This window comes from Helobdella robusta, assembly GCF_000326865.2.
Source record: "Helobdella robusta unplaced genomic scaffold HELROscaffold_32, whole genome shotgun sequence".
Lineage (NCBI taxonomy): Eukaryota > Metazoa > Annelida > Clitellata > Rhynchobdellida > Glossiphoniidae > Helobdella > Helobdella robusta.
In genome coordinates this window covers 1-67,500 of record NW_008704589.1, presented here as the reverse complement: position 1 = coordinate 67,500, position 67,500 = coordinate 1, and the positions used below count along the sequence as shown (strand labels likewise).

Below are 67,500 nucleotides of genomic sequence, written 5' to 3'. Positions count from 1 at the left end.
GGCATGAATAATGGAGATGGGAGCAAGTATAAAGATGGAGGAGATGGAAATAATGAGGACAACAATAAAAGGTACTGCGTGAAACATATGGGGCAGTATCATTGCCTGCCTCAGCTTTGTTGGCTCTCTCCATAATAAAAACGCTACCTTACTTAATGTACGCAATCCACATCTCTACAACGATGTGCTGGTATATGTGTTTGTACGTGTGTTGGTGTGTATGTAGGTGTGTGTTCGTGTGTGTCTGTGTGTGTGTGTCTGTGTGTGTGTTGGTGTGCTTGAAATTTTAGCATCTGCGTGTAATTGTTAATGAGTAGATATGTAGATATATCAATAAATATTTTAATATAAATAAATTTGAAAAAAATACTCGCATGCAAATATGAATATTTATACATGCATGTACGCATACGGTGTGTGCACAAATGTTGGCAAACAGATTGGTATTCCCTCATGCAAACATGTTTGAAGGTTGACAAACATGGATGAACATCGAAGATCGCTTCTCAAACAAATTTGAGGTCACGAACGCTGCTGATCACATGGAGGCTGGAAATGAACGGATGTGGAATGTACAAGCGTCATTGGAATGTGGAATGTTCAAAAGTCGTTGAAAAGTAAAATGTACAAACATTATTTTTATGTGCAGAACAAAAACATAATTTACAACAGATCATACATACACAATCACTCGTTGTATCAAATAAACATATTCAGAGAGCGATACAAAATGGCGTACACAGACACACGGAGATACAAAACAGCACAAGATACAAAATAGTTGCATAAACATTTGTTCGTGTGCGATCCTGGGTGCCAACTTCCCTTCAACGCTACTTGTTTCGATACTAAATAATTTATACGGTATAACTTAAATGTGAACACTAATTAATAATTCATGATTAATCTTTAAAAACTGCGTGAAAATACTTCATTGTGTGTGCATATGTGTGTACTTGCAAATGTTTTATGTGCATGCGTGCGTGTGTGCGTGGGTGGACATTGTTGCATCCGCAGAGTGACGCGTGTATGTAGGGAAGGGACAATAAATAAAATGATGCGGGATGATGTATTAATTATGCATGGGTCTGATATTTATGAAATGCTAAAAGTAGACATGCGTTTGTGTGCGTGTGTGTTTGCGTGCCTCTGTGCTGGCATCAATATACATGAAAATAACTATTAAAAAATATATAATTATCTGCATTATGTTGGGTGGTGTTATCAGCATATTACTGATTTGATAACTTTTCGATAAAACTGTTCAAATTTTAAGTGAACAAAAACTATTAAACTGCAAATGGTACTATTGCATCCGCACGTGCAAAATTATCATCAGACCATTGTCCGCCCAACAGTCGAAGGAAGAACAAAATAAGTTGTTTGCACATCAAACGTTACTTCAACCATTCAGTTCCATCGATTTACTTTCTGAGAGAATAGAATGCTTCGTTCTGACTTTATTATTTTCAGTTTGCGACATATTCATTTAGGTCTCATTTATTTTAAACAGTAATCTTACTAGTGTTTATTCTACTTAGCTGCTTTTATATTTTTATTAAATTATTATAATGAATTCAAAATTTTTGCCTTCTTTGTAGTGACACAAATAAAAAAACTAGCTAATTACAGAAGATGATGAATAGTGCTGCAAATTTTTTTAACAGTTTAATTAATAACATTTAATTTTATTAAGATTTTATGAACATTTTTATTCACACATTTCATATGGGGTGGATATGCATGTCATGGTTTAAGCGAGTATGTAAAAAAGTGTACACGTATAATTTAGTATATGGGTTTAAACGTGTGTATGTATCTGCAAGTCTGTATGTTGTTCGTCTGTCTATGTTCATGTGTATGTTTGTGTCCATCTGTCTGTCTGTGTTCATCTGTTTGTCTGTGTTCATCTATCTGTCTGTGTTCATCTGTTTGTCTGTGTTCATCTGTCTGTCTGTGTTCATTTGTCTGTCTGTTCATCTGTCTTTCTGTGTTTATTTGTCTGTCTGTTTATCTGTTTGTCTCCGTATGTCTGTCTGTCTATGTTCATCTGTATACGTACGGTACACTTTCTGTTGGCGTACAACTGTCAGTAGTTGTTTGAGCGGCATAATATTTTAAAGGTGATACGTGTGCTGAATTAGCCTGGTACAGTTTTACATTTTTGTCCACTTCATTTGCACTTTTTCACTGGAATATTAAATGAGGAGCCAACAGACGCAGCGCACATGCAGTTGTTGTTCTTCTTTATAATTACACCACCCTTTATATTCGCATGCATGTTTTAATCCCATTTGTTACTGAAATGATGAACAAACATGTTCTCATGTAATACAATTACAAACTATTATCTTTTAACTGAAACTATTCCATCATATGACTGAATATAAACACGCATCTTTTTTTAATTTTCAAAACTGTAAAACTCTTCTGAGTTTTCTGCATGCATATGATAAATTATATGAACGTATACAACAAATGTATGCATGTGCAGACATATATTGATTATGTAGATAGATTATACATTGACGCGTGCCAGCATATATGATAAGATAGGGGCATTAATTTTAAATTTGGTCGCAAGTAATTTTCGACTTAGTTAATTAATATATTGCTGCATCTTCCGGCTTATTTCAAAGTGGAATGCAAATTTGCACACCCCAAGCAAGCCTGTGCCGCAGTGCAATTGCATACACGCACATACAGAAAAACGCCTGGTCGTAAACTCCACACACATTTAGATACTATGCACAAATACACATTCACAATTTTCACAATTTTCCTCACACACATACATTCACACGTCCACACATAACCTAACACACACACACACAGGTAAGCACTCACGCAAATTTTCGATTAAATTTAATAATTATGATTGATAAAAATAGTTAATAAAAAATAAAATATTCAGTTTGTTATCACTTAGACATTAATGTTCATTCATGCATAGTCCCTTTGACTGCAAATTACGAGAGTACATAGGTGCACACATAATACATCATAAAAAATTGAAAGATAATAAAACAAGTAGCAAACGAAAAAAAGCCACACACACACAAACACACAAACACGCACACAAACAAACACACATACAAACACACACACAGACGGGATGGTAACTGACATTTTATATTAGGTAAAGAGCTTGGGTCGCATTAATATAGGAGCATGAAGTGGAGGTAGTCAGGCAGGCAGGCATGTTCGTTCACGTACCTGTACGCGAAACTGATACTGAATATTTAACATAACGCTGAGAATAATGGATGGAAATAATGATGATGAAAGTTATACAATAATAATGATATCAAGACTAAAATGCGAAATTGTTTAAAATGAAAATTAATTTAAATTTATTCTAGATTGTTGAATATATTATTATTTATCAGAAAGTATACCAAAAAATTGGAAAATTTACAGAAGCGAAAAATGTTCACGGAATATTTACAAAAACATTAGAACAAAAGTATTACAAAGTTTCTAAGAAAAAATTTTCTAATGAGTGAAGATTATAAGTGAGACGAGAATAATCAGGTAGAGCAGAAAAGAAGAAATGGTTTTCCATCCGAATATAATGAAGTAGGTGTCGCCACGTGTTGGAGATGAGCTGGTAAGTTTTGTTCAAAAATGCCACTAAGTTAGCAGATTATCTAGTGAAACATGTTAATGATCAAATTAGTTTCAATAATTATATAAATAATAATTAAACAATACTTTCACACACCACACACACAAACACAAAAAACTCACATACACACTTGTTTGTATTTTACCCATTCATCTAAATTCGCCGTAATTTTTCACAAGTTTTAATTGATACAAGTAAACTTTTCAGTAACTTTTTAGTAATTGTTTTTCAAAGTTAATTTTTCCATCCGGCTGACATTGGGAGGTCTGAAATGCTCTATTTGCGTTCAAACCTTCGTCACAGTCCGCAGATTCCTGATTGATTTTCTGGAGAAGAGGAATGAAACAAAAACAATAGAAGGAAATCTAACTTTAAGTGATTTTTTCTTGTTTCTGTTTTGATGATTTTTTAAAATGTTCAATTCACTTTTTCACGTGTTTTTTTTTCAAGTTTCAGTTGTTTTAAATTTTGCGTTATTCAAAAAAATTTTTTTCATACATTTTTTTAAATTTTCAACAAACTTCAGATGTCCATCATATAATAAATCTTTGAAAGTATTCTAATCTAACTCATCAAAATAGAAAACATAAAACAGTGAGATTATTGACATATTTTAAAGTTACACACAGAATAATTATTCTAAATCCAACTTCATATGCTCTTTGTCATCAAACGAGTCATTTGTTTTGAATTATTTCATTTTCATGCACGGTTCAACTTTTAGAAATTATTTTTTTTAATAATTTTTCACCATTTTTCTTTCGTTTTCAAAACATTGCATTACTACGTTATAATTAAATATTGAGATGACGCCTGTTTCCATATTTTTTTGAAACATTCTAATGAAATTTACGCAACATTCTTTTGACAAAATTTATTTTTTTAATTTCATTTGTTAGAGAATGTTTATTTGTGAAAAGTATATGAACATTATTTATACTGTTCATTATGTCAATATTTCATTAATTTTATATTAGCTTAGTTGCATACGTTGAGATCTTACTTCAATTTTCACCATCACTATCGTCTTCATCGTCAACGTCATCGTCTTCATCGTCAGTGTCATCATCATCTTCACCATCATTGTCAATAATATAATTTACTTCATCATCATCGTTTTTGTCGTTGTTTTCATTATACTTACCTTCATTCCATCTTTAGTTATCTATCTGCTTAACAACATTAACTAATTCACGTCAAAAACAAAAAAAAAACAACAACAAACACAGACAAAAGCGACAACAACACATAAACAACAACAAAACTAAACAAAAACAACAACAAATTCATAATCTAAAACAACAACAAACACAACATCTCAGTCGGCCCATTGTTATTTACATTCAGTAATTGAAGAGAATTCTTGCACGAATCATCAGCGTTCTGCATATCACGTGACTTAGAAGAAGGCCGTTCATTGGCTGGCTATTATTCATTAATTAAAAGCTTTCCAATCCATCGATCTATGCTGATGATGATGCTCGTAACATCAACATCATTAGTACCATTTTAACCTTATTATGATATTAGTGATGCTTCCAACTTCATTGTCAGCATACTGTTATTAAAGTAACGATCATTGTCGTCATCATTTTTAGTTGTTGCGATCATGTGTATTTAATGTAATTTTGACTTCATTTTTGTGTGGACAATGTATAATTTATACCTGATATCTTTTCATTCAACACACTGATTTATCGATTCGATGTTATATTTTTACTAGCTATAATTGTATTATTACTGTTAGTCGGAATGTTTTTGGATGTTATTAAACATTTGTAGATATTATTGTCGGTTTCTTTTATTGCTATTGTTATTTGTCCGCTGAAACAAACATCCCCATCAACAACATCACTGCATATCACCATCATCATTAATCTTCACACACACACACAAAAACACACCATCAAATCGATCGCATTTATCACCATCAGCATCGTTAAAATCATCACCATCTTCATAATCATCACCACCGTAATCATTCTCATCATCGTCGTTATCATCTTCATCATCATTTTCCTCCTCGTTGTCGTCATCATTTCATCGATTTCACCATCATGAGTGTTGATGTCTGTCGAAAGATCATCATCCATTCATCATCACTTCATTACCATAAATAGATAAAATAAAAATTATCACAAATCACAAATCATATCGTTGGTTCTAAATATGCAGCACTATCACAAATAGTAATTTCAAAAATAATATCATACCCATTGCTCATCATCCTAATCGTCATCATTGTAACTTTCAGTTTCATCTTCATCACCATCATCATCCTCTTCATCATCATCATCATCATCATCTTCTTCTTCATCATCATCCTCTTCATCATCAACAAAAACCCAACAATAGTCGTCATCATCATCAACATCACCTGCGCCATTAGATCTATAAAATGAAGCTTATGAATAATTGATGTGGAATCGACACACATACATACAAGCACACACATATACATGCACACACACGCACACACATACATATATACATACATACATACATACACATACATACAAACATACATACATACACACACACATACATACATACATACATACATACATACATACATACATACATACATACATACATACATACATACATACATACGTAGCTCAATGCGGTGACCTTAGAACCGCATGTTAATTCTATTCCAATTTCACCATGATTATTATTATAAAATTTCACCGGCCTACATATTATTTTTATTATTATTATTATTCAAATAAATTATTAAACATTAATTTTTACATTTATTTTATTTGTTAGGTTAATAAAATTTCCATAAAAATTAGTTGGTCTAATTTAAAAATTTTGAAAAATTTTACAAAATTTAGGTGCTATGTTCATGAAATCTTTAAAAATCGTTATTGTGTAATTTACTTGAAAAATTTTTAAATCATGATTTTTATTCCAAATCAACTGTCATTTCAATGGATTGTTCATTGCATTAAAATGCATTGTTGTGTACATAGAATCGAAGTTATATTCAATATTCATTGATAAGAATTCCTTTGAAAGTTATGCAAGGGATCCCATTGGTATGCAGAGCTCTGCGTTTAAATACTAAAGACATATAGAGATAAGATAAGGGATGTTCTTCTATGCTGCTTGTATCTTCTTATTCTTTGATTTGAGTTTTGTTTCAAAATCAAACTCTTGAATGAAGTAATAAAATGAATAATTATTAGCAATGGTTACGATGGTGTTGGATTTGAAATAGTGAGAATGATAACGAGCTGATGACAACACCAAGTCGATAAACACACGCCAAGAAGATGACAAGAATGTTGTTCCTAATGATAAAAACAATGCTGATGTTAAATAATGATGGTAAATTAAAACCTCGTTTATATTAATCTTTTTAAAAATAATAATTTGAAACATTTAGGTATTATACAATAATTTAAATTAAATAACGTTCTAAACATAAAACATTTAATACAATTTGTTTAAAAAACGATGCTGAGAGATGATGCAAATTGATATGAAAGTATAGTTGTGAATAGGGCATCTGAGATTCATTCAGTCAGATGGAAGACCAACTTAAACATAGAGGATTTTTTCACATGTGTGTGTACAGTATGGTGCATCCAATTAACTCATAACAACATTTGCAGGAGCAACTCTCATCAAAGTTAGAATCAAACATTCAACAGAAAAATATTTAATGTTTTTTTTACAAAAATTTAAAAATGTGTAATGCGGGTAAAAGCTTAGAATTGAACTGAAATTTTTTCCAAAGTTTTTATAAAAATCAAAAATAGGACTAAGCAAAAAATTTGTTTTGGCAACTTTTTATATGAATTAGTGCCAAATGCTCGCGATAAGAACCGAACCTACGCTAGTAGACTCCTACACAAAAACAACATCACATAATTACACCACCAACATTTCTACGTGCAAACTTAATCACAACAAAAATGAAACCACATCAACAACAATAAAACTATATCAACAACAAAAGAACAACGCCAAAAACATTTCTACATCCCCAGCAATACGACTACATTAACTTAGTGACATCAACACTCTTTTCATGAATCATCACACGGCTTTGTTACTATTGCTTTTAAGAACATTTTCAAATTGTATAACAAACGAAAAAATATTTGTAACGCTAAGTAAACGTTGTTATTGTTGTAGAAAGTATGATTGTTTGGTTCAACATTCACTTGCAACATCTTTCTATTTATATTTTATTTTAAAATTTTATTTAACAATGTTTGATCGGTCTAAAACAACATAAAAATAAAAATCAGGCTAGAATTACATAGACATCTTCAAACAAGCACCTAGCATTGCATTTGTTACTTTCCAGCTTTGAAACTCTAACCTCTTCATATCGCGTGATTTAATTTCAAAGTGACAATATAATCGTAAAATAATTTACGAAACAGTTTAAACAAAAAGAATATAAATTTCCTAAAAAAATACAATCAAAACAAAAATAAAAAAAATGAAAAGCAAACTCAAGATGAAACAAACGTTGGAGCATGGAATAAAATATAGATGCATTGACAAGTTGCACACAGGCAAGTATATTTATTAAATCTCTCTTCTCTGCCATCCACGAGCGGTCTATGCGGGGGTATGGGGACGAAATAAATCGGCCCTGCGAGTAATAAGCAGCTTCTGTCTGTCACATATTATTCATAATATAAACATACGCTTGGGTTTGTGCATTTGCATGTTTGTTCCTTTGTTTGTTTGTTGGATTATTTGTTCTTTCGTTTGTTTGTTCCTTCGTTTGTTCGTTTGTTTGTTTGTTCCTTCGTTTGTTTTATTTGTTTGCGTGTTTATCTGTTTTTTTTTATTTTATGATTGGATTTGCAGATAAGTTTTGCGTTCAACTGTATATAACATCAATATTATAAGACTTCAAATTTCATTGTATACGTTTGCTTCGTTATTAGTTGCACACCAGTGCTTTTGTTATATTTCATTGCGTGTCTTATAACTGTATTTGAACAGACTTTTATCTAATTTTACATACATAAGAACACATAAATGTTATATGCATACATGTGTATGTGTATTTGCTTATGTGATGTGTGTGTTTTCGTGTGTGGTGTGTGTGTGTGTGTTTTTACTTATTATATTTTATATAATGAATATTATATAAGTTGGTTTCGATAAACGACGTCAAATTGTTTCTGGAATGTTTCTGGTATGTTTTTGGAATGTGCTGGCGGAATGTGTTGCATCTCATATTTTCTCAACTCAGTGATAATGCATTCAGCCTGCTAATACCTAACTGCTTCTCCTTATGACATTTTCAATAATCTTCAACAACTTTTTGCGATTATCGCATTGTTTTGCCTTTTTTACTTTTGCACAAATTTTTAGATGAGTTTTTGTATGAAAAAATTGTTCGTTCTTTGTTATAAAATAGTTTTCTTTTGTTATTACAATTTGAAAAAATGTAGATATTTGTTGTATTCAAATTACAAAAAAAAGTTCTTGAATGTGCAATGCAATGACGAAAATGTTTAACTTCATTCTGACCGAATGAAACATGCTGGACCATGTCTGCAATCATTTAACACTGCTGACCTTCGCCATTCACATCATCAATAAATTTTTTTTAAATTTTGTTTTATTCAAATAAAAGGATTTACACATCTTTTCTCAAATAATTTCTATTGTGGAAACCATTTTAAAACATTGCTGATATGTCAACTATTAAATTTTATATTCGTGAACGTTGTTGAAAAAAATCTTAATGCATCTGATTTATTGAGAATATCTAAAAGATTGATTAATTGATAGATTGATTAATTAATTGATTAATTGATTAAGTTATTGATTGATATATTGATCGATCGGTTTACTTTAATAAATTTATTGGTTGATTGAACGATCAATTTACCTTTATATAGTACGCAAAAAATTGTACAATATTATTAACAATTTAAAATTTAGTTTTGGTCAAAAGTTGAAAAAAATCTCTGAGGCACTTTGAAATGACAACTAACGAAAATTCAATTTAATTTTCAACGCAACGTTTCATACGAAGAAGAGATATGCAAATTTAAATTGTTTGATCAGATAAGGAGCATTGTGTGATTGTGTGATTGTATCTTGCCGTGCAATACAGTAAACATCCCAGCACCATAAACAACTGAGCAAACAACCAAAAAATAACTTAACAGGCAAATAACTGAGCGCGATCAATGTAAACAACACACGCTATCGTCATTGACAACAATAGAATAACATTGGATAAGATGGAATAAACAACAAACACAGCCAGTCCATATGTTTGGACTGAACCAAAATGAACATATGATGCAGAACAAATACGTATTGATTTGTTCATACATGACTCAGTGTGTCTGTGTGTGTGTGTTGTGTGTGAGTGTGCTGTGAGTGTGTATGTGTGTGTGTGTTTGGTGTGTAATGTGTGTGTAAAGTATACGTGTGTGTGTTTGTGTTTATAGAGCATTTCATATTTGTAATAAGAGAAAAAACATAAAAAAACATATTCCTAATTACACGTACACTTGAAGTATATTTACATAAATTATAATTTTTTTCTTCCGTCTTTCAAAAAAAGTTTCATCCAAGTTGGTTTGATGTTCTCCATTTTGAGATGAATCAACTTTCCCAAAGAATGAAAATGCTATTCTGCAAAGCGATTTGTCTGTTTAATTTTTAACAAGTTCCATAGATTTAAAACCACGTTCATAATTTACACAATATGCCGCAAATGTTCCGCCAATATGTTGCAACTCCAATAGCTCCTCAAGCTGTTCATTTACCAGTGTCGATGACACCGTTTATTTAAAATAGTCTATAAATTTATTTTTCAATTTCTCTTACAATGAATTAGAAATCGTTGTATAATCTAATGATGAGGGATTTATCCTAGCAGAAAACTTGATTGAACTCTTGCAACAACCCAATTGTAATCACTTGGAACTAATGACATGAGTGGAGTAGACAAGCAGGACTATAAAATGGATTCGAAGGAAAGAAATTGCATTCTTTATTGAAATCAAACAAGCTAATGTAGTACAGTTCTATGGAAAATCAGAAAAAAATATTTTTTTTCGTGCGCAAACAATTTATGCATATGTGGCAAAAATTTTCAACGCGTGCGCGCGCACAGGCGTGCTATTTAGAGTGTGTACTGTGTGTAGTAACCCATTTTGCAATAAAAAAATTTCATTCTGATTAGAAAGCCGATAAAAAATTTTATTTCCGTCATTCAAGAAATGTTGTGCGAAAAACATCAAGAATAATGTAGAAGAGAAAAATTGATGATTTTTATTTGCGATTAAAATGAAAATTGATGAATTATACATGTTCACTAATTATTAACAGTTAACACAACGTGAACGTATTAATCTGAAAGTCATTTAATTACGACAAACAATTAATCATTCAACTTGCATGCGTTCATTAATTAATAATTAAGATAAATAATGGTTTTCACTTTTCAAAATTTTATAGTGAAGTATACATATGTACAAGAAAATGTTTATTTAAAAAAATTGTGTTGAAATGTTCGACATTTTAAATTTTCTCAAGAATCAATCGACCATATCTGTCAACGTCAAAAGTGTCACAAATTCACTTTCTGTGACATCATCATTGTCATCATCATCATCTTCTTCTTCACCATTACAATCATCATCAACAACTTAGTCTTCTGCATCTTCATCATCATATTAATATAATATCAACAACAACTGGAACAGATACAACACAAACAATATCAACATCATTATCACCATTTTCATCATCATTAACATCCTCATAATCAGCCTCATCATTATCATTATCAGACTCATCATCATCATTACTTTCATCGTCATCATAATTTTTTCATTATCCCAATTTTTGCCGTTTTAATCGTTTAATCCATGCAGCTATAATCATAAACAAAAGACCTATTCCCAAAATCATCATCATCATCGTCATCATCATCATCATCATCATCATTGGCATCGTAATCCTTTTACTTTATCACGATCATCATCATCATTCTCCTTCAAATTGTCGCCATAATCAGTTACCCATTATCATCATCATCAACATAATCATCATCATTATAATCATCATCATCCCTACAATCATCATCATAAACTACATCATTATCATCATCACAATCACCATCATCGTCATTTTCATCATCCTAAGATTATCATTTCATCCGTGTAACCACGGTCAGCGGTTGTTAGCATCTTCCTTGTAAACATTCTTGCTGCAATCTTCAACGTAGGTATTCTGAAATCACTTTTCACCTTTTATCTCATCCATATTTTCTCAGTGAAATTTTTTCCATTTTAAAAATGAAAAAAACCTTTCATTGTAATTACTTATTTTAAAGCAGCAACGATGTATAGAGATTGGATCGGAAGTTTTCAGGAAAAGGAGAAACGAAGTTTTGAAAAATAATTTTTAAAAATCAAAAATTTTAAAAATATATCCATAAAATTTAAACATCGGGTCATCGTTGGACAGAAACATAGAAACCGACAGAAACATCAATCATCAACAGAAAGTTTAGCTCTAAAAAATCTGTAAAAAATATAATTAAACGTAAAAAATTGAAATATATAATTCAGAAATAAAACTAATAAAATTAGAAAAACTACAACAAGAAATTTCTGCGGAGATATTTTATAACAATGGCCGACAACAAATAGTTAACAAAAAAGTAGCAAATAAAGAACGTATGTTCATGGTAAAGAGAGACAAAATGATGTATCATCGACTAGAGGCACCCCCCTAACGAACCAAACTCAGGCTGTCCCGTTGTGAAATGCTTCTATGAAAATTTAACACTCTTAAGCAGTGCGCTAACTTATTTCATAAAAGATTAAAATCCTTTAAATGTAGAGATATTTTTTACAATTTTTAGTTAAGAAATGTTTGTAAATTAATAAAAAAATGAATAAATTTGAGCAAATAAAACGATTTTACTCACCTTTCATCAGAATTAGCATCCAGATTATTAAAATCCGATTCATTTTTTGCAAAAGTTATTTGAATTAATCTAGTCTAAACTCCTAATTTGAAATAAATTTTTTTTCGAATTCATACAATATAAATGTTTTCAATAAATAATTCTTTCATAAATTCAGAATGCACGTACCAACTGACCAGAAACTTGTCAAATACATAAATTGATCAATTTTAATTTTCAATAATATTTTAATCCTCAATCAACAAACACGAAACTGGCCCGAGAGATACGAAAACATTTCAAAATGGAGTCATCTTGAAGGGCAGATTGAAAAGTTTACAAATCACAAAAAGATCTGACGCAAGGTTCGTTACCCAACGAAGCAAACAGATTAATGCCAGCCAGTCCAACCATTTCAATCTTCAACACATGCACGTAGAAGTAAGTGCTTTTACGTACATACATACATGCATACATAGATACATACATACATACATACATACATACATACACACATACATACATACATACATACATACATACATACATACATACATACATACATACATACATACATACATACATACATACATACATACATACATACATACATACATGCATACATACATACATACATACATACATACATACATACATACATACATACATACATACATACACATATACAGACCCGGACCACAATGATGTGTTCGCAATAATGTTTAGAGAAAATGTTTTGTTGTTTTTTCTGAAGAAAATAATTGAAATGTCAATCAATTAAGCATGTGCTGATTGTACGAGTTGAATGATTTTAAAAATAAATGATACACAATGCATAGGCTATATACATACAAGAACAACGCAGCATGTGTAAATAAAAGTCACAACGGTGAAAACAAAAACAAATAAAAGCATCATTATGAAACCAAAATGAAATCTCAAATAGAAGAACAAGTTATTATAATTAACATTTATAAGAACAGTAACAACCCGCACGTGCCCTACCAAATGTGCATATAAACAACAAAATCAAACAAACAAATAATAAAATTAGCTAAAGTTATAGACATTACAAACACCAACATTAAATTCGAACTGTAATAATAAATATGAAAGCAGTTGGAGAAAGTATGAAGATGGATGGCGTGTATGACAAACAGACGCACGTGATGCCAGCACTCTGATGAACATGCACCGCAATGAAAATGCATTAATGAACATGAACCCTTAAGAACACAAATCCAATGAACATAAAAACCAATGAACATGCATCATAATGAACACGGATCTGTCCAAATGAATAAACTTTAAAATGAACTTTTGCCACAATGAATTTTTTATTCTTTATCAATCATGCAGTTCTGCCAAGTACAGTATCCACGCTATCCACGCCATCCAACGCACATACTCCTTTATACGAATGTGATGGTTTTTGAGTTTAGAACGGTCAGTATTCTAACCCTACCAAAGCGTAATAGCAGTGCGAGGCATGACACTTCTGCCGACTGAGCTAACTCGGTAACCGTCCAAATGCACATCTGCCCAATAAATAAATCAGGGCTTCGAACCGTAATTTTTTTCGTTCCGGTTTTCGGTTTCGGTTCGACTAACAAAATATATTTCGGTTCAGTTCCGGTTTTCGTTCCAGATAAAATTTCGGTTCGGTTCGGTTCCGGTTATCGGTTCAGTTCCGGGAAACGTTTTGCCCATCAAAGTTATTAAATTTTGTAAATGGTCATCACAATCCTACTGGCGCAAATTTGTAAAGCAAAATAAAGAACAGTTATAAAATGATGTAAAATTATTGATAAGAAGCCAAATTAATTTTCAATTTTAATAAAACATTTTAAATTAAAAATTCCGTAACAAATAATTCTGAATGCAATAATCACGAAACTTAGCGAAAAAAAATTAATTATCTTCCAGACATGAAATGAAAAATGAATTTCTTTGACATTACATGGTGGAGCGCGCTAATAAATTTGCGGGCAAATATATTTAATTAATTGTATTTAATTGCGTTTTTGTAAATGTTGCCTGTATCGCGTGTATCGGATATTCTGGTTATTGACATATCATTGTTAATTAAATAAATAGAAGATTACAAATGATCAAAGATATTATACAAACATTGAAAAATAACAAAGACTTTTGAAAAATTATTTATAGAAGTGCTCGTTATAAAAAATATATTAACGGCTTCGAACCGGAACGTTATTTTTTTCGTTCCGGTTTTCGGTTTCGGTTCGGCAAGCAAAAAATATTTCGGTTCAGTTCCGAGTTTCGTTCGGCTAAAACATCGGTTTTTTCCGGTTTTCGGTTTCGGTCCTGTTCCGGTTCGAAGCCCTGAAATAAATATTCAAATAAGCATGCACTCTTGAACCTCAATGAACATGAACTCAATGAACATTAATGAAGATGGAATCCAACATGAACACGGACCTCAATGAAAATGAATTCATTGGACACATTTGTTTCCATAAAAAACAAGTGAATCAAACAGAATTGAACAACCATTGAAATAAACAACGGTATGTTGGTTAATAATCAAACAAATTCTCAGGCATTTGAATTCGCTGATTGGCTTGTTCATAAAGAAACAGTCTATTATAAGTATTCAAGTTTCCTAAAATCTTTTAAATGTTCACAAAAAATAATCTGCAACTACTTACCAGCTGATTTGTGTGTGTGTGTGAATGTGTGCGTGTATGTATGTATGTATTTATGTATATGTGTGAGTGTGCGTGTATGTATGTATTTATGTATGTATGTTTATGTATGTATGCGTGTGTATGTGTGTGGGTGTTCAGTAAGCGCAAACGAACATGTGCATAAAATAAACACCAGTTCACGCTGTACGGCACTGTTGAATAAAAATTGTTCACAGGTTTTCTGTGATAAGACCTGAATAACTCATTAGCCACAGACTGCCATGTTTCTTTTTGTAAAATTTTATCCAAAATGTTACAGAGGAAAAATAGTTTGTCTTCCATTTTACTGTGATTGTGGATGCTAATGATATCCAGTATTTTATTTTTATTCATGTTGTTATCTGATGACGGTAAAATTCTGAGTTCTAGTGTAATGTAACGTTACGATGTAACATTAATAACATGACGTTGATGTCACTAATTACGTTAATAATGTCATTGATATTTTTTATTTATTGTTGGTAGAAGTTGTAGTAGAAACGGTAGTATTAGTGTTGTAATTATTGTTATTGTTATGATACTTTTATTGATATTATTATTATTATTAATTATTATTATTAATTATATTATTATTATGAATCTAACTTAAATCATCTACTTTCATTGCCAATGTTCATTGATTTCAAAAATAAAGAATTTTGTTCAATCTTCTCGCATATCATGTTGGTAAAAGACATTAGAAAATCTCAGCGAGGTCCACTACAAATTTGCCAGAAAGTATCTTGTCCAGCAGTTGCCAACAAGTGCGAATTTGTTCAAATAGGGCAAAACACGAAACCCTCTATGCCAATTGTGTGGTCTTCACCAGACAAATAAACATGTGCTCTCCAACTGCGGTTCCAAGTCTGCTCTAGGAAGATGCACCGAAAGACACAACAACATCACCTAGTTAAAAATCTGTGCTCCAGCCAACTGTATCATATTTGCCGACCTAGATTTAGATGATATTCGCCCAATAACACAACTGTTCAACACCCTTCGTCCCGACATTGCCCTTCTCTGTAACAACAAAATAGAAATTTTAGAATTAACAGTCTGTCACGAAACCAACATCGAATCCTCCAGACAGTATAAAAGAGATAAATATTCAACTAAATTGCAATCATGTTTAAATGACAACTACAAACATTGCTCGATAACTATAAATTCGTTTGAAATAACACCTACTGGTTTTTATAATAATTTTAATCTTTCTCTATTTAAAGTTTTATGGTCGATTTCTTTCAATGACAAATTAATAAGTGAAGTAATAAGATCCTCGTTCAATATTTATTGCAATAGAGACATGCCATGATACTAACTTTTAAATATATTTTAACGCACTACACTTGCCAACGCAATGAGCTGTGGGGTCTACATACACTTTTTTTAATTTTATAATTTCATTAACGCCATATTATTTTATTTCATCTATTATTATTATTATTCCTGTTTTTGTTTCTTCTGCTATCATTGTTGTTTGCTGTGAGATCAAATGCTATATCGAGTCTTACAACATTTAAAACTACTTATAACTGTTGATAACAGCTCCTGAGAATCCAATAGACAAACAAAACTTTGAAACATCATACGTGAAGAACTTAAAAAAGTGAATGAACGAAAATAAAAATATCTTTCATGTATATTACAACATTACACAGATATAATGAAATATCAAAAATAAATAAAAGATCATGAACAGACACACAACAGCACCACACACACACACACACACACACACACACACACACACACACACACAAACATAAACAACGCAATTCCATGTGAGATGAGCACAAATGCATTATGAAAAAAGGCAAAAATGAACGCCGTGCAAACTACATTCGCGAAATGTTTTACTAGATTTTAGTTCTTATATACACACACACCATACACACACACACACACACACACACACACACCGTAAACACACACAAGTACACATACACACATGAACATACACGCATTAACATACACATACATGAACACAAGTTTCAATGCTTTTAAAGTTTTTATTAAGCCAAGTTTTTAAATTGTTGCAAATTTTAAAAAATATCGTAAAAAACATTAAAAAGTTAAATCTTTTAATTTTCCCAATTAGCGAAAACACAAACAAAAATTGAAAATTTATCTATCCATCCATCTATTCATCCAATTTTTCATTCCTTCATCCATTCATTTTCCGATTTATCCATTTATCAATTCAACAATTTATCCATCTATCCATCCATCCACCCATAAATCCAGCTTTATTGCGCCATCCTCTTTTGTTTGGCAATAATTTATTCATCACGTAACTACTTAATTAACTTGTTTTAAAAACCTTGCCAGTCACAATGAAGATTTCAAAACGCCATTAACCTTGCAATAAAGCTGATGAAAAATAAAAAGAAGTTCAACTTCAATTTTTATCTTTTTTACTTGTCGTAATATATTTCACAGGCTTAAATGTTTATCTTGTGCTAGCTTAAACTCAGAATTTTTACGCCAAAGAGCAAAACAGTGGACACTCAAAAACGCGCACATACGCACGCATACACGGTAAATCTGCACTCGCACAAACAAACACAAATAACAATTGCAGAAATATTCACATAAATACCAAGTTCTCGCACACGCATGAAATATATAAATGCTTACATGCCCACAACGACGCAAAAATCGCAACACATAAATACAAGATTATATACTCACACAAACACACATGTACACAATATGCATACAAATACATAGTCAGCTCAAGCATATACTTTTTTTACAATCATACGCAACATTATACATCCATATACAAACATTTGTATAACTAAGCATTTATACAAACAAGCAAACATGTACACGTACATACGAAACTGCATGCGTACAATCAAAAAACTAATACCCACAAGTCATAGATCACCGTGCAGCCGAAACGAAGATTGCACAAAATTCCAAAACAGTTCATGAAATCCCGCAAACTTTACATTGCTAACATTATTTGGTGGCATTCGACAAGACAAACAACAACCATTTCTAATTTCAATGCTATCAAAACAAAACAAAGTTGGAAGATGCTAACAAAGAACATTAAATATAACAGCAATAACCTAACCTAACTCAGCATAAACTTCGTTAAAATAACTTTCCATTTTGAAAAAAGTTTTGATCACGCAACTGCATTTCTTTTAAATGTTGTTCTATCTCAGTAACAAAAAAAAACAAAAAACTTTCTTGCTAAGAAGACCGAAGCACCCACTGCACACTTGCACAACAAAGCATGCATACACAATTGAAGTTACATTCGTATCGCACACGCCACAGATATGATGCAATGATAGCCTTTGAGACTCGAGCAAACAGCTTTTGAAGCTGGTAAGCGCAAACTAACGAGATATGGTACTTTTATCGCCAGAGCTAACTTGTCCATTTTGCGATGTTCAATAATGAATGATAACAACCTTTATATAAAAAAACGAAATCGTAAACATTGAAAACACTCTCACATAAAAATTTGCCGCCAAACGGGTGAAGCTAATTCAATGGAACATACCTCAACTGAAACACACATACACACAATATCGACAATTTGATACACGCACACTCTCTCACGCTCACGCTCACGCACACACACCACACACATACACACGCGAATGCACATGAACACACACACACAAACACATGAACACACACACATTTTGTCATACACCGACATGTACCTACGTACAAGTTAACGTGCAGGTAATATGTTACGTCATACACTTTCTCCCTCTTCAATTATGTATCACTGACAAATGCACACTAACACACATGAGAGGTTCCACAGATACATACGTACGTGGTCACAATTAGGACATTCACGCTGCCAAAGCTGCTTATCCACTCAACACGATCCTCTGTGTGTATGTGTGCGTGTCTGTGTGTTTGTGTGTGTGTCTGTGTGTGTGTGTGTATGTTGGTGTGTACAATGTGAAATAGTGTAACATACACTTGAAGTTGAAGAGTTGATGTAGCAAATATTTTTTTCTATTTTACATCATCTGCCGGCATTTGAACCCGCAAAAGCGCTATAGTTTTCAGTTTTTTCTAATCAACCAGTATATATACATTATACAATTACAAAAATTTTCTTTAATTGAATTTTTAACCAAGCAAACAGTTTTTTGCTGACTGATCGCCAAGACTGACTAGTATCATACCCCATTAAACATAACATTTTTTAACAAAATACGCCTGAGCTTATTCTAAATGTTTGCAGATAACATGTAATAACAAGAAAATGTCATTAATACTGTTATCAAATGGTATAATTAATTTTAATATTGATGCATCATTATTATGATTCAGATGCATATCGTGTGTCGGATGCGAAATATGCGGAACATTTTATTCGCTATCTTCTAATCTCAATATCTTGCTTATAAGTAACATATTTATTTAATTATTTAAGAATATTTAAGTATGTGAGTAACAGAAACAAGTTCTGTCTTTAAATGGAATATATAGAAAATGTGGCTTTTGTTCATGCATCTGCAGTAACTAGTTTCTCAACTCTTGAGGATTTATTTTTATTTTCATATTTTCATATTTTTATTTTCATATTTTCATATTTTTATTTTCATATTTTCATATTTTTATTTTCATATTTTCATATTTTTATTTTCATATTTTCATATTTTTATTTTCATATTTTCATATTTTTATTTTCATATTTTCATATTTTTATTTTCATATTTTCATATTTTTATTTTCATATTTTCATATTTTTATTTTCATATTTTCATATTTTTATTTTCATATTTTCATATTTTTATTTTCATATTTTCATATTTTTATTTTCATATTTTCATATTTTTATTTTCATATTTTCATATTTTTATTTTCATATTTTCATATTTTTATTTTCATATTTTCATATTTTTATTTTCATATTTTCATATTTTTATTTTCATATTTTCAAACAAGCTAATGTTTTTGAAAAAGGACCTCAGGAGATTAATTTTGTAACTATGTTTCTTTGATGTTTCGACATGTATAGTAACCTACTGAACGTGAGTTAGGGTGAAAAAATGATTTGCTGGTAAAATAAATACTTAAATAAATAATGAAAAAAAAACTGTTAAAGACGACTAAAAGCCACAAAAACACAATTCAACGAAAAGAACAATGTGAAATGGGAAAGGAAACATTTAAAACCAAATGCGAAGAAGGAATATGGTAGAGGAAAATGAAACATAGAAAGTGACAAAAAAGTGAAAGAAAGTGGCGAAAAAATGAAAGGGAAGAATGAAAATGAAAAAGTAAGAGAGAGAGAGAGAGAAAGAGAGAGAGAGAGAGAGAGAGGGAGGGAAAGATTTGAGAGTGGGTGGATAAGCAGTTTGTTTGTGTGCATGTTGGTATGTATGTCGACAGGTCCTAATATTTCGTTGATTATTTATTAGACTGAAGATGATGATGATGAGGATGATAAAGATGATGCAATCGGTAATGATGATGGCTATTAAATCGCTGGTAATAATTGAAAAGAAACAGTGATGATGGCAATTGTAAAAATGATGATGATGACTATCAAAAGATGATTGAGGTATTGTTGATATGTTGATATGTTTTTATTTATGATCAGAAATAAAATTGCTAAAGAAGTCTGTGTCAATTATTTCATTTGTTTCAATTTTTTAAAGTCTTAGGTTTCAAAAACTAAATTAAATTGTCATCCTGTATCCCATATATTTTTTCAATTTAATGCTATGTCAAAGTATATATTAATGAATGAAACAAACTCAACAAAATGTAAATGTTTTTTTTAAGAAAATAAAAAGAATTAAATAAATCAAAAACACAATTGTACCTGCATTTGAAGAATCTTGGTAGGATTGGATTCGTCACCTGCAGTGATGTTATTTATTCGTATATCTCCCTTTTTCCTTGCTTACCCATACAATTTTTTTTCAAATAAATAAAGCCGGTTAATGATTCATTTTCTACGCTTGATTTACGTGGTACACGCACACACACATGCACACACACGCATACACACACACATATATATAATTTTTTAAATATTTAATTCTTTTTAGATGTATTTACAGAGATAAATGAATAAAAACAGACACATTGTTATTATAATGTAAATAATTGTAATAGTAAGAAAAAAATTTTAAACAATGAAAGAATAAGAGTTGAGACGAGTTGTTCTTAATTTGGGATGTGGTGGAAACGCTGCCATTGAATCAATCATCATTCCATGTCATGCGCGATGCTGCAAAGGATGAAGACGAAATAATAATAATAATGATGATAATAATTATAATAATAAAATAATAATAATAATAATAATGAAGATAATAATGGCAATGTATAATGATGATGATGATGATGGTGGTGGTGGTGGTGATGATGATGATGATGATGGTGATGATGTTGATGATGATGATGGTGGTGAAAGTGATGGCGATGGTGATGATGGTGATGATAATGATGATGAGGATGAAAATAAGGATGATGATGATGATGATGATAACAATATTTAATGCATCATCATAGTGATTGTAATGGGTGAATTGCGTTGTTGGTAACCATGGCTGATGATGACAATTATAATGAAGCACTAAGCAACAAATTAATTTAAGAAGTTAAACTCAATTCATTCAATTAGAAATTATAGCATAATGTAATTAATTGAATAGATATAAATCCAATTTAATTGAATGAGCTAATCTTAATGCGTCTACATTCGAAACAACACACAGGCAACACGTATGCCAAATATTTTACAAACAACAACGGCAAAAAAAGGTATTATTTATTATTCTTAATTAATTAATTCTTTTATGAAAATTCTAAATCTATCAGTGTCATTCAACTCGATATAATGAGAAAAAATATTCTCAAATGGACAGTGAGTTGGCGTTGAAATTCATTCACTGACATCAACAACCGTAAGACGTTACATTTAAACTGACAAACCTAACACATACAATTATAAAATCAAAAAAACATATGAACAAATATACAAACATACAAACTGGTAACATACAAACACGTAATCATATACAATAACTGTAATAAATCCCGCGAGTAGGAAAAAGAACCGAAGATAACCCTAACAAATGGATGAAGAGCATCTCACAATCGCCATCATATCTCCTCCATAAGTCTGATTTAGATGCATCAAACAAGCCTCCCACTCTCCAAATATGCACTGCCAGGAAATAATGTCCCAACATTAAAAATTATACATTCACACTGCTACATACTTGTAAATATAATTTGGCGAACTAATCAGGACCAAGTGCAATTTAATGTGTCTGAAAACTGCTAACTGTTGCATATCTCAATAGAAGTGTGTTAAAAAATACTTCATGAACGGATTTGAATCATGTGGAAAATATCTACTTGTTGGTCGAAGTCGTCAGCTGTGTACCAAGCTTCGGTGCAGCGCGGTCTGCAAGAGAGGTATAATTATAAGATTTAATTATCATTATATATTACAGTATGTCTGCCACGTGCACATTCTACATATGTGTTATCTCGAGTGTGTGATTGCGTGTGTGTGTGTGTGCGCGCGTTTATGTGTGTGTGTGTTTCTGTGTGTGCGTGTGTTTCTGTGTGGTCGTATGTGTGTGCGTGTTTGTGGAAATGTATACTATACATATACTAGAGGAGATTTTTCCACTATTTTTTAAAATTATGTTTTCATTTGCACAGTCTTATTCATAGTTAGTTGTTGTTAATTCGTTTTCAAATTATTAAATGAATTTGTGTGTATGTGTTAGTGATCCTGTGTGGGAATGTGTACACGTGTGTGTGCGTGTGTTTTTTGTCAAACAAAACCCAAAAGCAAATGAAGAATTTTACTAAATATTTTAAGTTAATTCACGAACAAAGTATTACTTTTAGATAACCTGCACGCGTTTAAAATTTAACAACAAACATTACTTATCTTAAATAGCAAGAATACGAAATAATGTTCTATAGGATGATGTCAAAAATTGTGTTTAATTAGTTGCACACGAACGCATCAGAGCGGGAGCCTAAACATTAACCAATTAATAAATAAATATTTAAACAATATTGGATTTAATTTTTTCGAGGTACATCAAAAAACTTGCAACGATGAATGATAATGAATCAGACTGCATGGAACAATGAAATTCGAGGAGCATAAAAATCGCGCAATAGCGAAAACAAAAGATTTTTTCGCCGTTACTGTCAATTAGATGGAGGAGGGAAATAATTGTCCGACTGCTCTGCCATCCCACCTCCCCTCATTTCTCAACATTATCGATAATTTACAACAAAAATAGCATGCATTATACATAGTACGTGTGTGTGTACTGTGCGTGAGTGTCCACACTCAAACAGTCTCTCTCTTTCTCTCTCTTTCTCTCTCTCTCTCTCTCTCTCTCTCTCTCTCTCTCTCTCTCTATTTCTCTCTCTCTCTCTCTCGAATTACTCCCCCTCAGTTACACAAATTTGCATATTTAATATAATAGCATGTTTAATACAATAGTAATAACGTAATAAGTATACATGTTATATATATGTACAACATACAGCAAAAATATAAACTCATATTGCGCGTTAGCTCAAACGACATAGGCGTCATGTTAAATGCGTCACAGTTATTGTGCGATGACCTGATTCAAATGCTATCAGTTCAATAATCAAAGATTATCGCACGTACTGTACATTAAAGCCCCAAGCGGATAACCACAATGCGGTTTCAAACCGCGGTTACCTTTACATATAACAAAATACATTGTAAGATTTGAATAAATAAAGTTTGCTGGCTTACTTACGAAATGGCACGGGTTTTAACAAACAACTAATACAAAGGATTTACTTGACTGGAAAATATTTTTAAAGCAATATAATTAAATTGAATTATTTAATTTAAAATTATCGTTGTCAATTTAAATAAAAATATAGCTTTTTGTTTAGAAAACAGAGTTGCTTACTGAAGCCATGGTGGGCTTATTTACAAAATTTCATCGGTTTCAACAAACAACTAATATTAAATATAAATTAAACTCAATATGTTTAAAACATTGTACATAGGTCGAATTATGTAATTTGAAATTATTTTTGTCAATTTAAATGAAAATATTGCTCTTTGTTTCGAAAACACGGTGGCTAACCGACCGCTTAATCGAGGTATAAGTTAACTTAGTTACGAATTAGCAGTATTTTCATTAAAATATTGACATGTTAATTGATAGTTTAGTATCAAACAGTATCTTATTGAACAAAGTAGTATCATATAATAAATAAAGATACTTTTTACTTTATACTAGTTGCTTTTATCAACAATTTAAAAATATTTCAATTTGATTCCATCGCGATTACCGATGATGATGATTGTGACCTGATTGATTAAAAAGCATCAAAGAAAATTTTTTAAAGAGGATGGAGAATTTGTTACGAAATCGTTAAAAGAAATGACGTCATGCTAGCGGTATTCTATACTTAGTGAAATGTATCCCTTCAACTTCCACACCAAGAGAACAAGCTACATCAAAATCTGCGAGGTAGTTCAATTGAAGGGAGTGCGTGTTTAAATGATTGAATGGAATTACTCGGCAAATAAAACTAGTGAATATGTTCTATTTTAATTAAATTTTAAAATGAAATATTTTTTAAACTCGCCCGAGTTATTTCTTTGATATTGATATTGGGCATATTCGTATATAAAGCGAGCAAAATTTTAATATAAAAGCACCTATAAATCTACGCATTTTGGCTCAGCTTGGCTTGGCTCAGCATAGAATTGGATGTTAAGCAAGGTGTGATCTCAAACTATTTTGAATTCTCCCCGAAAAATTTGAACTGCGTGCTTACATATGTAGCACTGATTAATGTTTCTTTTATAATGAATTTATCATTATCTTCATTATCGATTCTAGTTTAGTATTGTAATTATTTTTAAAAACAAGGGATGAGGTGTTGTTGTTTGTGTAGTAAATCCTGCGTTTCAATTTATCATTTTCATTGATAGTTGTTACGTTATCGTTTACAATCCATTTTATTATTTTCTCATCGTCGGTCTTATAAGCGGTTGACATCGTATTTTTGTATTAAAGTATTAAGTCATTTGATGTTATATCATTGTTACTTTTCTTTGTTACATCACGATCTTTATTGCTAATAATTTTCCAATAAATTTTCGTTTGCAACCATTGTTAATTCTTCTAAATTTAAACATGAGATTAAGACAGCCGATTTCGGTTGTCTTTTCGCGGGTTCGGTGCGGATGTGGATAATGAGCAGAGCGGATCTGCTCGGGGCTCTACTGTACATCTAACGCATAAAAGACATTGCACGAATATACATACCACACTGTGATGTACATGCATGTACATGTTAAGAACGTGTGTAAACAATTCACTGTTTGCTGATTGATGAGTTTTGACAAATGAAAAATACGAGATACAGTGTTGTGTGTGTGTGTGTGTGTGTGTGTGGTTGTGTGTGGGTGGCTGTAGCAATGCGATACAATGTTTGATGTACTTTGGAGTCCCTTTTCCACCACGCATGGAAATTGTTTGTTCTGTAAATTATATCTTGATACCAATCAAATTTTTTAGAAATTTGTCAGGCTAAAACGTTGTCTGCTAGAGTCAGTGCAAGAAAAAATGATTGTACACATTTCATTGTTTTTATAAATTGTAATTGACTTGTTGGTATTATATAATTGTATTGTTAACTGTTATTACTGATAATTTGACTAAATATTGTTGTTTATTTACTTCTAACAAGTTATTATCAATGATGTTTTGTCGCCTCCGTTTGTTGATAGCAAGGCTAATGAAAATAGTTGCGTAAATATTTCAACTACGACAAATATAACCTATCATAACTTGGTATATCACACACATACACATTTTGTGTCTATCTAACGAGGTTTATTTAATTCGAAACTGATAACTGCAACTTAAAACAAGACGCATTTTATCAGTATGTTCGTCTTTCCTAGTTGATGGCGAATTTGTTGATAATGTTGTTGAACTTGTTAGAGTTTACGACGTTGCTATTAATTTTTTGTTATTTTTGTTGTTGTTAGTGTTGTTGTTGCTGTTGTTGCGGCTGCTGCTTTGCTAATGTTGTTGCTGCAGTTGTTGTATTTGTTGTTGTTGTTGTTATATATCAATAATATTGCCACTAAAATTTTGTCGCTGTCGCTGTTGTTGTTGTCGCAGTTGTTTTTGTTGCTGCTGCTGTTGTTGATGGTTTTGTTGTTGCTGTTATTGTTGTTGTTATTGCTGTTACTGTTGTTACTGTTGTTGTTGTTGTAGTTATTGTTGTTATATATCAATAATATCGCCACTAAAATTTGTTAATAAACGAATCCATTGCAGTTATTATATCGTTAAACTGTTGCATTTGTCACCTTTTCAAGTAGTTTCACCGTGGCCAGCGTCCAATAATATTTCATAACAATTCTCACATAGCGTTGACCGATTTCATCACGTCAACAGTCTATTCATTTTCACGTAACTATTGTTTATTGAGTTTATTTTAAAATAACCGTAACGTAGTCATCATTCATTGTTTTGTCATTGTTGTAGATAAAAACATGTAAAAACACAACCAATGTATGTATGTAAATAAATACATTTTTTTGAATGACTCTATTTGTTTGTTATTCAATTTGTGCTATGCAATCATCACTTCATTTTAACCTTGTAATCGTCAAATCTCATCAAGACATCGTAGTCACATTAATAATCAATTAAAAATGGCCTTATAAACTTCTTCACAAATAACTTTTCCATTTTACGACTTCAACATCAACCCATCAAAGTCGCATCATAATTTGTTCATAACCAGTCATGGTATTTTTATTGGTATTGCGTTATCAGTTTATTATCATTGAGTTATCATCTCATCATTATTTTTGTTATCAATTTACCGATTCAACATCATCATTTCATCATCAATTTTTATGTTTCTTTTTTATTTTTTATCATAATATCATCAAATCAACGTCGTATGAAAATTTTGTGACCAAAATATCATTCCATCATCATTTTTCAATACCATTTCTTCATCATCATAAACCACCACCGCCAATTCAGCATCCCTTCATTATCATGTGACAGTCATATTATTTCATCATCATTATTATTATTATTATCTTTTAATTACTCTCATGTTTTACCCATTCATTAAAATGTCATCAATTAATATTAATTTCTCATCACTATGGGTTTTTCCATGGATGTAATTAATTATATTATAAAAATCATATTATTGTTATTATTTTAAACTTTTTTATTATTTATTTTCCTCAAACAATTTTTTCCAAATTCTTGCAGTGATTAGGAAGAAAGTAAAACTTTCGGTAGCTGCATTTTCGGCAGTTACTTTCATTCATTGCATTTGATGTCTTTTTCGTTGTTAGTTAACGTTAAATTTTTTGAAGTAGGATATTGGTCATTTAGGAATGCAACTAAGTTTTGGGGATGCATTTGTTGTTAAGCTACATTTGTTGTTGAGTTGCATGTGTTGTTGAGTTGCATGTGTTGTTGTTATTGCATGTGTTGTTGAGTTGCATGTGTTGTTGAGTTGCATGTGTTGTTGAGTTGCATGTGTTGTTGAGTTGCATGTGTTGTTGTATTGCATGTTGCTGTGTTGCATATGCTATTGCAACAGAAGTTGAGGGCACGATCTCTCTGTTTTAATCAGTCAAATTTAAGGCATTCATCAGCATGAAACTTGCATAAAAACGTGCAATAAGTTGTAGAATAGAAGGCAATTGAAGAATGGAATGCATGGAAGATTCTTCCGCAATATGCATCTGTCCTCATTTCCATCTGACTCAAATGAGTCGTAGTTGTGGTTGTTGCGGTCGGTTACTGCTGTCGTTCCTTCGTTTCGTTATTGTTGTTGATGTTATAAATATGGCGTTTTTGTTGTTATGTTGTTCTGTATCTGTTTAGATGTTGTTTTTATTAGGTTTTTTTATATATAAATATCTTTGTTATATAACAATGTTTCGGCAAAATATGTTAAATCACATGAGGTCGCCAAGAAGGTATCTGCTTCCACGCAATATCACTTTTTCGATTTTTTTATAACCAGTGTTCATCTACCTAAAATCTTGGCTGTCACTCTAGTTGTTCATCTGTTCGTTATTGCTTCACGTGTTTATTTGTAATTTTTTTACATTTTTGCTCAGTTTGAAAAAAGCGACGTGATACGATGTCTACCATTCTCTAAATGTAATAATAGTGACACAGTCTGCCGCAATGGTTTTAGAAAAACTGCAAATCCCAATCAAAAACAAAGGTACCAGAAACTACGACTACACACAATAACGACAACAATAACAACACAACAATAACATTAACAACACCACATTAACAACACAGCAACATCAACAACAAAACAACATCAAAATTCAAAGAACCAATAACAGAAACCACATTAAAAAGATGAAGAACAACATTTTTTGTGTTATTTATCGTGCACCGGCTAACGTGTCAGCATATAGATGTGATGAACGTCGATAAGAACTCTACCTCGGGAGACTATTAAATAATTTAACGATAAATAACACCACGTGTAAATTGGATTTTTTTTATCACGGACGGTAGATATTAAATGCCAACAATGTCATTCATCGCTTCGCTGAATATTATAATCATGGAAGCGTTTACGCGAATTCAATAACTTACAAATTGTGGCAAAAAGGTTCAAGGTGATTAGGCTTTACAAATTGTGACAAAAAAAAATTCAAGGTGATTAGGTTATTGAAATTTGCATTGGAAGCATTTTTCAGCATAAGGTTGATTTACGGTAAGGAATGATTTTAAACTTTTAAGTTTGATGAATGGCCTTTTTCGTTAATTCTCGGGAATCTCGTTTATTTTTTTATTTCAGTTTCGGCGGGGAATGATTTTCAAAATTCTTAACTTAATGACTTATTTTTTGCTTATTTCCGTTTATTTCAATACTATATTACACAGTGAATCTTCAGTACTTTCTTCATTTATTGTCCCGGCATTCCTGCCTGAATCTGCTACTGGTTATATGCATCACTCCAACCAAACTTTGAAACGTTATATAACTTCACTTCCCAACTCTTACGGTGGTTACAAGTTTTTTTTAAATACAGAAATATATTCCAATGACTTTCAACTTGCAAATTGTTTCTGTTTACTATAATTTCGGTAGTTTTTAGACGAAAACAAAATGCTTAAACATTTTTATCTTGTAAAGACGAATCTAGTAATTTAAATGTAATTTATTCAATTTTTATTATATTTTGAAAAATGTTCAGTTTTATCAGCATATTCTTCATTTATACACGGACCGGTTGAAATGAACCAATCCAGGTCTTAAAACGGCTAGCATGTAATTTTTTGTTATAGAGTTTGTGTTGAATGTTAAATGACGGTGAAGTTTTTGTGAGCCTCTACATCAGGATACCTCCGTGGAGGCGTCGATAATAATGACGTCCGCATGGTGCTTACTGGATCTATAACTTTTTAACGATGTTGTTGCTGTTGCTGCTGAGGTCGCTGTGTGTTGTTGTTGTTGTTGCTGCTGCTGCTTGTTGCACGTTGTTTGCTGTTTACTGTCCTTGATTAAGTTAATTTTAGTTGTTTCCTCTCCGGCTCCATTTGCGTTTCATATGGCTGCAAATTGTCTTGTTTACATTTAAATTACTAGATTCGTCTTTACAAGATAAAAATATTTAAGCATTTTGTTTTCGTCTAAAAACTACCGAAATTATAGTAAACAGAAACATGGATATCCGTGCACAGAAAAGTAGATATAAAACGTTCAGCACCCACCTATGAAGACGACCACAACTTTTTTTATTCTTTCCGTGATTAATGAAGTCATTTCCATGTACACGCTTGTCTAAATGAATGTCGATTTGTTCCTTTGACGGCAGATTAAAATAAAACTGATTACCATTTATGGTTTGGCATATATCTTTGATTTGTCACTTTTATTCATTCGTTCATTCATCTGTCCATTCATTTGTTCATTCATTTGTCCATTCGTTCATTCATCCAAATACTAATTTTTCTTTTCGCCAGACAAAAAGTATCAAATTTGTTCTTCCTTATCATAGCACCCCAACATCGTCTGTCACACCTATACATACAATCCATCCCAGCATATACATTTAAAAACGTTATTTCATTAGATACTAACAATTAATCAAATCATTATTCCTTCAAGACAATCTTGACCTTCAAGAAAAACAAAACTGTTTACAAAACTGTTTGCACGCATTCTATCAATCGCGATCATTCATGTTTGAAAGGCAAAATTTTAGGTCCCCTGCTAAGTTGTCAAGATTCGCCACTATGACCACTCACCGCATGTCACGCGTGTGGTGCGTGGATTTACGCGCATTCGCATGCGCTGTGTAGTAAAAATTTCTGCAAATTAATTAAACATTTGCAATATAAGCACCAAGTCGAAACCAAATTATTTCCATTTATTAAACATCGCAAAGTTAATTAAACGAAATCGGCAGTTTGTATTGTATGTTTGTATTGTATGTTTGTATTGTATTGTATGTTTGTATTGTATGTTAAAAAAATAAAACAACGTTTCACTGAATAAACTTCACATTAACTTTGTAAGAACAATTGAACATGAATATTTATGAAAAATGCCATCCTCAGACGTCTTTTCAGGCGAAAATTGTAACTGAAATGAATGTAAATTCCAAAATAATTACGATACAACAAAGAAGAATTGAACTAATGATTAACAATTAAACATGAAAGAAACTGAGGAGAACCTGCACCAAAAAATTAACAATCGAAGTGGACCAAACAGGTTAACTGCTTTAGGGCTTGCAAAATAAACACAAAAATAGTATGGAAAGCTAACAAAGTTGCGTCATTTATTGAAGTTTTAAAATCACGTGAGTGCAGTAAGATATGCTATTAAAAATTAACCAATCAATGTATCATAAGGTTATTTACGTAGCAACATTTTATAACCTAGTTAAATATAAACATTCAAATGTGTGTAAATATATATATGTACGTTCTTACATACCTATATAAGTTTGGCCGAAAGTACAGGTAGTTACAGTGTCAATGTTATATGAGATGATAAGGAAAATGGAAAAAATGATGAACTTGAGAATGACGAGCATCTGCATCGCCCTCCTCCGCATCATTATCAAATTGGCGTCAAACAGTGGAACATCTGAACTACTCACAAATGCCACAATTAATACTGCTTGGTTGAAAATGTGAATGCCTGTATATTAGCAACTGTATATCGCGAGCCAACGTCACAACCTTTGTATTTGAAAGTTATGCAGAATAGAGAATTTTGAAACTTTTGGTAACTTCATCGCGAACTCCTACCACAAATAAAATATGCAACAAAGTATGTTGTTTTGGGTTAAACAAGAACAGATATGCAACTAGTCATTATCATGATCTGCAGAGATCAGTCAATAGATATGAAAGTAAGATGAAATGATAATGATACGACGACTCGCTTGTCACCGTTACAAAAATTATTTCAACCATACAAAAGAAATTAAATAAACTAGAACAATGAAATAATATTAACAATAATTAAGGGGTCTGTTGTAAACTTAAATTCTTTCATCTGAACGAAGTATAACGAAAATCTGTCATAAAACATCAAGAAGTTACATGAAAAAGATATGAAATTAAGAATAACCTTTATTCTCTCTCTCTCTCTCTCTTTTACCCCACCTTCTCTCTCTAATTTTCTCTCTCAAACACATCTACCAATTTTCAAATGCTTAACAAAATCAGTAACAATTTTAGAGTTGATGGTCGATATCACATCCAAAATGAAACCCGAACTTAATTTAACAATAAACACCATCACAGTTAACAACAATAAATTTACTCGTCAAGAAACAATAGTGAAGTGTATATATATATACCCACATATCTAAGTCTTTTTAAGATGCAACGAAAAAAAAAATTAAACTGAAAAAATGTTTTGAAAAATGAAAATCGTATACCTTATTTAAAATTTAAAAAAGGTATTAATCCATTTATACAAATAATATTACAATTAGGCACTTGAATCTAATGGAGTAATTTATTAATTAATTAATTATAATTAATACCATCAAAACTTTAATGAAGTTTACTCATTAATATACATATACATACTTCGAATGTTTCAAAATACATTTGCGAATACGTTTCAAAGGACATTGCACTGTGAAATTAAAGGGGAATAAAATAAAATAACAATAATGTCTGATTACACCCGTCAAACATAAAGAAAACATTGAAAGATACTGAAATGCTGATTTTGCAATGATAAATGATAACAAAGACTTAAATTTCTAAAAAGAGATGGAGGACAATGACGAATATAGCAATTTAAAATAATTAATAATAATAAATAATTAATAATTATAAACAAATAATAATAATTATAAATAAGCAGAAATAATAAAAATAGAGATACTATTTCAGTCATGACAAAGATGATTAGACTATTTAATTAACTAACATTCGAAAAAAAGAAAACAGAGAACTATACAAGTCATAGACAGTGAATATACAGAAGGGACAAAATAAATAAATATATATATATAAATAAATAAATAAATAAATAGATAAATAAATGAAATAAGTCATATTTAAACTAGAAATAAATCAATCCAGTCCAGTTATACAATTGAATACATGGAAGATATAACTGATGTCACTCCTGATCCAATCCATCTGATCATATCTTCTGCACTTTCTTCTTTTTCTTTTGTGGTTTGGCCTCCTCCCATACTTTAGAAAAAAAAAAAACAGAAAAAATTAACATTCTTATTCATTTTATTTTAAAAACCTTAGAAATTAAATTTTCAAGGAATATTTTTTACTAAAAATGTATCCCTATCCTTTTAAAATTTGTTATCCTCACATAAAAACTTATCAATTGAAATAGCAAAAACACATTCGTATGAAAATTAGTTCATTGATATTGTTGAATGTCGTTGGAAATAACCTTCTGATGGCACATGTTCACGTTCCTGGCCATCAGAGAGCTGGTTCAAACCTGCTTCAACCTTTGGCTGTAGTTGTTGTTGCAGTTCAGGTGACTGTGGCTCAACTGCTCAGGTTGATTATTTTTAAAACATTTGATATAACGAAATGTTTCAAAAGTATGGCTAATGCAGAAATATTTTCATTCCAAACCTTCAGACTGAGGAATGTTGTTGGCTGTTTGTTGTTCATATTCAACGTGATTGTAATTGATTTCATGAGTAACTGTTGTTGGTTGTTGTTGGTGGTGGATAATCGTTGGCACAACTTGCATCAAATGTGACTCTTCAGCTGAATGTGGTTCTGGAAGGCTGTTCTGAAATAGTTTGAATAAAAGACATCAACTATTTTTTACTTATTAGAAAATCACTCATCTTATTATGTCTAACAGATGTCAGAACTATCAGCAAGCAAACCAATGTTCCAACATCTTCCAGTCAATAAAAATCTATCCCAATTCTTTCCAATATGAATTAGCAATCAAGCAAACGAGCTCATAAAAATGAAAAAAAATTTGTATTTAATGCCAAATAAACAATGTAAGTAAGCATGTGCAGAGCGCCTATCAGTGATGTCAAGATTATAATATTTGAGTATATGATGACATGAATAGATCCCCTAAGAATTTGAACCAAGAGACACAAGTAACTATTCGCAACAAGAGGACTTTGCAACTTATATCTGAAGAAACCATCCTACATAAATGACACATCTTATAATGTTGCATGTAAGATATCAAATCATTCAATTACAACCATCTACATTTACATTCGCCTATTTAAAAAAATAACTGGACCAGATATAGCAGTATGATTATTTTTCAACACCCATCCCTGCATTTTATTTCAAATTTAAAACTGTTTGATTTCTCTCTTATCATATCAATGATATAAAAACTTTTAATTGCAGTGATAGTTCTATCTAATCCAGAATGATCTATTTGAGTGTTGAAACATCTTCCTACAACATGAAAGAAATGAAAAACTATCTGCAATTAATAAACAAACCAAGTGAAAAACAACCTGCAAATGTTTCTTATTGTCAGCATTCTTCTTCTTCTTCTTTGAAGTTTTTGATGCGACGACAGTCTCAAAGTCATCTGAAGGTTGACCAACAGCATCCAGCACAACACCTTCTTTCTTGGGTTCATCAAAGGACTTACATGGAGCAGGATGTTGTTGCAAAAGGTTTCTCAACAACTGCTGCCAAATCACCAATCTTTCCATCATTAAGAACAGGTAGGATGTTATTACCAGCAGCGTGAGCATTAACAGAAGAAACATGTGAATCAGCTGCAGTAGCAGTAGCATTGTCTCCCTTCACGTTAATATTCTTCCTTTTGTCAGAGTTTCTTTTCTTCTTCATCAGCACCAAAACCTCAGGAGCCTCTTGAAAACATGCATCAACGTGTGGAACAGTGCTGGCAGCCGATAGGTCAATATAAGCAGAAACAGCAGCAACCGCAGTGTCTGCAAGAACCTCAGCAACTTTGCAAGCAGATGGCACTTGCTGGTCAGGAAGTTCATCTGACACAACATCCCCTTCACTTGGCTGCTTCTCCTTCTCAACCATCTGAACATGAGAGACATAGAATAAAAATAATTTGATAGAATTAATAAAAACCATCCATTAAAAGTGAAGCTAAAAATGACATTAGTTATTCCCAGTTGAAAACACAAAAGCTAACAAAAATTTTGATTGAAAAATTATGCCGATGGGACCAACATTCTTATCAAGTTTCAAGAAGTTGTTGTTGTCATCAGCAACTGTAACATGTTTCTTAACTTCAAGAGGTGAATCATCCTCTTCATCATTTGGTCCATTCTCCTTCTTTCCTTTGTTCTTCCTTCCTTTCTTCGATACTGCTGTCATCCAGTCATCACTAACTGTGTCAAAATTAATTTACAATTAGAACAATTTGTAATCTTCATTTGATTTCAATATCTTTGGAGCCTATCACGAGATATAACTCAAGTGAACAGATGTTAATTTCACATGAAATAATGTTTTATTTATATAAAATATAAAAAATATATATAAAAATATATATAACAGCCAACCTGATCTAAATGAATACTTGTTCAGATATTTGCAATATTATTCAAAATAACAAACAACAAATTTGAAGATAATTTTAAGACACAGGCAAATCCAAGTAGAACAACTAATAACATCAGAAATTCATGTACTAAAACAACTAAAGCAAAATGAATGTAATATTGATGCTACTGTACAGCCAACATTACAAACTTATGAAGAAAAAAAAAACAGAATAAATGAATACACACCTTCGTTCATACTATCTTTGTCATCCACTTCTTTCTTTGAAACTTCATTTGTTTTTGGTTCTACTGGTCTATCGATCTTCTTAGCAGCCTTGGAAAATTAATCATGTTGTACCGTACATCTTGTAACAAATACATTCTATGGATACAGGCATAAAAAAATCCTTAAAAAATTCTAAATACAAAAAAATTTCAATTCATTTATCATCTGTATAGTTGAAGGACAACTTGATTTTCAGTGACACAAACTATTTAATTTCTCACATTAAAATAAAAGAACATCAATCAAAGATGTGAACGTAAAAATGTTCAGAACCAAAATATGCATAAATGAGATATGAATAGCTGGTACAATTATTAAATAATCTCAATAAAATTTTTTTTTAACTTCACATATTTGTTTAATGCTGATGATATTTAAACAAAAACTTTAACAGCTTTATTTTATATATAATTTTCAGGCAAGTTACTTAATGAACCAACCCCGACCATCTCGAGCTGACAACATATTATCTCAGATTTGTATTTAAAACTAAAAGTTATGAAAATTTTTTTAAAGCTAATCAACGAATGAAAAATATGATCAGTAATTTAGATTAGTTCATTGATATGCCTCAAAAAATACAGAGAAATAAAATAATAAAAAATTAATAAATGTTATTGAATCAACAATTTGTATAGGCTTGAATTCTTAAAACATTGGGCACAAATAAATGACCAAAAAAATAAAGCAGACTAGAAAGGTAATAGAGAAATGGAAAAAATAAACAAATAAACACTGAATTATAAAAAAAATAAATTAAAATAAAGAATAAAATATAAACTTTTTTTGGTTCAGCATTTGACACAAGTTTCATTGGCTTGGCAGGAGATGCAGTGACTGTTGGTTTAATGGCATGATTCTCAATTACAAGGCTGTTTGTCTTGGTTTGCTTTTTTTTAAATTATTAATTTATTTTTTTTTAAGATAAAACTTAAATTAAAATAAATATTACACTCTATGACTTGTGATGGAGATTATTTAATTATAAAAACAATCATAAACTGAAAAGATTTTTAATTTAATATTTGTTGTTTATTAAATGAAAACTTTAACAATAACTTCTAAAAAAATACACTAATCTACAATAATTTTGTTAATTTTATTTCATTTAAAATATTTTAATGAATTATGAAATAAAACATATGTTTTTTTAAATTTTTTAAAAAAGACATTTTTTATATTTGGTTATTGAAATTTAAATTAAAGTTTGACAATTTTCAATTTGTATTTTTTATGTTAGGTTATAAAATAAAGAACTCCATGTCCTTGTCAAATATAAATTTATTAAATTAAATAATGAATGACAAAACTAAATTTTTAAAAAGTTTCTAAATAAAAAAAATACTCACACTTCTTTTGGTCTTGGTTTTCTTAGCAACTTTCTGTTTGTCCTCGTCATCTTCAGTGATGATTTTCGTGAAAGCAGGGGTCGTTGTGGGCTTGAATCCAAAAGCGTACACTAAAAAAATGCATGCCACGACGGCCACCACAGGGATGGCGAACTGGAAGAACGGCAAGACCGACAAATCCATGTTTTATTTATATTTGATTGTTTTTTGTTACTAACTCTCGTTTGCTCCAGAGATAAATTTTTAGGAAATGAACAACTAGGCGACGAACTAATCAACTGTGAACACGAACAAACGATGTACCTTGAACGTGAGAAATGAAAGAAGGACCGAGTACAACTTTCTTACTTACTAAAAAGATGATATGACAGTTGAAATACTACATATAATATATTTATGAGATATCGTAAGATGAGATGCGATGACAGATGCGAAGGAAGATGAGGACGACGACGAAGACGATGCCGTGATGATAAACAACGACACGTATGCTACTACTAATTCACCACCACGAACTGCAAATTGCTCTCATACAAATTACAGACATATTACAAAATGTAAATGCGTGCAAGGTGGAAGCTGTCGTCGTGAATTTTTATTTCTAATTAAACATCAAGTGATTCATTTCGTAGTTATTATTTATTTAGTGTTAAACCTCAATTTGCCAGTCACTTTTTATTTTTAACTTTATTTTATACCACCACCATCCATCTTCTATGAAGACAAAGTTGTGACGAAGGAATGTAACTTTTTATCGTCAGTTTTCGATTCCTTTTTTGATTTATAAATTACAGTAGTGCTCAAAAAATTGTGAACACTCACATATTTCATGGGAAACATGAATAAATTTGCTTGTGAATCGAACAGATTAAAATGTTTAGGTAGCAATCTTTCATCCTTAATTAGAACTATTATTCCTAACATAAATTATGAAGGTTTTGTAAAGTTTAAGGTTTTAATATAGGAGAAAAAAGAATATGAACCAGAGAACCGAAAATTAGCTAAAAATCTGGTAAATTGGAAGTTGTGAATTGAGCTTCAGTAATTCATCTTACTTACTATTTTATTGTTTTCTGGTAGCTATAAATACTCTATGGTTGTCTAGGTAACGCGTGGAAAAGAAATATTTGCAAAAGCTAGTTTAATTTTGCTTATTTGTTTTTTAGTTTTTTAATTTTAGGAAATTAATTGATTTTTTGCTATAAGTCATGCCTAAACGTGCTAGAAAAGATCTATCAGATGATTTAATTAAAGCAGTCAATAATAAGAAGTGTTGCGAATGGATTGACTTACCGTCAAATATCACACTATTTTGGTGTTTCTGTTGGATCTGTTGCATCTATTGTTAAGGCAAGATTGTCTTCATTTCTAAGTTGTGATAGTGGTTTCATAGAATTGTTTAATTAAATCTTGATATTTACTAGTCATTTTAGTTCATGTATGTATTCTCTTACAGAAACATACTGAAACAGGATCGGTTTCTTCAAGGAGGAAGAATTGTGGTCGAGTTTGTAAAGTTTCACCCCGCATGCTCCGAAGCATTGAGATTGCTGTACGTCGGTCACCGACAAAATCTAGCAAAAAGCTACAACAAGAATTGAGGCACAGTGGTTTAGATGTTGGAACAAGTACCATCAGAAGATATCTAAAAAAGATGGGACTTGTTTCAAGGGTTGCACCACCTAAGCCACTTCTTACACTTCGACATAGGAAACTGCGACTAAGCTTTGCAAGGAAGTACATAAGCAAAGACGAAGAATTTTGGCGAAAAGTCCTCTTTACTGATGAAACTCGCATCTCAATTTGTAATGATGCAAATAAAGTTCGCTTTCGCAGAAAAACTGGAGAGAAACTGAACATATTTACTTCAACTGTGAAGCATCCTGCATCAGTTATGCTGTGGGGAGCATTTGCAGCTTCCGGAGTTGGCCGAATCAGGTTTCTTGAAAAGGGAGAGGTATGCAACAGTGCATGGTATATTAAAGTTTTAAACCAGCAGGTGAAATGGTCTACAAGAACCCTCTTTCCAGGAACAGATTTCTGGCTGCAAGATGATGGTGCTCCTTGCCATAGGTCAAAACTAGTGAGAGACTTTGTCATGGCCAATGGATGGAAAACTTTAGATTGGCCTCCTCAATCTCCAGATCTTAATCTCATAGAAAACTTATGGTACCTGCTCAAAAGAAAGGTTTGGACCAAGAACTTCAGCAATGCAACTGAACTAAGGGAAAAAATTATTTCTGTATGGAATTATGGTTTGGAAAATGAACTACTTGAGAAGGTGGTACTTTCAATGCCTTCTCGTCTCCTTGCAGTCATCAAAGCTCGAGGTGGCTCAACCAAATTTTAGAAGAGAACAGAACTTATTTTTAAGCTCTTTTGAAACATAATAAACCTTCTTAACTATTTAGAAAAATTTTATACAATATTAACAAAAAAAGAGTTAGTTATAACATAAATTTGTTCAGTTTAATAAGCGTTCACAATTTTTTGAGCAATACTGTATTTTATACAATGGAGATCAAACAAAATGAAATACCAAATGTTTTTCTTTAAAGAAAACAAGTTTAAATCATTTTTTTGGCTTTTATTTAAGAGATTTACAAATGGCAAATCTATGAATCGAGAATAGTTGATTTATGTTTTATTAGAGTAAAAAATTATTTAAAAAAAAAAAAATAATTTTAATAAAAAAAATTATAAAAATAACATTACAATCAAAATTTAAACAAAAAAACAATAATTTTAATAAAAAAAATTATAAAAATAACATTACAATCAAAATTTAAAAAATAATTCATTATTTAAAAAAATAAAAAAAATTATTTTTTACCTTTTTTACCACATCACTTACAATTATATATTTATTTTAAATTCACTTTTAACCTAAACATTTGTTGCAACCTTTTTCACCATTTGGTTTGTAAAATTTTTTTGTGACGTCATGGCCGATTCTTCGCCGAGGTTGGCTGTGAAATCATTTTCGAAAACTTTTTAATGATTGCATTTTTAATTCAATTCAATATAATACTTCAATTTTAATGATTGCCAATTTATTTTTCATGAATTTTTTATAATTTATGTGAAGGTGAAGTGAATTTCTATTTTAAAAGTCTCACTAATAATTATAATACATTATATTATTATATTATAATATAATTATAAAAATATAAAATAAATATAGAAAAGATGAGAAAATTTATATTTTAAAATTTAATTCAATTGGGATTGAATTCTTTGTCATTTGGATAAGTAGCTAGCTTGACTGAAATAAAACACAAAATGATTTGGTCCAAAATTCCAAATGACTAGTAAAAAAGCAACTAAAATCTAAATTATATATAATATAGTTTAAACTTTAAACCAATTAGAATTGGACTTTAATCAAACTTATAACTTCAAATTTTAAAAGGAACATTAAATTGAAAAAAAATTATATTTACCTGGTTAAATTGACAGGGGTAATATGATTATTAAATATTAATGCATAAAAATAATCATTGTGAACATCAGAATTGTGACTATGGGCAGCTCATGACTATATGTCATGTATATGCTCACAATTATTAAATTAACCTTCTAACTAACTCCTATATAAACATATAAAAATATATATATTCTACTCTGTAGTTCTATTATATTCTATATATAAACAGAAACAAGACATGTGAAGTGTTAATGTTTCTTAGTTTTTCTTGAGTATTTTTAATTATAAGCTATCCAATTTGTTTCATACATTTGACAGTTTAATTAAAAAATTGTAAATAATGTGGTTGTTCCAAAAAATGTTTAGCAACTCCACAGTGGATTCCTATGGATTTACGAGATCGGCGGACGATTACGATTTTAAGACGTACGAGGAGTTCATGAACAAGTATCTGGCCGTTCTCTCACATCGATCTCTCAGATGGTCGACTCTGATGAACGAAAACATTCCAGTCAAAACTTCAAGAAAATGTTTGTTCACTGATATTCTACTATTCACCATGCTATCTGTCAATTGTTTTAACATTTGAGTTATAGTTAATTTAATTTTAATATTCTAAATTAATAATATACCAAGACTTTGAGTTTGTTTGCTTTGATTAAGGTTACTATTAGAATTCCATTCATGGTCTTCTTATATGTCAAATGTTCCATCAATAAATTTTAAGTTGTATTTTATTCCCTGACCGTTATAATGATTATTATGAATCATAATAAATGATTGTAATGTAATCACAAGGGAATTGATAAGTTTAGGTTTTTTGGTGATTTTGTTTGCTTGGCTGAAGATTGTGTAACTTTCAATCATGGCCTTCTTTGAATTACTTTTGGGCAATTTTTGGTTATTTTGGGGTATTTTGGGGTTGTCCTGGTTATGACATTAAACTGACCCTCACTGCCTTGTGAGTGATGTTGTATCATCAAAGGCTAGGCCCACCGCTTATAACTGTGGTTGCGTAAGGAAGGGCGTCCTGCGTTAAAATTAGCCAATAAAATATTTATGATGACATTCGGTTTCATCATAGGTAGCCAAACGGCAACCCCCGATCTCGGGGAAAATGTCGTCTAAACGTGTGTTGGTTTTGGGGTAAAACACATTTTGCTTTAGTTAGCCCTGCCAGTTTTTCGTCATGGGACCTTTCATCAAATTTAGTTTTACTTACCGATTTAGATGATTTTCTGACATTATTAGCAATTTTGATTTTACATTTGTTGTAACTTTTCCAATGAAACATCATTGAGAAGTTTTAAAAATTAATTCAATTTTATTTTTTATTTTGAAAAATGATTTAAATAAATTCACTTTATACTATTATTTTCCCAGTGAAAAGATTCATTAGGAAAGGCATTCCAGCAGAAAAAAGGCCACTTGTTAGTTTTTTTATGTACCTAAATTCAAAATTTTTGTTTAGTTAAAATGAAATGAAAATTTGTGGTGCAATTCTGTTATAATATAATGCCTTGTTATTTCACATTTCTTTAATTGATTTATTTGTTTATATTAAATAATAAAATGTATTTCCCACAATTGATTGATTTATTTATTCATTTACCTGTTAATCAATTCACATGTTCACCAATAATCTTCATCAGCAAATTCACTTTTCCATTTTTCTTCAATCACATTATTTTAATATCTTAAGCTGTTCATCCATTTTTCAATCATTTAATCACCTATTTTTCTATTTATCCATTCATCCATCCATCCATCTATCTGTTTTTCCATCCATTTATTTAACTGTTCATCCATCTATCTGTTTTTTCATCCATCCATTTATCTGTTTATCCATCCATCCATCCATCTATCTATCTGTTTATCCATCCATCCATGCATCCATCCATGCATCCATCCATCCATCTATCTGTTCATCAATCCATCAATCTATTTATCCATCCATCCATGATCTTAGATGTGGATGTACATGAGTGGGGCGGAGGAGAGGAAGCAATCAAATCCACCTCTCTATGGAAAGTTGCTACAGGATAAACACGATCCACAGCTCATTGAAGCTATCAAGAATGGTTTGTATAAGTGTGTGGATGTGTTCGTGTGTGTGTGTGTTTGTGTGTGTGTGTTTGGGTACAGTTGTGTGTGTTTGCATGCATTTATGTGTTTTTTTTTTTTGTTAAAATGATTATTTTTTAAAGGCTACATTATTTTCTTCACCCTGCTTCGTAATTTCATTACATGGCATATGTTTGAAATGTCTGAATTTTTATCATTCATTTAACTGAATCAAATAAATTTTTTCGAATTTTTTAAATGAACCCTGACCTCAACCTTGACCTACCAGACATCCACCGAACCTTCCCAGACAACATCTACTTCCAGGGCGGCACGGATGACTCCACGTCGAAGCGTGCCTGCCTCTATAACGTACTCCTGGCCATCTCACACAACAACAAGAAAACTGGATACTGCCAGGTGAGTCAATTGGTCAATTGTCTTTCAACTGCATAGTGCAGTGTTGTGAATTAAGTCTTGTGTATTCCATGCGAGTCATTTTTATTGATTATTCTCAAATGAAATTAGACGTTCTATGATTTCTTAATTTTACATCAGCAATTGCACGGAATTTTACGCAAATTTAGATATCATTATTATTGTATGCGTGCTTTTAATTAACCTAATGAACAAACATATGAGAGCAAACTGATAGCTGTGCAAACAAACGAACGAACACAAACAAACAAACGAACAACTTTTAACACTAAACCACAACAAACAAACAACACTCAACATCAGGGCATGAACTTCATAACTGGTATGCTGCTTTTGGTGGTGAAGGATGAAGAGAAGGTCTTCTGGTTACTCGACACTTTGATCAACGTCATCTTGCCCGGTTAGAATTTTTCGACATCACTCACCACATTATCGTTGTGGTGTTCTGATTATTTTGTAAAAGAACAGTAACGAAGAGTGAAAGCAGATTGATGTAGTTTCGTAGCGGTTGAATTTTAATTTGAAGTTTTGCATCCTTTCCATAATTGTATGTGTGCCTACGCTCAACCACTGTTATCATTCACCGGTGTAGATTTTTGTCGCGGTGTAGATTTTTTTTCATTTTTGCCAAATTTTGTTTTTTTTTCAAGGTTATTACACCCCAGACATGACCGATGTCAAGGTCGACTGCGAGGTCTTGGGCGAACTCATCAAGTAATTTCATTGTTGCTTTTTTTTTATTTTTCATTAAACGAGTTTTCATTGTCAATGACCGTCAAAACATTTTTGGACTTTTTTATGTGTTATAAATTAGTATTTATAACTTTTATCGATAATTTTCACTTTTTTATATTCATTATTTTATTTGTCATTGAAAGTTTGTTCTGTTGATGACTGCAGAATAAAATGTCCGGATGTGTATGCGCTGGCCGAGAAGTTCGGTTGTGCCTGGTCCATTGTTGCTACCAAGTGGTTCATTTGCTTGTTCGTGGACGTCTTGCCTGTGGAGGTTGGTTGGCTGGCTGGCTGGTTTGCTGGTTGGTTGGTTGGTTGGTCGGTCGGTCGGTTGGTTGGTTTTGTTGATTGGTTGGCTGGTTGGTTGGCTGGTTAGTTGGTTGTTTAATTGATTGGCTGGTTGGTTGGTTGGCTGGTTGGTAGGCTGGTTGGTTGGCTGTTTATATGGTTGGTTGATAGGTTTTATAATTATTTGATTGAAGGTCGGTTTGCTGGTTTTTGGTGTCGGTTGGTCTTATAATCGTTTGCTAGTTGGATGGGAGAATTGATGGTTCGTTAGTTTGGTCGTCGTGTGTTTGAAGTTTAGGGTAGGGTAGTTTTTTGAATTAGCTCAATGTTTCTATTTTTTAGTTCATGTTCATGAATATCTTATCGCTTTAGAACTTTTATTTAAATGGTAATTATAGAGACACTAGAATATTATTCCATTGCTTTGTGAAGACATTTTTTAGTTATTTTTAATCAATCAAAAATTGTTTTGTTGTATTCATGGTGATTTGATTTGGTCAAAGGATTAGGTCAGTTTTTAAGGTTCAAAGTGAAAGAATTTAGAGGTTTGTAAAACATAACTCACGCCTTGCTCATAAGATGTTGTATGAAATGAACATATGCAGACTTGTTTATAACGCATCACGTGACGGAATCACGTGATACCTTCAATGAATACCTTATTTAATTACATTCAGTTTTTTGTCTTAATTATCCAATCCTTACTTGGAAGCAATTGTTCTCTTAGCAGTTTCAATGATTTTGTTAACAACATATTATAGATGTTTTAATTTTCGTTTGGATTTAAAATCTCCAACACCTGCAACCGACAGACGGTACTTCGAATATGGGACAGTCTCTTCTTCGAAGGCGACAAAATTTTGTTCCGGGTTTGCATAACACTCATCAAGCAGAACTCCGCGAAGATTCTGAAGTGCCGAAACTTCAGTGAGATGATGGAGGTGCTGAGAGGCATGACGTCAGATGCCCACGTCATCGATTGCCATCAGTTCATGGAGGTGAGTGATGCTGCTGCTGCTGTCTGGCTGCTGTTTGCAGCTGACCACGAGGGATGAGATTATATGAAAAAAAACTTCTGATAAATTTCATGGTGTTGATGTCTGTCGAAATCTTTCACTTTCACCTTGATGTAATTTAAATTGCTTACAACCACATAAATTGATTTCACTACCACAGAACATCTTCAAGGAGCCGGGATCGTTATCAAGATCACTCATCACCAAACTAAGGGAGGACTGTAAGAGGAATTTAACGGCGAACAACAGCAACAACTAGTCACGTGTCTCTCGTGTCGTCGCCATCATCATCATCATCACGTGACCATCGTCATCATCATCATCACGTGACCATCGTCATCATCATCGTGTTCCTCCTTATCATCATCAACATGTTCATCGTCATCATCATGATGATTTTGTTTTCGATATAATCGGCGTTATCATATTTTCTTTCTTCACTGCGATCAGCATTTCGTCATCGTCATAGTATGTTTTGTTGTCCATATCCCTGACGTCATCATCATCGTTATACTCATATTCACTCTTATTTTTATTGATGTTTCAACAACATTCTTTATTTTTTTTTTGGTTTTATCATTTTAAATCGTAATTGCTAATCATTATTATTAAACTATCATAACAACGATAATATTATTATTGTTATAATAATAACATAATAAAAATATTAGTACATTTAGTTTTATTTTATTATTTTCATGATTACTACTGGTGAACCTTTTTTAATATCAGATATATTTTGGGAGTTATTTTATTTTATTTTTCTTATAATCACTCTATCTTATTTATATCATTATTATTACAAATCATTTGTGTGTGTGTGTGCGCGCGCGCGCGTTTTGGTCTGTAAACTGTAAATATGTATATATGGATCTACTACCATTGCCATTGTTTTAGATTTGATATGTATTATTGAGTGCATTTACATGTATGTATGTATATATATATATATATATATATATATATATATATATATATATATATATATATATATATATGTGTGTGTGTGTGTGTGTGTGCGTGTGTGTTTATGCGTGTGTGTGTGTGTGTGTGTACGCGTGAGTGTGTGCGTGCGCGCGTGAGTGTGTATTTCGATTTATTGTAAGTTATTAGAGCACGCTTGTGTATTGTCTTTCATCATATCAAGTTGTATATTTTCAAATTTCATTTGTATCAAGTTGTATATTTTCAAATTTCATTTGTTGACGATGATAGTAGTTATAATTTAATAATAATATTTGTAATTATATGTATATATATATATATATATATATATATATATATATATATATATATATATAATTGTCGAAATATGGTAGTAGTTTTTTAATTATATGTAGATATAGTTTCAAATTTAATCGCTAATGTCATTTAGCTACTTTTTTTTATTTAGTTCGTTTAAATTCAGATTAATAAAATCTAACGAAATGTGTTTAAGACGCCGCAACAATGGATGGATGAGAGGGCAGGTGATGAGGTGGATTGAAAGTTGCCTGCATTCTCTGCTTGTACAGTATGTACAGTTAGGGTTTCTGCACTTGCTGATAAGAAGAGGTTATTAGACTGGTCTCTGGGATATCTTCTTTTGAATTGAAAAGTAGGAAATATCCAAGATGATTATAACTCCACGAAATGCATATCTGGAAATAATGTTAATTTGAGTTTGGGAATTATAATGATGATGCGTGTGTATCAATTTTTGCTGCTGTTTATCACATGTTAACTAGTTGAGTTCAGATACTCAGCCAAGATATTTATTATAGGTTTTTCATGATTTTTATATAATTTTGCATATATATATATATATGATCTGCATTGTAATAAAATTAAATTTTATGTTTCAGAGTTTATTTTCATACATGATCTGGCTATAAAACTGAATAAAAGTTTAATATGTGCAATTATTTTTACTGCCATTTACAGACTGCTTTGCTGTTAATTGAATTTGCTAGATGCTTTTTATTTTTTTGCTTATCTGATCCGGTCTGGTCCGGTTATGTGATCGGTTCTTTGAGTACGGAGACGTAGTTGCTGTTTGAATGATCGTGATGAACTAATGTACTTTTGTATATACGCTTGTCTGTCTGTCGGTTTGTTTATTTTTTTTGTTTATTTTTGCTTTGTTCTTTTTGAGTTCTTTGGCAATTATCAAATGTGTAATTTAATTTAGTTTTCAACCTGTTTTTATTCATTTTAATTTAATTAAAATATAATTTGGTTTTATTGTGTGTGTGTGTGTTTGTACGTGCGTGTGTGTGCGTAGTTTTAGTTTATCGATTTAGTTTTGTACGTATGCAATTATTTTCATAGCTGTTTTGAAACGTTCCAAACCAATGAGTAATATATTTTCTTCAGCTTATAATATTTATTTCAACTTAATATTTGTATAATTATTTGTCAAGTAAATCTAAATGATGACCACACGCACACACACACACACACACACACACAGACACACACACACACAATTTTATATATATATTTCGCAATATTTTTAGCACGTTTATATGAATTCAGTCATCCTATATTTTAGATTTATAAATTTTTGAATTTTATTTCATCCATATCTTTTTAACCATCAATATTATTTGGATTAGATTTTTATTGTTAGTACAATTCGAAATCACGAAATAGATCTTGACACAATTCAAACCGCCATTGATTTACATGTGGGTCAATTTTTTACGATGCAATTTTTGTTGAGATTTTGTTTTTCCACCGAATTTCTTTTGCGTAATTTTACGGTTGTAAAATTTTCGTTAGCTGACATGTTTGCTCAACATTCGTTCTTTCACTTTTCATTCCTCGGTTTGATTTTTTTAAGGTTGTTATGGTATTTTTAGGTTACATTAAGACATGTTACTAAAGACAGATCTTGTGCAGATGACTGTTCAATAGCTATTTGCAACTCTTGTTTCTTGTTACTTTATCATTTCTTTGGTTTATCAAATTATTAGTTTGCTATTCATTCCTCTATAGTTTTTGTATCTTTTTATTAAATTCTTAAGCCATTAAATTGGTTTATTATTTTAATTCTATTTAACAATAAACCATTCGGTATGATCTTTCTGAAGTTCACCAGACAAACATACATGAAAATCTCGCTTCATTACTTGACAATTATCATCAGATATTTCTTGTGGATGATTTCAACAACCCTGATTTGTTTAAAGTAGTTAATATGATGATTTGAAAATTTGACATAATGTTCTTTGTGCTTCTCACGTTTCGAAATTATGCGATTAGTTGGGTGTAAGAATTTTCGAATTCTCTTCAAAAAATATTTTCACCAATACCTTACTTACTTTGTTTTATGCAATAACAGTTATAAACATTCAGTTTGAAAAAATCGAAATCGTATATGTGTGGTTCTGTTTATATACAAATGAAATCACTTCTACATACTCATCGTCCGTGAAATAGCGCATTTCTCTTGAAAATGACGCTGGAGCGTAACGTTAATTTAGTATGCAAGAAGCAGTTCCACATATATAAAACGGTGCCAAACTAGAGATTGCGTATGTACGTGTCTCCACAAATCATTATACCCTGTTGTTCTGCAATGGAAATATCCTAAATTGTTTCTACTAGTGAGGAAATTAATTCTCAAACGTTTATTAACATAAAATTTTGTATAATCTTCTGAATGCTGCTTCGGATATTTGTTACTTGGATAAATTGTACAAATGGCGTAAGATTTATATGAATCGATGTGGATTTTTTGACGGGCTGTGTTAATTTGCATGCACTCTGCGTCATGTTTGTGAATATTTTGTTCATCCATTGGAGCATATTGCATGCCATACAATTTTGTGGCATTTCTACCTATTTATATTACAATAGCAGTCTACGATTATTAAATAAAATTTATCAGTTTAATTTTTCATTAAATTCTTATTAACGAAAGAAAAAAAAGTTAATTTAATTAAACTTTTCACGTCCAATTCGTTTGTATAGGTCGTTATAATTAAAAACACATTCAGAAACAGCATGTGCTTTATGCGTTCGTTGAGACGTTCAGCTGGTTAATGTATGATATATTAATACATTGAACGGTGTTGCACTGCATACAAAATATTATTTTCACTCAACTTTGAGTGTGCGTTGTTAACATGCCTTGATGATTTACAACGGTTTCAAATTGACGAGTTCTACATAACATGTTTATGACTTGAACGTAATGAACGCACATTGATTACCTGCTGATGAAATATATAATGTATTTTAACAATCACTTGAGTCTTGAAACAATGACTTTTGTCGAAATTTACTGCACATAAAAAAGTTTTTGAAAATTTAAATATCTACTAATGAATCCAAAAAGAGAGAGGACGAAGTTAGCGAAAAGTAGGTTGCAGTTATGGAACTGTGGATTTTCAGCTGATAGAGAACAAGATATTAGACAACAATTGTTGTTAATATCTGATCATTATCAGCATCTCTCTCAACATTGTTGTGAGCAACGTCAACAGTGTAGCGAGCCAACATCCCTGCAATACCATCATCAACCTCATTCGCGTCACCCACTGAAAACACTCCAACATAAATGGCAACTTGGTGATTTCAACAAGGCGAGCAGTGACTCCAGTCTGTTGTTGGCAAAAAAATCAAGTGTTTCCAAATCACTGACATTAAGAACAACAACAACTTCAACAACTCTGCTGCTCAGTTCAGCAACTAAATTGTCGTCAGCATCATCATTATCTTCGGATTTGTTGACAGCAGCAACCAAAACTACGCCATCATCATCATCATCATCACACTTGTCGACTTGGCATCCGTTATTTTCTTCATCCTCACCTACTAAACCAACAAATCTGTCTACAACGACATCGCATTTTCCAACTCCACTATCACCAATAACTCAACAAACGTCACCACCATCTCTGTGGCCCGCTTCATCGCTAACATCTTCGCCAACCGAGTCAGTCATGGATGCAAGCGTGTTCGATTCATCTCTACCATCATTTCCATTCTCACCATCCGCAAATGAGGGAAGTAATTCAACACCATCTTCACCATCGGCCACAACTTCGTTAACAATATCAACAGCAGATGTTTTTGACGGATCAAATATATCTTCCACGCCTCCACCAATACCAGTATTAAATTTGCCATTGACGACTTCGAAAACAACATCAACAACATTAACTTCACCAACACTACCATCTGTAACGTCCACTGCAATATTATTATCATCATCAACAACAACATCATCATCATTAACATCATCAGCATCATTATCATCATCAACAACAACATCACCATCATCGGTAACATCAACAACAACATCAACATCAGTTACAACAGCCGTCAAAACTCTCCTCGATTCAAGCGTGTATTCTCTTTCTGGCTGGAGCAGGAAAGAGTTTCAACAACTAACAACCAACAAAAACAAACCACCAACAACGACAACAGCACCCGCAACACCAAATTCACATCAACAACCGATGAAACTAACCAAAGTGCCGCAAAAATTTGCCGTTTTAACAAAACCTCAGCTAGCTTTCCAGCATTTCGAGACTGTGGAACTTTACATGCAGCAGTATCGAAACACCATCACCTACTCCAGGCTCATGAAGAGCAAAAGGTTTCCATTCACTCATTTCATCCTCTGTGTTATTTTTTATGACTCTCAAGCCGCGCTTGGTTGATAAGTCACAACGAACTGTTTCGTCTCAATGACAAGGTTCAAATTTTCTTTCTCTCACTCTCTCTTACTCTTTCATTCTCTCTCTCTCTCTTTCACACTCTCTCTACCCAGAACTGAACATCATCTACGTTATTCGTGTATGGTAAAGTGCAGACAGACAGATTTGTGTGTATGATACGTGGTGAGCATGTTGTAGCTGCAACTGTCACCCATACACGTTTTCACTTTTAAATAATATTTAAAAAAAATTATATTTAATAAAAAAATGTCATAAAATATGTTATAATAATAAAAAATTTTAAATTTTAAAATATTTACATTATTTTCAATAATTCCAATAAATTTCTACCCTGGAAAGGTGCTGGGAAAGTCCGACGAAATGGAGCGAGGCAGGCAGTTTTGATGGTAGGAGTCTTGACGGCAGAAGTTGTGGCGATGGTTCAGTGAAAAGTGGCTGTGGTAGTGGTGGTGGTAGTAGTGGCGTCGCAAGATTTGTGGACGGTGTTGATGGTAAGAAGCATGGTTCAAACAATAATAGGAAGGTTTGTTTCATTTCGAGTATGTTGCCGATTTGTTGATGTTGGTTACTTATTTTTCGTAGTGTTATTTCTTATAACACTGCTAAATCATTGTTATTATTTTGCCGACGAATACTTCCACAAACTCAAATGCTGTTGTTATGTTTCAATGCAGATGGTTTTGAAACTTCCAAAAATAATAGCTTCACAATCGCTTCCAACGCCGCCACCTCAACCGCATCGTTCCCAGCCACAGCGGTCAATTCCACATTTGTCACTGCCCCTCATACACGCAAACACCTCATATAACAACAACTTCAACGTGATGACATCATTAAAGCAAACCAACTACTTGATGACATTTCCGCCAATATTTCAAATTTTGCCGCTAAAATCGAACAATATTAATAACGTGATGAAAAATAAAAGCTATGATATGACTAATAACAAAACTGTTAATTTCTACTGTTACAACTTCGACTGCGATGGGCTGTTGTTGAAGAAGAATGTGCATCCGTCTGATAGTTATAGATCTCGTAAATTTGATGATGGATACAATCAGCAACTCCAATCACATCTTCCTCATCATCATCCTCATCACCCTCAACATCGTTCATTTCAATCTCACGACAAACCATCAGACCAAACTGGTCCTTGTAAATATGAACAACAAGAAACATCTAAACAATTTGGCCAACGACAACTTTGTCAACATCTTCAAAAACAGACATATTTGCAACGAGAACAGCAGCAACAACAACAACAACATCAACAAAAACAACAACAACAAAATAATCATCGCAAACAGCAAAAACAAAACCAAGATCACCGTCAACAACTTGTTTTAAAAAAAGTTCTACATGACATTCAGCCGCAGCAACAAACACATCAAGAACAACAACGAAAGCGTCACAGATTGAAATATAACGGCGTTAAACATCGGCGTTGTCTATCTGAAAGTGATTATTAGTTAGTTCGATCGGTTAGTAGTTGGTTGGAAAATATTTTTTGAAATAATTTTCTACAACAATGATTGTGCGTAGTCTTGGGTTAAAACACACACAGGCAAATAAAGACCATTCCTTGCATCAAAATAATTTATAACTATAGAATAACTTTAAAACAAACTTGGCAAAAATAGAATATTAAAATAGTCTCTGAGTGGTCCTGTACAAACTTAGTCTTTTTTGATACTTTTAAAAATTGTTGTGTTGTGTTGTGTTATGTAATGTAATATAATGTTATGTTGTGTTTTGTTGTGTTATGATATGTTAGGTTAGGTTACTTTACTTTAAGTTATGTTATGTTAAAATGTAGGACTCTTACGAGCATAAAATTGTGTGCATGTTTTAAACACAACATTTGCAAGGCTTACGTCTACTTCTTAGAATGTGGTTGAATAGAAAGTGCAATTAATGAGTGTGTATCTCATTTCTACATACATTACTTAGCCTGCCTTTAATATGTCTTTGTGGTTATTTCATAGGTTTGTTGGACTCGATATTATTACAATACATTTATGGTAATGTTATTAATTTGTTTATCAGACTAAAATATTATTTTGTGGAGAATAATTTTAAGTAAAATGTTTATAGATCAATGATAATGTTTGATAATTTGCACTACAGATTTGAAGCGATTTGTTAGTTAAGCCACTTAGTTAATAAAAACATTAAATATTACGGCCTACAACATGCAGATTCTCTCATCTTCATGTCATTTCCTCAAAAATTCTACAAACTTAAATTTACAATCTAGAGATACTGTGCTTCATCGCCTGAATAGCGATTTAAAATAGGTATCCATACAAAAGTTTTGGTCTTGTTTATCAGTTCGAGATGTCTACCCGGTTTCCTAGTTTATAATAAAATTTGCCATTCGAAAATTATTTAACTGTGTTTATTGTTTTTGACTGCTCTAAACCAAGGAAGATGGTCATAGATCTTTAACCTTTTAGCCTTTAAACTTTTAACATCGTAACGCTGCCATTCTATTGACACTTTTTTTCCATTACTTATGTGTGTAAAGGTTAAAAATTGGTTCAACCTTGATCCATTAATTATTTTTTATTAGTGCAGTTTTATGGAAATTAATTTCTCCTTAAAAAATACGAATAGTTCTTTAATGAATAATAACGAGTGAGTGTAACAACATCAATCTCCCGCATGTACCTGCCACATAATTCCATTATTTTCCAATTAATTCCCTGTTTATTAGTTGATTCCATTCGATCGAAAAAAAAAAATTTTTTTTGTCCCTACTTAGCACATTCGTCTGATCATTTTCTTTCTCCTTCTTACGTCAAATGTTCTTTTAATCATTCATTCATCATTGTCTCCTCTTATATCATTAATTATTTATCTGTGGATATTTTTTCATCTTCTTTTTCAGTCAGTCTTCCTTCAATCATCATTCTTTTCATGAATTAATTTTCCTTCTAATTCATTATTTTACTCACTCAGTCGATCATTGTTCAGCACTTCATTCATCCAATCACATAGGTTCGTTCATTCACTCAATCTGATGGTTCCCACCAAATCATATGCACTTTATTATGACTTTCTGTTCTCGTGTTTTGAGAGTCCTTTTGACTCAAATATACTCAAGCCTGCACACCTGAGTGATGATATCTCTGAATTAATTAAACCTCTCTTGTTTCATTGTGTTGTTTCTTTGGTGTTGTTACGAGTTTGTTCTTTGTTTTTTTGTTGGTTGTTTGTTGTTGGATGTTATTTAGTATGTTTTTTAGTTCTTATCAGTTGATTTTTTCAATTTTTACCATTTCATTTGATGGAATTAATTTATATTACATTGTGATTTGATCAATTAATAATCTATATTTTACGAGTTTGAAATATAATGAAAACCTAGAGATTAATAAAAGTTTTAATTTTATTAAAAACTTAAATTTTGATCTTTTAGTTTCAAATTTTATTTATATTTAAATAAATATCTTTCCTCGAATAATCATTTTTTATGGTTTTCAAGAACTTTTTTTATTGAACTTACACGTCCATCGATACAATCATTACAAGTCTATGGCACTCACAATGTCAATAACGATTTTTTGGCCTTTAAATATTAATGACTTCGTTACTTATTCATGGATCAATTGCATATGTAACATTAAGATATGCCATGCAATCCTGTTTTGCTTATTCCCTTCATATTGCCGATATTCATATGGAGTCTTTGGGTTTTTGTGCTGTATTGTTGTTCTTTGCTTGCCTACTCCAAAGTAAAAATTGAATTATAACTAAAAGTTAATTAAATGAAAGTTGACTAAAAATTGCTACTTTTGAATTTTGATATGAAAAACTACTTTTTGAGAGTGTGTGAAATCAATTATTTCTTCTTTCATCATTCGAGTTATTTTGTAAAAGAGCATTATTATTATTATTGTAGAAAATTTATTAATTTCAAAAAATCGTAATAACGAATATAGAATGTTCAACACGTTCAGATTTATGAAACCTTAACCACGGAATAATCAAAGATTGATTATACGTACACACGTTAACATTGTCATCATAAATGAAATTAGCAACAAAATCATTTAGGATAAAATAACTTGAAAATTGAAATAAAATTAAAATAGAAAAAATAAAATAAACTTCGCACCATGAGAATAAAAAACCGACTTACGCTAGAATTAAAATTTAAATTTTCAATGTCAGGTTGCAAACACGAAAATTAAAAACTTGAAAGTTATACATCTCCCATGCATATTGAAGCAACTTTTAGACTGACATCATCATTATAATGTTGTTATTGATCTTATTTAGCTTTTAACTTGACTTATTTCTAAAGAAATGTTAATAACTTAACGAAAATATGTAAACTTGATGAGTGTGCGAATATTTAAATGAACACATGTTTTGAGCATTTGGCTGAAGATTTTTTTGCTGAAGATGTTGTTAACGGTTAACAGCAGAAAAATGATTTTATTGGGTTCTTATTTATTAATATATGAAAAATTAATATGTTCCTGATCGATGTATGATGTAAAAAATTGCAAAACAGTTTGTCAAGTGTGTTGGTCTATGTGCAAAAGTAAAAAGTGTGCGCGTGTTGATGAACAAAAACTCATTCAAGTTGCAGGTTCTTCGTATAGTTGAAAAACAGAAATAAGGCGTATATGTTTTTTTAATCTTGGTCCAAATTCTTGAGAGCCGCAGAACAATCGTCGTAGAACTTGCGCTGAGAGGTAACGAACGCTTTCACGTAGATTATGTGATCAGCCTGGTTTCAAGTGCGTTGTTGAGGAATGATTGTTATGAATCGATGTGAGAAATTAATAAATATACAAATAAATAAAAAGCATAAATAAATATACGGTGTATGGATTTATTTATTTATTAGCTCACAACATCAAATGTTTCTGAGACATCATACCAAAAAAAACTGAAATAGCTGATGTCGAAATATGTTTCTTGCATCGGTTGCAGCAACGAAATTATTTTTAATATAGCGATGCGAACAATAAAAAGGGAGTAATACAATTTATATATATATTCAATGTCATCATCTTCATCATCATCTTCTTCTTCTTCATCATCATCATCAGCGAGACAGCAGTCAGACACACAAGACCACCACAAATAATTACGTAAGGTCATCATCAATAATGCCAAAATAATCATAACCGTATCATTGAACAGAACGACGGAAGCGTGCAAGTTTTAATAGATGAGTAAATTTGTATAACAAATAAATGTATGTGATGTATGTGTATATGCGTACACGAACACACACAGAGACAAACACATGTACATTTACAAACAAGCAGAACAAACGGATGCATGTTAACATTTGCAAATTGGCAAAGACACACCTAAATGATTGTTAATAAACAAAACGATATGAAGGACAATTTATGCAGAAATAGAAATATTGTCTAAATGAGATCTTATAAACAACAAATTATATGAAATAATAATGATAAGAGTTTTGAATGCAGTCATATCACAATAAAAGACATAAAAAAAACACAAGAAGCAACAACAATAGCAACAGATACATCTGAATTGTTAAGAAAACGAACAATATAAACAACAAAACACAAAGCCAGCAACATCAGAAACGTAGAAAACATAAACAACAACAACACAAAACCAATGACATCAAAACATAAACAACAACAACAATACAACTCAAAACCATCGACATAACAAACAACAACAACAAACACAAAAAACATCAAAACGTGAACAACAACAGACCTGGAGAGAAGCCAAGTTCTCCATAACTTGGGTAGTTGCGGCTGACTGTTCGTCGAATGCAGTCTGGGCAACCTTCAGCTCATCTTCAACCTGTCCATTTTTTTCATTTTTATTCATTTAAATATACTATTGTACTTCTAATAAAAAAATTAATATAAATACATTTTAAAATAAATTGTTTTAAAATATTTTTCAACAAGAGTGATGAGAGTGGCTTTGGCGATAAAACTTATTTTATATGATACTGAGAATGAACAATTATCTAATTTGGTCTTCGTAATATAATATTCTCATGAATTATGAAAAAGAATAAACTAAAATATCTGAGAAAAAAAAACGAATAATTGTACCTTGGCAAGATCATTAGGGTCCTGGGCAAATGAAATTTTAATTGAATTGAAATCATTAAAATTTCCAAGCAAAACGAACACATTTGCGCACGATAAACAGCACCCCTTATGAATTTCAGTCCTACCAAGCAAGGTAGGACCCAGGCGCTCTGCTACTCTGCCATTTTACTCAATAGATTTCTCTTTAGTAGTTTGATTGTAATTTGCCTTTATGTCGTAGAGCAACTTTATTCTCATCATAATCACCGTCATTTTGAATCAAATTGCTTAATAATCTTACGTATCTAACATTTATCCAACCATTGGTCTCTTCATCCTTCTATCCATCTGCTTATCCATTCATCCATTCATCCAACCAATCAACAAACCAAACATTATTACATCCATCCATCTAGCCAGCCCTCCCCCACATACAGGCTCCTTCCCGGAACTGGTCAGTTTCTTCATCTTGGACTTGACGATGTCCAGCTTCAAACGCAGGTCCTCCAAGTTCTTCTTCTCTTTCTGTCCATCCAACCAAACAGTTCATAAATTTTTATTTCATGTGCATGCGATGGTGCAATTTATAGAAACATTCAACACATTGTAGCGCAGGTTTCATCATTCTGCGGAACGATTTACAGAAAAATTAATCGGATTCAAATAAAAATTGCTATTATCAGCCAAAATATTATTTCAAAATGCCAGTGAACCAGTATTTGTTTTATTTATTCAACGTGTGAAACTATTTAACAAATTGAAAGTTAGTTAAAATTAGGTTCAATATTAATTTTCGGTTGATAAATCAACAGCATTGCAATTAAAACCTTCCCGTAAATGTTGGGCTATTAATTAAAGGCATTTGCGGCTTGCTGATTGGTCGACACAATTGTTGCATAATTAATCATTCAGATGATTGATTAGTTGAACGTTTGATTGAGAATTTGATTGATTGAACATGAAAGGCTCCCAACAAACCAATGCATATGCCATGTTCACGTCCAGAAAATTTTTCATCGGTTTGACGAAATCCTCGCGTGCTTTCTGCGTAAAATTTTTGAACTCTTCTGCGATTTTTGTTTGCGCTGCTCCAAATTTGTTCAGTGTGGCTCCTGTGCGATGTTAACATTGATTGGAATTTTGAGAAATCAATTATTTATTCTTTGTTGATGTTAGTTAAATATAGTTTGTTATTCTTGCCTCGTTATTCTAAATATTGTTGTTGCTTCTAGAATTATTATTATTATTATTATTATTATCATCATCATCATCATCAACATCACCAACATCACCATCATTGTCATCAACATTATTATCGTCATCACCATCATCATCAACATCACCCTCATCGTCATCACAATCACCATCATCATCATCAGCACAACCATCATCACCGTCATCATCATCATCAGCATCAACATCAACATCACCATCACCATCATCACAATCAGCCCACCATAAGGTGTGGTGTCTCCGAGGTCAATGGAAGCCTCGAGAAGAACTTGCGCGAATGATTCATACTCGGTTGGTCTGTTGGACTTCTGGGCCTGCAGCTTCTCCGACAAGTAATCCTCGACACGAGCAGCTGACAGAATCAAATGCAAAAATAGTAACACATCATCATAAATTTCTAGAGAACTATTTGAGACACCAAATATCAAAATTAAATTACTGAAGAAAAAGATAATTGCATTGTGATTGCGACTGATAGAAGTTACATTAGCATGATTGAATCGTCAAGGTTGTGATCAACATATGCATTTAGCAGTTTACCATCAGTTTTGATACTGTGGCAATAGTAAATATAATGATATCTACATAGATTAGATACATTCTTGTTTCAGTGTGATAAATATTGTTGTTAGAATTAGTGTTATAATTGTTAAAACTTCCTGTTATATATAATTAAATAAAAATAACGATGATACTAGCAAAAAGCGTTATTGAAATAGTCAGCAATTTTAATAAAGGTTCAAAGCGAAAATATCAACATGAAGAATAAACAAGACTATTTAGTTATTCATTCATTCATTGCAACAGAGCACATGATTATAAAACGTAAAATCGATGAGTGAGTGAGGAGGCCGTGTGAGCAGACGCCACGGTGCACATTAATGTACTATACAAGTTTTTACGTGACTGCATGCATGTTTTTATAACGCGTGGTTAATTAGTAACATTTACTGGATGTTATAACACGGCCAGGTGCAAAATTTTCGAAAAGCAAAAAATTTAAATTATTCTCAAAAAACATAGGAAATTACTTATTTGATCACTCTTTATCTATTAAGTTATTTTGCATCTAACTTTGTTATAACATCCATAATTTATTTCATACCTTATAAGAACAAACATACATTCACGTGTTTAAGTCTTTATTTAACTAATTATCTAATTAATTAATTAATTAATTAATTAATTAATTAATTAATTAGGTGCCTTGATTAGGCTGAAGGAAAGCCTCAGCCTCTTTGATGATCCTTTCAGTCCACACTTTGATCTTGTCAGCCTTCGTTATGAGGGCCACCAGGTTCGGATCGTACTCAGTAACTTCTGCGTATCCCAGAGTCTCGCTCGTCATCTTTTGAGATATTCAACATTTTTATCAAATCAAATCTCTAAGCGCTTCTTGTAAAATGTAATGTTTTTTTTTCTATTATTATTATCAGAAGATAATTTTTGAATACAAAAGTTTGTAACAGAAAGAGTAGTTATTTAAATTGTTATTTAAAATTATTTAAAAATAATTTAAAAAAAAGTGTTTTTCCAAAATTTAATTAGCAATATAAATTATCTGAATGATGGATTGGTCTGGCTTACCTGTCTGGCTTTATTGATGAGCGTTCCAGCTCCACTTGTCAGTTTTGCGAAATTCATTTCTCTTTTCTTTTGGGGGAGATCTGTTATTTTTAACGAGACACATTTAAAAATATAAAATCTTATATATGCGCATGTGCGTGTGTGTGTGTTTGTACGTGCGTGTGTGTGTGTGTGTGTCTGTTTTTTTTATGCTGAGATGATTTTGAACGTGTAATATGTTTGCCCTTGCAATAGTCTTCAAATTGATTTGCTATCTCAAATAGTTTTTTATTTATCTTTGTAAATTCTTACGTGCGTTTAAAACACACTACATAAGTTACATATATTCTATATTGGAGAACATTTCAGCTCATACTCATAGGGTCACATATTGTGAAATTATTTCGTTTTTGATTCGATAACATGTAGGACGAAAGGACAAGAATATCATCTAATTTAAAAAAAATAACTCAATATTATCTGACATTTCTATATAAAAGTTTCAAATCATTTTTATAATGAAAAACTGTTTCTTCACGAATTTTTATTTTAAACAATGAAACTCATTTAATACTCCGCGTCCCCACAGTTCTTAATATTATGTTTGTTAAGATATTTACAAAGTCTACGTCAGGTGTTTACCAACTTTTGTGACATAGCGTCGCGTTTTTAGTGAAAAATTATTCCATTTTACATGTTTTACATTATTAAACTCGTATATATCTTTCTTGATGAACTGCGGTTTTTTTGTTTATTTGCAATTCAGAAAAATATGTATTTAAAGTTTATTGAAAAATTTGCATGATTTTTTTGGCATGAAAGTGAATTTTTATAAGTAGTTATAATAATGATATGGTATTTCAACAATTATAAACAAAATTTCATTTAATAATTAGTGAAAAGATAAATTAAACAAAATAAAACTCACCTATAAAATTATTCAAACCAGCAAATAAACGCTCAGCAGTTTATTGAAAAATTTGCATGATTTTTTTGGCATGAAAGTGAATTTTTATAAGTAGTTATAATAATGATATGGTATTTCAACAATTATAAACAAAATTTCATTTAATAATTAGTGAAAAGATAAATTAAACAAAATAAAACTCACCTATAAAATTATTCAAACCAGCAAATAAACGCTCAGCAGATTGAATGAACGAACATCTGCTAAGGATGATGACGAGTTTTTTGTTGCAAGTAAGCATGAGCACATGTCGCAGTGTGTGTGTCGATGTTTGTGTGTGATTATGTGTGTGTGTGTGTGTGTGTGTGTATGTATATGTGTGTGCTTATGTGTGTGTATGTATGTGCGTGTGTGTGTGTGTGCGTGTGTGTGTGCGTGTGTGTCTGTTTTTTTGCGCCACCAGAAGAAGTATTATAAGACGAAACTTATCTCCGATTTGTAACGAAAATATTTTTGAATCCTGTCTAACAGTAAATTAACACGTTTGATTTGACATTAAAATATATATATATATATCGAAAATTTTAAAACTTTTCATTAAACGTTTTTTATTTTTGATTTATGTTATAAAATTAAATTATAAAATTATAATAGGTAAAAAATGAACAAACACATGATTACAGAACTGAACTAGGATTTGAATGCAAAGACAATGTTTAATAATGGCTTGCGTTCTTGTCAACTCTGACATTAAAACACTCTTTTTTTAAAGTTTGGCAGAACAAAACACTTATCAAGTTAGGCACTACCTGTCATACATGCGTCAAAATAACTATCTACAAGTTAAGTTTAGTGGCAAACAACAGATGATATGGCTCGATCTCAAGGGTGTCCAACCATATATAAATGTCAAACTATTTAAATAAACATTTAAACCTTTGAAAAATTTGTTAAACGTTCATGAAAAAAAACATTATCAAAGACACAAAAAAATAAACCAGCATTCAAACGTTTAACTTAATGTTTAAATCAGAATAAATAAACTAAATAGAATACACACAATAATCGATTGACAAACAAATATTTAATTAGCACACAGTTACAAAATACGGAAAAATGTATAAATTTAAATACATGGCATGTACCAACACGACGATAAAGGCTAAGTAGAGATCACAGCAGAAAGTTATCAATAAAAATGGTGAAAAACATGAACAATCCACCACAACTTACCTCTCCATCGCTCGCAATCAGTCCAAGGCTCGCCTCAACACCGCAAAGTAAAAGACGTAAGAAGCCAAACAGAGAAAAAGATCTCCACCTAGAACGAGATCACTTCATCGGCTCTTCCTGGAAACGAGTAACAAACTGGTCTATACGAAACGAAACGAAACGAAACGATATTTTATTTGCTTCTCAAAATTAAAAATTTAAAGAAAGCAAAATGACTAAAACAGAATTTATAAAAAATTCATCTAGTATGGCCACCTACATATATAAACGAATTTATACATTTTTCTGTTTTTGGTAACTGTGTGTTAATTAAATATTTGTTTGTCAATCGATTATTTTGTGTATTGGATTTAGTTTATTATGATTTAAACATTAAGATATACGTTTGAATGCTGGTTTATTTTTTTGTGTCTTTGATAAAGTTGATTTTCATGAACTTTTGCTCTCCGCAAATGAATGATCCATCTCGATATCACGTGCATAGAAAATGGGACTAGCACTTAAAAAGGAGATCCTCTCCTCGCAAGTAACTCGACAACCACAAACAGCAAACTCAAAGTGTATCGTCAACTCAGAAGATGAAACTAAAAAAGATTCTAACATTCACATCACATTAAATAATTTGCGGTTTAAGCGGTTTATTTAATTAAATTAAAACAAACAACTTTCAAGATATAATAAAATCATTGAAATAAAATTAACGCGATATGATAATAAATGACGTTAAAAATATCGCGCCATAACAATCACCCAACAAAAAGATTGAACTGCGGTGACAGAAATTAACAAACACACAACGAGTGAAAAATTAATTCAAAGTAAAAAATCGAAACCTTCCGTACGTAAGTCGCCATATGAAAAAAAAACTCTAAACACAATCTACCAATCACAAAAAACTTCTCTAACATCAATAAAAAAAGTTAACTCATCGGAGTCAAATAAATCAATGATTTTTTTCTTGTTTATTATGTTTTTTTATTTAGTTGTTGAAAAAATTAAAATTGATAAAGTAATAAAATGAATGTTGTATATTTTCTAGCCTATTCTTAACTGATTAATTTTTTATAACAATGAAATTAAAAAATTCTCTGTTATAAGTAATTACTAAATTGTTACAAGTAGCAATTTTAATCAGGGAATTAAATTTTTTTTTCAAAAATTGTTAATTTCTTTATATTTCATACTTATGCTCTATATTTTGAAGTCTATGTTTACTCGGAAAGTTCTTTCAACACCTGGTTTAATTCGAAGTTCGACGCTTGTTCGCTGTTCCGTGTTTATACGTTTTTACGTTGAAAGAACTTAGTGACAGCCAGCGATGGATACTTTCAAAGGAAAAGTTCTAGATGAACATTTGAAATATATAGATGATGATGAGAAATGGTGGCGAGAAACAATACTCAAACAATTCCTAATAGACTTTGCCCATTACCCCATTGGGAAGCGGAATTACGCAGATGTAGTTGCAAAATTTATGAATTCTGACAGTAGTCAAACACTTGAAAAAAAATTTCGTAAAGGCAAGTTCAAGGCATTCTTGGCACTGCCGAAAGAGGAGCAGTATGATCTGATGAGATCCGCGCAAGACCGTTATTACCAAGAAATGGCAAACATCGTTGCCGAATCAAGCGAAAACATACGTAGAGAATTTTATGTTCTCCGCGCATTCTATGAGGATCACTTCTATCGAGACCGAGTTAATAACAAACGATTCAAATTGCCCTTTTATAAAGGTGCCTTTTTGAACGAAAATTGCTCGATCTGTTTAGAAGAATTCACTGATGAAATTTTTATATGCGAGTTAGAATGTAGACATTGTTATCATTTCGAATGCCTGGACACGTGGTTAGCTTTGAGAACCAGCTGCCCCATCTGTCAAACGAACATCAGCACAACACTACAAGTGACCAGCAGTCAATTCGAGTGGACGACAACTGAAAATGGCACAAGAGTGTTGGTTCTTAGAGTGCGAGTAGATACCAACTATTTTTAAATAAAAAAAGATCAATTTATATCGCCGTCTCCTGCAATGACTTGACTTTTGTAAATACTGCTAGTTTTTTTTAATTTAAAATGATGACAATACTAATTGATTCGCTTGAAATGAATGAAACGCATAAATTGGATGTGCTGTAAATGAATTAGCAAATGCTAGTGTCTTGTTTTTTATTCTTATTTATTTTTATTTTTTTTTATTGTGTAATTAAATATAAATATGTTTTGCATGTATTTCATTTACATTTAAATTTATGAAATTGAAAGTTGTTAAACAGAAACTTAGTTTAAACAAATTCATTTAAAACTATTGTATATTGGACATCGTACAAGCAGTGATATTATAAGCGTACAATGTGATAATTATGTAGGAACGTTTCGACCGACTCTTGATTATTACAATTCTTTAATGTTATGCAAACGAGGTTCAGCTCAGTCATAAATGTATAAGAAAGTTTAAATTTTGATTGTTAATAGGCTTATAATTAATGCAAATTTCAAATGTTTCACAAAGGAAGAGTGTTGTGAATAGTTTATGAGTTATGGAGGCTTCAATCTGAGAAGAGACACTGCCGCACAATCAAGTCTACCAAAATAATAAAAATGAAGGGGGAGATTCTTGAAAAATTCTTGTCCAGATGTTTAAAATGTATTATTTGGCTAAGAATCAAAAAAAGCAAAACCTAGCAAATGAAGGAAAAGTCTTAAAAATCCCCGGTAAGTTTTAGATCAGATGCTGTTATTTTGACTCGTAAGATGCTCGTGTGGTATGCTCACAGAATTATAAACGTGCCTTGTGTTTCTCTACTCTTGCGACCAAAATTTAATTTTAAATCAAAAATAGAGATGTCAGCCATATAAACTATGAGATAAGTTTGAACCATTTGAATAAAATCAAATCTAAATCTCTTTTTCTCCGTAAGCGATCAGTCTTGTTAGCTTAAAATAAACAATTTAATACCATTTTGCAAGTGCCAGCAAAAACGTTTAGGAGACCTGAAGAGACTTTAATATGCACATAAGACATTTATTTGATTTCCATTTTATTTAAAAAACAACAACAACAACAAAACGTTGAAAAGTACTTGTAATTCAATTGAAAAGTAATTGAAATATAATTGAAAAATATTCAAAAAGTAATTCAAAAGTATTTAAAAATTAATAACGCAAACATGTTCGCCAATGTACAAAGTTTTGACAAGAAAAGAACATCTACAAATAAACATAATCTTGGTTAACATTTATTGTTAGATTTATATTCTTATTAAATTATTATTTTCAATTTGTTGATAAATTGAAAATACTTCCAAAAATATTACCAATGTTGAACATCTTTTGTTGTCTAGTGTTAAACAGTTAAGAATTAGAATTCAAATAAGTGGAATGTTAAAATTGACTTGAGGTTAACTTATTCAACATATAACAACAATTCAAAATTATACGTCGCACTGTTTTTCATCATTCTTCATATTTCAAGTAAATCTCGTAAACCTTCGCTTCCAAAATTAGTTAACAAAATATTTCATTCAATAAAACATTTATGTCTTATTTTTCATTATAATTAAATTAATTAATTTAGATGAATTTTACTTTATTACACCAAAATTTATAAAAAGTTAATTGTGAAATTAATTATTGTTTGTACTAATGTTTGTGATGGGGTTGAATACAAAAACATTGGAAAAAATCCATAACAAAATAATTTAATAAAGGAAACCAGCGATTAGTTGTCATAAAAATGATATTGACAAGATGACAGAAGTACAAAAATAATATAATATATATAAATATTTAAATTGAAGGATTTATATTCTAATTGAAACATTCAATCAGCATAATGGTCGATAAATAAATGTCAATCAATTAATTATAATTATAATAAAATTAATTGGTTAATTAAATCGAACGATAGGAAGGGATGATGAAAGGATAGATACAAGTTAGCAAAAAATTTAATCCAAAATTGAATCATAAAAAAAGCAAAGTAGAGCGAGAAAATAACAGCGACAACAAAATTATATGGCACAACAACACAACAACAACGACATTTTTTGGTTATTGAAAAATATTTTAATAATTATTTTTTCGAAATAAATTTAATGGCCATATATACACAATTATTAATATAGGAAGACTCGCTCGCATATCGTACATCATCATCATTCTTCTGATCTCACGACACAATTAATATCAATCAACGATAATGACAAAGCTCCACCATTATCAAAACCATCCTCATCATCAACCTCACCATCTTCATCATCTCCATAATTTTCATCATCTCCATCATTTTCATCATCTTTATCACTATTCTATCACCATGGCAGTAGAGCGTGCTTTGGTCACCACACCAACGATTCATCATTCATAAATCATTATTTTCATCGCCAAAATTATATCACGACCACTATCATTACAATCACCACAATGACATCGTCACCGTCATCATCACTATGACGTGATAGTGTTGGTGATGATGACGACGACTTTTCAATGAAATTGAAATGCCTAGCGACAAGAATGCCTAGCAACATAATCACGCCTATAGCAACCGGATCCGTGGAGACACAATTAAAATAGGATGGAGACATGGTAATTTGAATCAATTATTATCATTCCTTTATTGAATCATTATAATTATTTTTTTATTTTATATACATTGCATATATATACATCAAAGTTCAATTTTACAACACCAAAGTTAATTATTACAACGTCAAAGTTCATCTTGACAAAGTCAATATTCCCCTATATATACAGCAAGGAGCACTGATGATGATTCATTCGGGATCGAAATATGGCCTTATTTGCAGCATGAATTCGAAAAATAAGTTTATTTTGAATTTTAATAAACTAAACGTTCAACAAAAAACTTTAGTGAGAAAAATCGAAAAAACGAACTACAAACATATTAACGCCACACATTCGGTAGAATATATAGAATATTGTATATATATATATATATATATATATATATATATATATATATATATATATATATATATATATATATATATATATATATATATATTTATATATATATATATATATATATATTTATTTATTTTTTTATAAATTAATTGAATACACTTATATACAGTTATTTTAATAGACATTTATATACATACGGGCCAATGTAATGTACCAGTTTAAATTGTCTTCGTTCTCTTTCTTACTCTCTTTTCCATCCTTTCATCTTTCTCCCTAAGCGTGTAGGTGTGCATGTGTGCGTGCGTGTGTATGTGTAAATATTAGTTTCCTTACATAAGGAACAGGTTGGATTTATCTGGAGGTGAATATTTATCAAAATTGAAATATTGTAACAAATAAATGCATCAATATATACACACATACAGCAGAGAAAGGTTGAAAACGAATTATATATATATATATATATATATATATATATATATATATATATATATATATATATATATATACACAAACATTATATATATGTATATATATAACACTCACACACGCGTACGCATACAATCACACACACTAACACACACACATACAAACACACACAAACAAACATACACACCCACATATATATATACTATATATGTATATATATATATATATATATATATATACACAACATTATATTAAGTCATTATTCTGATATATAAATTGTATGGAATATTTATTAACCTAAGTGTTAAAATGAGTAACAGTTAATGTATAGAACGTTAAATCACAACAAGAATGGAAAACATAGCGCAGTATTATTGTATGTAACAACGAACGATGTTAAACAATATTTAAAATAGAAAAAAACAAATTTTGTTATATAAAAATTGTTATATTTACATTTATATATTATATATATATATATATATATATAAATATTTATTTATATTTATTTATATTTTTAATGATGTATTAGTATGTTGGGATGTAGTATATATATATATATATATATATATATAGTTTATATGGTATATATAAATGTACATACACAATAA

The 67,500-nt window shown here is 31.2% G+C and overlaps 6 protein-coding genes across 6 annotated transcripts; 3 read left to right on the top strand and 3 right to left on the bottom strand.

Moving 5' to 3' along the window:
* Positions 1-12,999: 12,999 nt before the first annotated feature.
* On the bottom strand, positions 13,000-17,201 carry HELRODRAFT_82366 (hypothetical protein; the record flags this gene model as incomplete). Its single annotated transcript, XM_009022465.1, has 2 exons — positions 13,000-13,296; positions 17,133-17,201. Coding segments are annotated over 2 exons (366 nt in total), but the record flags the coding sequence as incomplete, so codon positions are not given.
* A 15,951-nt stretch (positions 17,202-33,152) lies between these two features.
* Positions 33,153-37,088, bottom strand: HELRODRAFT_175023 (hypothetical protein; the record flags this gene model as incomplete). The annotated part of the gene is made up of 8 exons (XM_009022464.1): positions 33,153-33,295; positions 33,382-33,544; positions 34,251-34,430; positions 34,510-34,800; positions 34,954-35,114; positions 35,517-35,604; positions 36,338-36,445; positions 36,906-37,088. 8 exons carry the CDS (start codon positions 37,086-37,088, stop codon positions 33,153-33,155), a joined length of 1,317 nt encoding a protein of 438 aa, XP_009020712.1.
* A 2,752-nt stretch (positions 37,089-39,840) lies between these two features.
* Positions 39,841-46,300, top strand: HELRODRAFT_185724 (hypothetical protein). The gene is made up of 14 exons (XM_009022463.1): positions 39,841-39,869; positions 40,699-40,862; positions 41,716-41,762; positions 42,302-42,413; positions 42,686-42,816; positions 43,138-43,234; positions 43,485-43,548; positions 43,735-43,843; positions 44,670-44,855; positions 45,034-45,182; positions 45,209-45,892; positions 45,945-46,020; positions 46,052-46,153; positions 46,174-46,300. Exons 1-10 carry the CDS (start codon positions 39,850-39,852, stop codon positions 45,130-45,132), a joined length of 1,029 nt encoding a protein of 342 aa, XP_009020711.1. The 5' UTR covers positions 39,841-39,849; the 3' UTR covers positions 45,133-45,182; positions 45,209-45,892; positions 45,945-46,020; positions 46,052-46,153; positions 46,174-46,300.
* A 2,677-nt stretch (positions 46,301-48,977) lies between these two features.
* On the top strand, positions 48,978-52,932 carry HELRODRAFT_192348 (hypothetical protein). The gene is made up of 5 exons (XM_009022462.1): positions 48,978-49,871; positions 50,292-50,463; positions 50,885-51,068; positions 51,220-52,274; positions 52,300-52,932. Exons 1-4 carry the CDS (start codon positions 49,184-49,186, stop codon positions 52,012-52,014), a joined length of 1,839 nt encoding a protein of 612 aa, XP_009020710.1. The 5' UTR covers positions 48,978-49,183; the 3' UTR covers positions 52,015-52,274; positions 52,300-52,932.
* Positions 52,933-54,366: 1,434 nt separating this feature from the next.
* On the bottom strand, positions 54,367-59,970 carry HELRODRAFT_112842 (hypothetical protein). Its single transcript, XM_009022461.1, has 9 exons — positions 59,880-59,970; positions 59,416-59,495; positions 59,035-59,176; positions 58,052-58,180; positions 57,574-57,707; positions 57,031-57,120; positions 56,617-56,637; positions 56,267-56,356; positions 54,367-55,286 (listed from the first exon to the last, which is right to left on the bottom strand). The coding sequence occupies exons 2-9, from the start codon at positions 59,470-59,472 to the stop codon at positions 55,191-55,193; spliced, it is 759 nt and encodes a 252-aa protein (XP_009020709.1). The 5' UTR covers positions 59,473-59,495; positions 59,880-59,970; the 3' UTR covers positions 54,367-55,190.
* Positions 59,971-63,275: 3,305 nt separating this feature from the next.
* On the top strand, positions 63,276-63,452 carry HELRODRAFT_138092 (hypothetical protein; the record flags this gene model as incomplete). The annotated part of the gene is made up of 1 exon (XM_009022460.1): positions 63,276-63,452. A coding segment is annotated over one exon (177 nt), but the record flags the coding sequence as incomplete, so codon positions are not given.
* Positions 63,453-67,500: the final 4,048 nt, after the last annotated feature.

Excerpts from the sequence above, each read along its gene's own strand:
- HELRODRAFT_185724 (XM_009022463.1), top strand. The coding sequence starts at position 39,850 with ATGGCCGATTCTTCGCCGAG. Across the intron at positions 43,844-44,669 it reads TGGACGTCTTGCCTGTGGAG|ACGGTACTTCGAATATGGGA; the intron begins GTTGGTTGGCTG and ends TGCAACCGACAG. Across the intron at positions 44,856-45,033 it reads ATTGCCATCAGTTCATGGAG|AACATCTTCAAGGAGCCGGG; the intron begins GTGAGTGATGCT and ends TCACTACCACAG.
- HELRODRAFT_192348 (XM_009022462.1), top strand. The coding sequence starts at position 49,184 with ATGAATCCAAAAAGAGAGAGGACGAAGTTAGCGAAAAGTAGGTTGCAG. Across the intron at positions 49,872-50,291 it reads ACCATCCGCAAATGAGGGAA|CACCCGCAACACCAAATTCA; the intron begins GTAATTCAACAC and ends CAACGACAACAG. Across the intron at positions 51,069-51,219 it reads GTTCAAACAATAATAGGAAG|ATGGTTTTGAAACTTCCAAA; the intron begins GTTTGTTTCATT and ends GTTTCAATGCAG.
- HELRODRAFT_112842 (XM_009022461.1), bottom strand. The coding sequence starts at position 59,472 with ATGAATTTCGCAAAACTGACAAGTGGAGCTGGAACGCTCATCAATAAA. Across the intron at positions 57,708-58,051 it reads CGGAGACACCACACCTTATG|GAGCCACACTGAACAAATTT; the intron begins GTGGGCTGATTG and ends AACATCGCACAG. Across the intron at positions 55,287-56,266 it reads AGAACTTGGCTTCTCTCCAG|GCTGATCACATAATCTACGT; the intron begins GTCTGTTGTTGT and ends ACTTGAAACCAG.